General features: G+C 38.9%; 2 long non-coding RNA genes across 2 annotated transcripts; one reads left to right on the top strand and one right to left on the bottom strand.

Moving 5' to 3' along the window:
• Positions 1 to 39994: 39994 nt before the first annotated feature.
• Positions 39995 to 40934, top strand: LOC139148026 (uncharacterized). Its single transcript, XR_011555857.1, has 2 exons — positions 39995 to 40180; positions 40755 to 40934. It is a non-coding gene; the product is annotated as an uncharacterized lncRNA (long non-coding RNA).
• An 18377-nt stretch (positions 40935 to 59311) lies between these two features.
• LOC139148020 (uncharacterized) lies at positions 59312 to 67878 on the bottom strand. Its single transcript, XR_011555855.1, has 2 exons — positions 67216 to 67878; positions 59312 to 59530 (listed from the first exon to the last, which is right to left on the bottom strand). It is a non-coding gene; the product is annotated as an uncharacterized lncRNA (long non-coding RNA).
• Positions 67879 to 72089: the final 4211 nt, after the last annotated feature.

Below are 72089 nucleotides of genomic sequence, written 5' to 3'. Positions count from 1 at the left end.
GAAATATGGCAAAAGAAAAATGCGATGTGGTTGTGTCCCCCAAGCCTCGCCAGTCGACTTTTTCGGCTTTCCGAAGTTGGCCCGACGCCGTATCTCATAACGGGAAGTAACTATTTCACACCTCCGTAAGCTCCCCACGGGGGTAACTTCTAGGTTTCCTCTTATATGATCAGTACAGTGTCCTCCGCTATGGGAAGACGTTGTCGGTTGCATGCACAAGAATAAATTACAAACACATCAAACCTGTATGCACCTTTCTTTATTTTAACACTGAAAATTACATGATTCTGGATCGCTATGCAAATTGACAGCAACATGGAACGTAAATGGGACCGCAATTAACATGCACTACAACACGGAAGGTTGGGACCGCGATGCAAATCAAGTGTATGAACAGCTGCAACACAGAACGTTGGGACTGCCATTAAAATGCACTGGTCTACAACATGGATTAAAATGAAGAACAACGGGGAATACTCGACCATGAGGCCTGCGATGAAAATCGACCGCAACATGGAATGTTTAAGACAGCGTAAGACGGAACATTTAGACCGCAATGCAAATCAACTGCAACACCGAACGTTGTGGCCGCGATTAAAATGCGTATGTCTGCCATGTATAGCAAAAGTTTCAATTCTCGCTAGCGAGCGTTCCTATGCCTGCTGAACACTAGACAAAATGACGTCAAATTTATCGCGAGGGCTCGATTGCGTGTGTTTCAATTCTAGCGAGAGTTATTTATACATGATGTACACTAGACTAAATGACGTCAAATCTCTCGCGAGACTTGGCTCGATTGCAAATGCGCACGACGGAAAGAACGCAATTATGCGGAAGTAGACAGGGTTTTTTTTGCGAATCGCCGAGGGAGAAGCGCAGATCAACAAAAGAAAAAAAAACCAGGTTTTTTTTCCTTTATTTTTCCATATTTTTTTGACAAAAATCAGTTTCGCCACTGTGGCGAATTAGCATCGATTATTTTTCGCCACTTCGGATTTCCATTGGCATCAGCGAACGTGGCGAATGGGTAGCTCTGCATGGCAGGGCTGTATCATGATGTTACCGGCGTTATACGGTTGGAGGCCGTATACCGCCGGTAACACACAACCCTCTGCCATGCAGAGATAGGCGAATGGGCAGCTTGAACACAGGTGGGTTGCACTGATCGCACAAGAGACTTAAACTGACTTTGTTTTGTTAGCGGATACCGGGCAGAGATAAGGCGGCGTGGGACTGCGATTCGATGTAAATGAACACCACTGTGACGTCACAGTTGGCCAATAATGACTCCCGCTGAGGGCGTGACCCTGGGTGTCGCAAAATGACCCGTTAAAAAAACAGGCATAGAAATATCAAAAAAATTAACACTCGCAAGTACTTTTAGGTTGCAATTCTGTTGCGAGTGTAATAATATTGCCCTCCTGGAAGACATTCAGTCACAAGAACTGGATCATTTCACCAGACCTTTAATTACAGATGTAGCGCCAATCTCAATGTTTTCAAAAGTCAAGTGAAAACTTTTATAGTGGCAAATGTAGAAAAGTAGCTTTTTTGTATTTCTTGTTATAGCACCTGTATTGTTTATATCCCTTACATGTATTTTACACTTTATAATTAACTTTTATATTTTGCTGTTATTGGAAACAATTAGAGAATACAACATTATTTGGCAATTTCTCCGGATTTTGTGCTTGTACATGGGAAACCTTTAATTCGTTGTGAATAAAAAATAAATAAATAAATAAATAAGTAAATAAATACATAAATAAATAAATAAATAAATAAATAAATAAATAAATAAATAAATAAATAAATAAATAAATAAATAAATAAATAAATAAATTAATAAATAGATATATAGAGAAATAAAAAAATAAAAAAATAACCGGATGCATTATGTAATAAGACGATTTTCGTAAAATACAATTGGATCGATATCTTACACTCGCCATCATGTTATACAGTCACTTAAATGTCCCATTTTCCTTACAGGCGTTCCAAATTTGATGTCGGAAAACCTCATCAAGCGACGATTGTCATCCATTTTCTTGACTGTTCACTGTAAATTGGAATGTTCATTCGTTGATTTGATTATGTCATTCTAGTTCTTTAAAATCGTTTTACCTTTCAGTGCAAATTTCAGGAAACATTACGAAGGCCACACAACATGATTGACGTATGCAACAGATGAGGCGCCTGGCTGGACGCTATGATTCGTAACTATGGTTACGTTTGAAGTACAGGGACGTCTAGCATAAATATATAGATACTGTAAATTCATATCTAAGCGTACATATTCTTTTTGAAGCGTGTTCCTGTTGACATTACTCATGGCGTACTGCTGGGCGGGGTGGGATTATGTGCGTTTAGTTATAGCAGTGACGACATTAAGCATTATAAGTAAGTTCCATTACTTATGGCCATGGTATGTAGCGTAAAATGAAAGTTCTGAAATCGATTTATGTCACAGTTCTTCTAAGTTTTAGGCATTGATAAATCGGTTATCACCAATATGACGTGTTCCTTGTTTCGTATCAACAATCACTTCATGTGTATTGAGTAAGACCTAAAACTTTTCTTTAGCACGTGCCTGACACAGTAAATAAACCATTAACAATATGACGCAGGAACAGGTGATATACATGCGTACTACCATCTCGTAAGGCATGAAAATAGGATGTGCGAAAGATTATGATGTTTGCAATCCAAGTGACGCCTAGAAGTAGCTGGAGACAACAGGTCCAATGACAATTTCCTTTTACCACGGTGACAATAATTCATGTTTTTCTGAAGAAACTAGTCATATTTCGCTTTTGTGACACTTTGTCTCGGCTACTAAGATATCAAACCATATACTCTTTGTCGGTATATTCTGCTTACGTAAAGATTAATCCCTGTCGAAATTTTATAATGTCAACTTGACATTGTTATGACTGTCCCACTAGGCCATCATAAAGTACAATGATAAAGATATTGCTTTTATGACACTTAAACAAATTAGAAGAATGTCTGCGAAGTGAAAAATGACAATATAAATATTGCTTTGTGGCTGATTTTGATCCTAGGGAATAAGTCTTTGGTGAGTACATCATTGCATTATTCGTTTAAGAAATTATCTTGCAATGACTTTGTTAAACTATGAATTTGAAATTATATCGCAGAACTGTAAAACTAATGTGACAATTGAAAAGCAGAAGCATTAGACTTTAAAAGGAAATACATTATTTTGAAATATTAGGGTTCGCCGGAATTTTGACGTAGTCCCGAGATATGGTTCAAACATTGGCCTGCTCTTTGCCCAAGCTGGTACGACATGTGGCTGTCGGCCTACATAAAGTGTTATAGTGACTCTGCCTGACAAACTGAGGCTCTTTCCTTTTTTAAGATAACTATTTTTCTTGATTACCATAATATGAGACCTGCAGTCAGTAAAATTATCTATAACATAAAAAACATTGAATTTATTTTTACTATTTGAAGTGATTCGTTTTTTTCTGTATTTACATTCTACTTGAAATTCATACTTTACCCTGCATTTTATCGCATTATGGCAATACACGTGATACAACAACGCAGTTATCAGTTGCCATGGGCTAGAGTGTGTTCTAAACATAGAATCATGTCAGCCACCGTAACCCGTACATACAACCCATGAAGGATCAAGAATTGTTCAGTCGACGGCTTTTCATTTTCCTTTTGTTAAATCACCACCGTCGTACTAATTTTTACATTGCAAATGTGGCAGATTTAAGAAGTTATAATGAAGAAAATATTGAATCTAATATTTGGGTTCATACATTGCAGACTTTCCGTTTGAAACATCGGTCTATCAACAGCGCCGACTTTGTTAAAGACCTGGCATGTGCATGCAGTGATAAAAAGTTTGGAAGATTAAATTGATTTCATGAGTTTGTTAAGAGGATAGACTTACAGAAATATGTCACAAAGTCAAATAAAAAGGTCAAAAAGACACTGAAACACGCAGAGAGAAAATGTACGATAAAACTAAGCCGAGAACGATATTAATCTAACCAGTATAGTGAAACTTGTAAATAGAGAGATGTACATTTTCAAAAATATAAGAGTCTGTAAGGGTTGGTTCATTTAACCAATATTGATTTACGTTCCTCTTTCATGTACATTAACCTTGAGGGCTGATTTACAAGGTCAAGCTTGCTGTTTTGATGCTTGATATGACATTTTTCACTTGACCAATGCGCCAGTGTCAGTTAAATGAACTCTGCTCTACATTCAACAAGTCAGTGTCAATGCCATTGTCCCCGCATGGTTAATGAATTTGGAAACCATTGACGTATATGATGATGAAGTTATATGGTCAGCGGCTAACCAGAAAATGGCGGATAATGTATTTGTGCTGCTGATGTCTTTTTCATGGTTGTAATTACTTTACTAAATTTGGGAGATAGTCTCGCGTGTGATCAATAGTTGCAATGTATTATTTTAAAGTCTGAGTATATATTAAAGTATATTTAATTGGTCCGGGGCCTATATATATATATATATATATATATATATATATATATATATATATATATATATATATATATATATATATATATATATATATATATATATATATATAATATATATATATATATATATATATGATATCTAATCATGCTACTTCCGGGTTGCAATTATGATTACTTTTGGAGTACAGGGACGTCAATTAAACATTCATATCTAGACGTATATATATATATATATATATATATATTGTTATGTAGGTCATTTCCCCCACACTCATCATGACCTGAGTTCAATTAGTCTAGAACATTCTCAAGGTCACTGCCCTTGATGACCTCACAACCTTGAATTCAATTAGTCATGTTTGGAATGTTCTGGAAAGTTGATTAGTTGTGTAAGAGAGATAATTTTAGAACAGTAATTAGCATGTCAATAAAAGTTCTAGATTGTTCTTACATGCCTTTATAAAAGGGACGTGCACAGCTTCAGTCAGACTTTTGGGATCGTGTCTCTTGTGTGTTACTAAACTCCAGCAGTAGTCATTCTCAAGACTTTTCAAGACCTTCACTGTCAACGCTGGATTTATACTGTGGACTTTGTGCAGCTTCAAGCCTGCAAGCCAAAGGACTGTTCATTCATCCGACTGACTGTTACAACTCTGAGACTGGAGCTTTGCCGTCCCAGCTGAGATAAGTAGTCTGTACACTTTTAAAGCTTGTACTCTATCCCTGACTTAGCAATTAGTTTTATTTTCGTAATAAATTTTGTTTAAACGTTAACTGCTGAGTTCACCCCTTTTGTTCGTTTTCTCTGCACGTAACAAATTGGGGGCTTGTCCGGGATACGAATATTTTGAGCCGTTTGACAACATTTTGCCAGCCTTTTTAAAACTACTGTATACTGTGAACTCAGCGAAATTTAATCATGGCGGAATTTAAACCAGAGGAAATGGATGACCTTGATCAGGACACATTTGATTCCCTCAGAAAAGACGACCTCATAACACTGGCCAATTTCCTTAAAGTAGAAGTCAAAAGATCTATGCGCAAGAGGGAAATACAGTACCGTATTGCCAAACATCTAGTTGATTTAGGCCAATTTGAGGAATCCACCCGAGTCTACCTCTGAACTCAGAAAATTAGAATTAGAAATGCAGACAAATTTGGAGATCAAGAAACTAGAATTACAAATGGAAAAAGAAGAGAAGGCATTAGAAAAAAAAAAATACAAATGCAATTAGAAATGGAAGAAAGACAGAGAGAGAAAGATAGGCAGGAAAGATTAGAAATGAAACGTTTAGAGCTTGGACAGTCAGGAAAATCCTTCCCTTCACACGGTTTTGACATCACTAAGCATTTCAGGTTAGTCCCCCCTTTCCAAGAAAAGGATGTTGATAAATATTTCCTTCATTTTGAGAAAATTGCTCAGAGTCTGGATTGCCTAAGGAGTCCTGGTCTATGCTTTTGCAGAGTGCTTTGGTGGGTAAAGCCAGAGAAATTTACATTCAGTTGTCAGTAGAGCAGGCTTCAGATTATGATTCTGTGAAGGAATAATTCTCAAGGGCTATGAGTTGGTGCCTGAAGCTTACCGTCAGAAATTTAGGGATTGTGAGAAGGTGAAGGATCAAACTTATGTTGAATTTGCTCGAACAAAAGAACAACTGTTTGATCGTTGGTGTTCTTCTGAAAAGGTCAGTCAGAATTATGACAAATTACGACAACTTGTTTTGATTGAGGAATTTAAAGGTGCATTCGGAGTGACATCAAGACGTTTATCAATGAACAAAAGGCAGATACATTGGAGGTTGCTGCACGTTTGGCCGATGATTACTCATTGACTCACAAATCTTCATTTCTCAGCAAACCATCCCAGTCCTTTTCCTACAGAAACAATGCAGGCAAATTTAACTCCTCCTTTTCAACCAAGAATTTCTCAAAGGAGAGTAGAAAATCAAATGACAACAGTTCACAAAATTCAAGTAACACTCCCACATCATCAGATCCCAAGTCTCAATCTCCTTCTGACAAACAGTTCGGTACACTTTCTTGTAATTATTGTAAGAAAGACGCCATTTAATGTCAGAGTGTTTCAAATTGAAAAGAAAACGTGAAGGTCAAAGTGGTCAAAGTGGATCTAAGCCCACCGGCTTTATTTCTTCATCAACTCAATTAGAGTCTAATAATGTGTGCAACACATTTTCTGAGGTTAAACCCCTCTTATCCCCAATTAATGAGGTCAAGGTCAATTCTTCTCAAGATAGCATTATGGGTATTTTCGAACCATTATTCATGATGGTTTTATATCACTTTCTAGTGATTTCTCTTCCTCTACCCCTGTCAAAATTTTAAGAGATACCGGGGCTTCCCAGTCTCTTTTGTTGGCAGATACCCTGCCGTTTTCTGAAAAGTCATTTTCAGGTTCTAAAGTTCTTATTAAGGGGTAGATTGCAATGACTTATTCCTGTTCCTCTCCATAATGTCTATTTGTCTTCGGACTTTATTTCTGGACCTGTGACTTTAGGTATTAGGCCTTTTTTGCCTTTTGAAGGGATTCACCTTCTTCTTGGAAACGACCTTGCTGGGGACAAGGTCATTACTAATCCACTTGTGACTGATAATCCTACTTTAGATCAGGATCCAGAGCCAATTGAACAAGAGATACCCGATTTATTTCCTTCGTGTGCTATTACTCGAGCCATGTCAAAGAAAACTTCCGAGAATCAAAATACTCTCAAAAATAATGTCACAGATGTTGACTTAAATGACACCTTTCTCAGTCAGGTGTTTGACACGGATCATTTCGTTATCCCTCGTGGATTTGAAACTTCCAGTAAAACTTCTGCTGACCAAAGTCAGACATTTTCTAGATCAAATCTCATTGCAGAACAACACAAAGACCCAGATATTTTGTGTTTGTTTGACAGGGTAGATGATGAAGATAAAACTTCAGATAGCTCTGTTTCCTATTATACGAAATCTGGTATTCTCATGCGTAAATGGAGACCTCCAGATGTTTTGGTTGATGACGATTGGGCTATAAAACATCAAATTGTGGTTCCAAAGCCCTATCGTGCTGAAATATTGCGCCTGGCCCATGAAACGCCCTGGGCTGGTCATTTGGGAGTAAGGAAACTTATCATAAAATTCTCAGTCACTTTTATTGGCCTAATCTCAGGCAGGATGTAGCACATTTCTGTAAAACTTGTCACACATGTCAAATGGTAGGAAAGCCAAATCAGACCATTCCAAAGGCCCCTTTACAGCCAATTCCTGCATTTCAAGAACCATTTAGTAGGATACTAATAGACTGTGTTGGGCCCCTACCAAAAACAAGATCAGGAAATGAGTACATGTTGACAATTATGTGTACATCAACTCGGTTCCCAGAAGCCATACCACTGAGAAACATAAAGACAAAGACTATAGGAGAGCTTTAGTCAAATTTTTCACTTTATTTGGCCTCCCTAAATGTGTCCAGTCCGATCAAGGCTCCAACTTTATGTCTGGAATTTTTCAACAAGTAATGGATCAGCTAGGCATTAAACAGTATAGGTCATCCGCCTATCATCCAGAAAGTCAGGGTGCTCTTGAGCGATTTCATCAAACTTTGAAAAACATGATTAGGACCTACTGTTTTGACACAGAGAAGCAGTGGGATGAAGGAATTCATTTTCTGCTCTTTGCTGTTAGAGAGTCAATTCAAGAGTCTCTTGGTTTTAGCCCATTGAGCTTGTATTTGGACATACAGTCCGTGGCCCACTTAAGCTCATTAAAGAGAAATTCCTATCAGACGATGAGGATTGTCTGAATATTTTGCAATATGTGTCAGATTTTCGTACAAAACTCTCTAAAGCATGTGAATTAGCCAGAGAAAATCTTGAGTCATCTCAGCAGTCAATGAAAACCAGATATGATAAAAGCACCTCAAAACGGAAGTTTGAACCAGGTCAAAAAGTTCTTGTTCTACTTCCAATTCCTGGCAAACCACTCCATGCTCGTTACTTTGGGCCATACCTAATTGATAAGAAATTGAGTGATTTAAATTACATCATAATAACACCTGACAGGCGAAAACAAAAACAGCTATGTCACATAAATATGCTTAAGCCATATTTGGATAGGGATAATCCTACTATAACTCAGCCTGTCAGTGCAGTCAGTTCAAACCATTATGAAGATAGTGATACTGAAACTGACTTGAGTGAAAATACTCTAAACTCAAAGCTGGGCTCGGTCAAGCTTCAGAACTCAGAAATCCTGGAGAAGCTGGAGTCTACAAAGTTGGCACACCTCCAGCCAGAACAACAACAACAGGTGAAAGAACTGCTCCACGAATATAAACACCTGTTTCAAGATGTTCCAACGAGGACAAACGTCATCTATCACGACGTTGATGTTGGGGACAGTAAGCCTGTAAAACAACATCCATACAGACTGAATCCAACAAAAGCGAAATATCTCCAGGAAGAAGTCAAATACCTGCTGGACAATGACTTTATTGAACCCAGTAAAAGTAACTGGAGTTCGCCGTGCATACTTGTTCCCAAATCAGATCACAGTTATCGTATGTGCACGGACTTTAGAAAGGTCAACACTTTAACAAAGACAGACACTTTCCCAATCCCGAGGATTGATGACTGCATCGACCGAGTGGGAAAAGCCAAGTATGTGACGAAATTTGACCTACTGAAGGGATTTTGGCAAGTCCCTCTGACGGATCGTGCTCGTGAAATATCCGCCTTTGTTACACCAGACGGATTGTTCCAGTACAAGGTGATGCCATTCGGAATGAAGAACTCTCCGGCAACGTTCCAACGGATGATCAACGACGTCATATCCGGGCTAGACGGGTGTGCAGCCTACGTTGACGACGTCGTCCTGTATAGTGACACCTGGGAGGAACACATCAAGCTCATGCGGAAGTTCTTTGAGAGACTGAGTAAAGCAATGTTGACTGTCAACCTTGCCAAATCTGAGTTTGTATGGGCAAGGGTAACTTACCTCGGACATACTGTAGGACAGGGTGAGGTAAAACCTGTTGATGCCAAAATCAGTGCCATTTCAAGTTTTCCCATACCAAACTGCAAACGACAACTGATGCGCTTTCTCGGTATGGCTGGTTACTACAGAAAATTCTGTCCAAATTTCTCCACAATTACTGAGCCTTTGACTAACTTACTTAAAAAGAAAGTAAAGTTTGTTTGGTCAGAGCAATGCCAACAGGCATTTGATACACTTAAAGCCATACTGCAAAGTGCCCCAGTGTTGTCTGCACCAGATTTCACTTTGCCATTCAAATTAGCTGTAGATGCTAGTGATACGGCTCCTGGTGCTGTTTTATTGCAAGAGGATAGTCATGGTGTAGATCATCCTGTTTGCTATTTTTCACGCAAATTTAACAAATCCAGAGAAACTACTCTACAATTGAAAAAGAGTGTTTATCTTTGATATTAGCTTTACAGCATTTTGAAGTTTATGTTACTTCTTCAAATCAGCCAATAGTGGTTTATATTGATCACAACCCTCTTGTTTTTCTGCAGAAATTTAAAGGCAAAAATCAGAGATTGCTAAGATGGAGTTTAATGTTACAGGAGTTTAATCTTGACATTAGACATATCAAAGGCAGAGACAATTTAATTGCAGACTGTCTCTCTCGTATTTAGAGTTTATTGTTGTTCACTTTCAAGAAATTTTATTGTTGTTCACTTTCAAGAAACTTTACTTTAGAGTAAAACAAAATTTGAGTACTTAAATCCTTTTCAAGATTACATTTGTAAAAGAAAGATTTTTCTTTGAAAAATTTCTTTTTTTGAAGAGGGGGTGTGTTATGTAGGTCATTTCCCCCACACTCATCATGACCTGAGTTCAATTAGTCTAGAACATTCTCAAGGTCACTGCCTTGATGACCTCACAACCTTGAATTCAATTAGTCATGTTTGGAATGTTCTGGAAAGTTGATTAGTTGTGTAAGAGAGATAATTTTAGAACAGTAATTAGCATGTCAATAAAAGTTCTAGATTGTTCTTACATGCCTTTATAAAAGGGACGTGCACAGCTTCCAGTCAGACTTTTGGGATCGTGTCTCTTGTGTGTTACTAAACTCCAGCAGTAGTCATTCTCAAGACTTTTCAAGACCTTCACTGTCAATGCTGGATTTATACTGTGGACTTTGTGCAGCTTCAAGCCTGCAAGCCAAAGGACTGTTCATTCATCCGACTGACTGTTACAACTCTGAGACTGGAGCTTTGCCGTCCCAGCTGAGATAAGTAGTCTGTACACTTTTAAAGCTTGTACTCTATCCCTGACTTAGCAATTAGTTTTATTTTCGTAATAAATTTTGTTTAAACGTTAACTGCTGAGTTCACCCTTTTGTTCGTTTTCTCTGCACGTAACAATATTATATATATATATATATATATATATATATATATATATATATATATATATATATATATATATATATATATATATTGTAATGATATGTGCTAGTTGGAGAGCGCCCCCAACCTTGTTGTATTACTTCCGTTGTAGTTCAAGTAATAAGTTACAAGTTGATTGGTGTGTGCCCTTCGATGTAGAATATCGACGCATATCTTTACATGGTGGCAGCGGTAAAGTATGCTGAGACCACTTGAACTCTGTAAGTCACATTTATGTGAATAATTCGTGTGTTGTACGAATTTACGCTGTGATTTCTGCACCGGAAGGGACACGACGTCGCACGTGGTCAACAAGCCCAAATGCGCCTCTAGAAAGTTCTGTAAGCTATACGTACGTGCACGTGTCACTGTCACACTGGCCTGAACACAAACTTTGTCAACCGCTATTTTCAACAACGGACGGAGTGAGCTGGCTACCAATCATATGTGGTAAATATAGCATATTCAAGAACCATATACTGTTTCTGTGAGCTGTATTGTAGGCATATGCGTACGTCATTTCATTATTACCGGCGATCATGGGTGACGGAATAAAATGTCCTCAAATGAAATGGGAGAGTGGCGACGACCAAACTGCTCTACTAGATTACCGCACAAGGCTGAATCGTTGGTTTGACATAAAGAAAGTATCTAAAGAAGACCAACACGACTACATTATCTTCCAAGCAGGGGAAAAGGGCGAACAACTGTCCAAAACATGGACATTAACTGACGAGCAACGGAAAACGCCTGACAACGTGTGGGATAGATTTAAACAGTCAGTTGGTTTTGCTGATCATTTTAGAGTACACAGACTGAACTTAACTGCGTACAAACAGAAAGATGGAGAAAGTATTGATGAATTCTATACACGTTGCAGAGCACTGGCACTGAAGTGTAAGTTTAAAGATATGGATGATCGTTTGATTGACCAGTTAATTATGGGTACACGGGTGAATGACTCCCGCAAAGAGTTGCTAAGTGAGGGTGAAAACCTGAAGATAGATGACGCATTAAAAAAGTGTAGGGCCCAGGAGGCAACGCATGCACACATGAAAGCATTCGCAAGTGCAGGTACCGGTACATCGATTACCAAGGTAGACGCTATCCACAAGAAACGTGATACGAAAAAGACAATGGTGTAACTAATTGCAAGTTTTGTGCAAAGGACCACCCATATGGACAATGTCCAGCATTTCATAGCAAATGTGGTACTTGTGGTAAAACAGGACACTGGAAAGCCCGATGTAAGTCACTGAATGCTCAACCGAAGCCGACAAGCCGCGTCAAGAAGCAATTTGTGTCTAAACGACAGACAAGAAGCAGTGCTAGAGTCATGAAGGGTGGAAATAGTAATCAAGATGACAGCAACAGGAAAGCTGTACATGCACTAGAGATTGATTCTGATGATGACGATGAACAGTTATCTTTCGACGCTATCAATAGACAAAACGGTGCTGAGAGTGATATTATTGTTGATGTTGACGCACAGATTCCTGGCTACAGCAAGATAGCCAAGATGAAATGTAAAGTGGACACTGGAGCACAGGGAAATGTGTTACCCGTGAGAACATTCAAGAACATGTTTCCATCACTCGCCAGTCCTACAGGACTAATTCATGGTAACATTCTACAAAAACGCCAACATGTTAAGTTGTATGCCTATAATGGAACAGAAATAAATCAACATGGTTCTGTTAATCTGAGATTACGATATGATAGCAGAACAAAGCAGTGGCATCAGGTAGAATTCTTTGTTGCTGATACACCAGGATCGATAATTCTGGGGAAACATGCAAGTCAACTGTTGAATATAATCACAGTTAACACTGTAGCAGCAATGACACTACGTGTTGCAAGCTCAGATGCACCAAAGCCAATTGACAACACGTCAACGCTGGTGGACATGTACCCTGATCGATTTAAAGGTATTGGTAAATTCCCAGGGAAATATCACATCGATGTAAAACCAGAGGCGACACCGATGGTAAACCCTCCTAGAAAATATCCTATACACCTGAAGGATGAAATTCAGGCTGAACTTGACAAAATGACAAAAATGGGTGTCATTGAACCTATACCAGAAAACGAGAGCACTGAATGGTTGAACTCACTTGCTTTCAGTAGAAAGGAGTCAGATGGGTTACGTGTATGTCTTGACCCACGGAACTTGAATACTGCAATTAAGCGGACATACCACAGAGCGCCAACAGTTGAGGAGATTACTCATAAACTCGCTGGTGCCAAAGTCTTCAGCAAATTGGACGCCCGACATGGGTACTGGAGCATTGAACTGGATGATGAGTCTGCAGCCCTGACATCATTCAGTACGCCAAGCAAGCGATATAGATTCCGTCGCTTACCATTTGGTCTCAAGGTCTCACAAGATGTATTCCAAGAGAAAATGGATCTGATATTGGCTGGCTGCAAGGGTACTTTGAATATTACTGATGACATTATCGTCTACGGGGAAAACGACGCTGACCATGACGACAACCTACACCAGCTCATGATACATGCCCGTCAGCATGGGCTAGTATTCAACCATGGAAAGTGTAAAATCAAGACTAATGAGGTTACATTCTATGGTATGGTCTACACCGCTGAGGGAGTACGCCCAGATGAGAAGAAGGTGAAGGATATCGTCGATCTGCGAAGCCCTACTGATGTCAGGGAACTACAGCAGTTTCTTGGCATGGTAAAGTATTTGAAAACATTCATCCCAAACCTATCACTCAGAACCTCAGCGTTACATGAATTGATCAATAAAGATACTACTTGGATCTGGACGACAACTAATGAGAATGTCTTTCAAGAGATCAAGAAACTGACATGTAATGCTTTTATGCTCAACTACTTTGACCCCCTGCGAGAGACAACAATACAGGTAGATGCCAGTAAAAAGGGACTGGGTGCGGTACTTATCCAAGTCAACCCAACTGGACGTGAAGAAGTAATTGCATTCTCAATGAAAGCCCTTACACCTACAGAGGAACGGTATGCAAATATAGAGAGAGAAATGCTCGCAGTAGTGTTTGGAGCTGAACGTTTTCACACATACGTCTATGGGTCCAAGTTTGTTGTGGAATCGGACCATAAACCCCTTGAGGCTATAAAGCTCAAGAATCTGAGCCAAGCTCCACCACGCTTACAAAGGATGTTACTACGGATACAGCAGTACGATATGGAGATTAAATACAGACCTGGCAGAGAACTCCTATTGGCCGATGCATTATCTCGCCTGAATCCAAAACCTGCCACAACGCTGAAGTTTGAGAAAACCATTCACAGTGTAAGATGGTCTGATATGAAAATGGATCAATTACGCTACCACACAGACAATGATCCGGAACTTTGTATGTTGAAGAATATTGTTTCTAATGGATGGCCAGAGAAGGTACAAGATCTGCCTAAAGTCATAAGACAGTACTGGAGTATGAAAGACTTCATATCTGTCGAAGATGGAATTCTGATGAAAGGTGAACGCATCATAATTCCAAGATCCCTCCAGGATGAGATACTATCAAAACTACATGTGAGTCACCAAGGTATTGAGAAGACACGACTCAGAGCCAGAACATGTGTCTACTGGAGAGGAATAGATAGTGACATTGAACGTTTGATCGACAAATGTGATGCTTGTCTACAACTCGCAAGGAGAGAACAGAAACAAAGCATGATACCACACGACATGCCAAGCGCACCATGGCAGAATATAGGATCTGATCTATTTATGTTGGATGGTGTCACATACCTTGTAGTTGCAGACTACTACAGCAAGATGACATTTGTAAGACGTCTAAATGCTGAAACGAGCAAGGCAGTTATCAGCAAGCTAAAGACCTTATTTGGAGAGCATGGAATTCCTGAATGCATGTTAAGTGATGGTGGACCATGCTATTCAAGCAAAGTGTTCAAGGAATTCAGTGGACATCGGGGATTCAGACACGTAATGTCTTCGCCTCACTGCCCAAAGTCTAATGGATTCATTGAGAGAGCCGTAAAGACTGTGAAAGCCACAATGAAGAAAGCCAAGCATGCAGGAACTGATCCAGAACTTGCATTACTGTGTGTTAGAGCTACCCCATCAGATGCAAGAATTGGTAGTCCTACAGAGTTGTTGTATAACAGAAGAGTCAGAACAAACATACCTACTAGAGTAAAGGGAGACGAAGAAGTAATGACTTCCCTCCGTCGACGACAGGAAGTGCAGAAGTACTACTATGATAGATCAGCTCGAGACCGTCCAGATTTACAAGTTGGACAAACAGTTGGTCTACAAAATCCACAATCACTACGTTGGACAACAGCTAAAGTCACAGAGAAATGTCCTGAACCAAGATCATACATAGTCAAAACATCAAATGGAACTACACTTAGAAGAAACCAGAAGTTTCTCAAAGACCTGAGCACAAGAGACATTGACACGCAGAATGAGAATAACCTATTAAGTGACAACTCTAATCAGCCCATCATTGCTCATACAGTAACGGACAATGAGGCTGTAACAGAGAGCAATAATAATTGTGAAACTGATAACATTAAACAGAGTGATGTGAAAAGAACATCCTCAGGTAGATTGATCAAACCACCTGTGTGGAAAAAGGACTATGTGTAAAACATTTTAAAACGCCATTAAGAACACTGAACGACTCTCACTGAACTCTGAAATTTTCTTGAGTATTACGTGTTTGCATGATGTTTCATTATTTGCGACTCAGCAATTTTTCCTGTTCATTTTTCTTTTGTTATTGAGAAGGGGGATGTAATGATATGTGCTAGTTGGAGAGCGCCCCCAACCTTGTTGTATTACTTCCGTTGTAGTTCAAGTAATAAACCTGTGCGTTGAGTTACAAGTTGATTGGTGTGTGCCCTTCGATGTAGAATATCGACGCATATCTTTACATATATATATATGATATCTAATCATGCTACTTCCGGGTTGCAATTATGATTACTTTTGGAGTACAGGGACGTCAATTAAACATTCATATCTAGACGTACATATTGTCTTTTGAAGCATGTTCCTGTTGACACTACTCATGGCGTATTGCTCAGCATGGTGGGTTTGTGCTCGCAGTGGTAGGTAACGACATTTAGAATTTATAAAGTAAGTTCCATTACTTATTTTCGTTATATGTGGAGTCAAAATTAAAGTCCTTGAATTGATTTATGTTACAGTTCTTGTTAATTTTGGGCAATGTTATACAATAAATCTGCTGTCACCAATATGACCTGTTCCTGGTTTCATATCAGCAATCACGTCCCGTGTACTGGATAAGACCTGAAATTTCGTTTAGTAGGTGCCTTACGCTGTAGATAAAATAACATCATATAGGGCCTAGCCCTTTGTGTCGCGCCTTGGGTTAACATTAGAAATTCCATTTGTATTGATTCATGATAAGTAATATAATAGTAAAGGACTAAATAGAATTGATGTTATAGCTATATACGTTCGTACGACCACTATGCCCAGTTTATCCTCTGGTGAAAATAGTTCACTCACGTGTGTCACACCCTCCAGGTATAGATTTTCTGTTTGAAGTTTGAAATTGTTGGACATAAATTGGCGATTTTTACCATGATAACAACGTTTCGTGCTTAACAACGGACGTATTGTGCCATCAATATATATTCGCAATAGTAACTGCACTGTCTCACTTTCAATTACAAGCTGAAAACTAACGTTCCGTCTAATAACTGGCAATTTTTACATAAGATTGTTGAGACAGAGGGCGTTCTCTAAATTCACTCCTAGCATTCTTGTATGTCCTAGTATGTCCTCGTTCATACGCACGACAGTTTTCTCTCTTTTTCTATTTTTAGGCGTCATAGTAACGATAGTTTGTATTAGTGACAAGGTGGATGATAATACTTACTGACTAATAAAAGACAATATGGTTTATTAATGGCATGTAATAAAATAATACTTTGCACGTTTCGTATTGGTTTATTTACGAGCACTAAAAAACATGTCGGCGCCCATGAATTTGGTCGGGTACACTTCCGGTTACTCGCATAGTATATTATAAACCTGCGCATGCGTAGTCAGTAAGCAGCTGGCCCGGCTATGTTCGTTTTAAATGATCCATTTCCAGTAGAAATGCATTACAAACCATAAAGTAATGATGTACGCCACACCTGTATGTTCAGTGTCATGTCGATGTGGGACGTCAAAGCCACTCGCAGTGAAGTGAAATAATACATAGTGAGATCCCTTCACGTACTGGCAATTGATATAGGAATCCAGCACTGAGAACAATTAGGTTCTTGAAGTCGAAATGTGCCGTTAGACCGCTATTATTGTCGTTAGCAGAGGTGATACTGGTAAATAAATAAATATATAAATAAAAAATATATAAATAAATGTGTATCTATGCGCAAATACACTAACACAATGGCATTTCGAATATTTTAATAGTGTAAGTATTGTTTCAGTTGAAAGCCGCGGTGCAATCTCTATACAGCGTTTTATTTTTTATCGCAATATGCCTTTGTTTTCCAGGATGAGAGCCCACCGTGTCCATTTGAACAAATTTTCGTCGTCCTCTCTTAAGGTCATTCCTATAAAATTGTTTCAGAATTTTAGAGCGCCCCACTGTCTGAACAATTTTAACAATTTCGAGGTTTTTCAGATGTGTTTGTCATGCAACTATCTACATACAACAGAATGTCGGAAACATAAAAAATAAACATAAGATGTCCTCAGGCGTCGTGGGTCATATCGCAAAGCACCGTGGGTAACTTTTTCAACAGACAGCGCGCATTTTGAATCAGACATACAAGCTGTTCACTTCCAGTAAACGTTCGTGCCCGATCATAGGGGATTCAATCTCCGATGATGACGATGATGATGATTAAATGTTTAAAAATGAAGATAAATAAACATATATTTGGACTCAGTAAATTTGTTGTTATTGTTGTTGTTATTGTTGTTGTCGTTGTTGATACTATTTGCAGAAAAGAACAAAGTATGCGCTGCAAATTTCAACACAGCCTAACTATACATGTGCGTCGCAAATTCAATACAGCCTAACTATACATGTGCGTTGCAAATTCAATACAGCCTAACTATACATGTGCGTTGCTGCCTAACTATACATGTGCGTTGCTGCCTAACTATACATGTGCGTTGCAAATTCAATACAGCCTAACATTACCCAAGGGGTGTCACTTCATTGCCACACACTTTTTTTCGATCGCCAAAAATGCACCTAGCATGCATCGAAATCGGTAAAATTCGACGTAGGGTCAAAGCACATTAGTCCTTCTCAATAATACTCCAACATTTTTACCTCTTACCGATGAAAAGTCGAGAAATCAGCAAGTTTTTCAGCGTATCTGGACGTCTCTTACATTTCAGATTTAAAAGGCGAGGCAGTGTATTGAGTCACGTGAGCGCTTTTCAAATCGATCCAATAGCAGAGCTGAATGGACCAGCGTGAAAACCCGGAGGCAACGTAAGTTTCTCACTGTTAAAGTTACCAGAATTTCGTATGCAGACGCACGCAGACAGTGTCACCCATAGTCTTCCAAAGACGTGAGAAACTTACGTTACTGCCGGGTTTCACGCTGGGCCCATTCGTTCAGTACGGGCTCTGACCCTACATCGAATTTTACCACTCTCGATGCTTGCCGGTGCATTTTGCAAGCTCTGCTATTGGTTCGATTTGAAAAGCGCCCACGTGACTCAATACACTGCCTCGCCTTTTAAATCTGAAATGTAAGAGACGTCCAGATACGCTGAAAAACTTGCTGATTTCTCGACTTTTCATCGGTAAGAGGTAAAAATGTTGGAGTATTATTGAGAAGGACTAATGTGCTTTGACCCTACGTCGAATTTTACCGATTTCGATGCATGCTAGGTGCATTTTTGGCGATCGAAAAAAAGTGTGTGGCAATGAAGTGACACCCCTTGGGTAATGTTAGGCTGTATTGAATTTGCAACGCACATGTATAGTTAGGCAGCAACGCACATGTATAGTTAGGCTGTATTGAATTCGCAACGCACATGTATAGTTAGGCAGCAACGCACATGTATAGTTAGGCTGTGTTGAAATTTGCAGCGCATACTTTGTTCTTTTCTGCAAATAGTATCAACAACGACAACAACAATAACAACAAATTTACTGAGTCCAAATATATGTTTATTTATCTTCATTTTTAAATATTTAATCATCATCATCGTCATCATCGGAGATTGAATCCCCCTATGGCCCGATCAGTATTATGTATTCCGCGTTTGTGTTCCTTAGTCTTGCATCTCTGAAGGTAAATTATCCATTCGTAATATCTTTAAGCTTTGCGTCATATTTATCTACAACCCTTTTCAGAATTAGAGCGCGAAGCCACTGCAGTGAACTGCAATAAAACTGCTTACACTAATTAGTTTCAGCTATAGCCGTGGCCACTTTGATGTTGAACAAGGCTACTTGATAAAGACCAAAAAGTCTGCTTGTACAAAGGCAAAACTAGCTCTGTCTGAGGCTCGAGTTGTAAATGAGAGTTTACGATTGGCACCCTGTGTTCAAGATTAAGATACAATGTAACATTACCATGCACTGGTCCATGTACAAATCTTTTTATTTCAACTTCCCCAGACAAACTGTCTGCATGGGACATACAATGTTGTCGACTTTGACAGCTGGCTACAGCTGAAACTAATTAGTGTGAGCAGTTTTATTGCAGTTCACTGCAGAGCTTCGCGCTCTAATTCTGAAAAGGGTAGTATATGAGGCTAGGTCTATTTAAATCGGATTTTGCTGTGCGTTGTTGGCCAACGTGAATGGCATGAACGTGAATGGGAACGCAAACAGCTTACCGGGGCCAATTTTCGTGGACCCGTACGTTTAGATATGCAACCCGTGCTCTGGATCTCATGCGCCACTATCCGGCGTGCAGGTTCATGCCTGCTAGATTTCATGCTGTAAAGAGTATAACAATTTTAACAAACGCCGCCTGGAGGGTTACTTTTGCAAACCTAACACTCGGGCAGTGTAGTTGCCGTTGATGTTTCAATCTGTCAGCGCAAAAAGGGGCATACGGTTGTGCTGCAGACATTTGTTGTGGAAATGCCAAATAAAGGTAAGGCTCTATCCAATATTGACGGTAGAGAGGATAAACGAGGGTGAGCCTTCAAAATGTTTCAGTCATATCGATTTTACAGAAAGGCACACAATTTACTGAAAAACTGCAAAAGCGATAATACAAAAAGAGTGAGTATGTATCATCTGAGAAACAGAACATAAAACAAGAAGACGGCATCCAGAACAAAAGCAATCAATACCACGGACAATACTCTAGTTTTGATAACAAACTAAGGCCATACATCAGAAACAAGAGAATTAAACAAGCCCTTACCGAAAACTGGTATGAACTGAAAAAGGACGAACGCTAAAACCTCTGATGCAAAAGCAACTAATCATAGCATACAAAAGAAACAAACATTAAGTGATACACTCATAAATGCGCTGAAATTCACGTAAGTAACAACAGCTCGATCTCCGAATCATATGAGCATACACAAACAATCCGACAGAACCGTACAGACAGTCGAGCTTCCCTTCGTGAAGAACAAACTTCAGTGGAACAACATACACTGTACACATACAGTCAATCAATTGTCCCTTACTATTAACCAACCAACAATGAATTTTAAGCGACTCATGAAGAAAAGGATCGCATGTCACATTAGTCTCTCCACTCCAGTGCGGGTTCAGAGCAGGACACGTACATTATGGGTACTTATGTCTGGCCATTGCTAGCTAAACATAATATACACTTACAGTATACACAGTCATGCACAAAACGCAAACAACTATGAACGTATATGGAGTTACTTTCCCTTTATTACATTGTAAATGAAAAATTCCTATTTTTTCAAAATAAACCATTGTGCATAAAATTACAGAAGCTTCCTATAATTCTTGTAAATTTAAGTAATTTTTCAAGAAAAACACATATATTCTCTGACATTATGTACAAAAACGACAGAAGTTTGACAGTACTTGACAAGTGTTTTTTAATTAGCCATATCATATCTCTATCAATATTCAGATTTTCTAGTGTACATGAAGGTATGTGAACAAAAGGAATAGTAGGTTGCCACGGAAATGCATTTGTAATAATAAATTTGGTTGAAAATTTTGGAGTAAATATGTACCAAATCTTAGGCCTTCTAAATTTAGTAAATTCAAACATGTATCGGCAAGTTGAAATTTTGACAAAAATGACAGGCTCCAGAGCACCCCTATTGTAACTGAGGCACATGGTAGCACATGTTGCGCATGGTAGTTCATTGTGAAGAACCAAATTCACTACTGCAGTACAATGCCACATAGTCGACGAGCGCAGCATCCTCCTGCGATGTCAAAGGTCGTTGTTTAGAATGACCTGCATTTCGAGGGGGCCTAGGAAATACAATGGCATAAAAAGCAATAAATTCATCAATAAATCGATCCAAAGTCAATCAAGAAAAGCAGCTAGCTTTCAAAAAAACATACACTGTACTCTCTACTTTGACGGGATCCATATCTACTTAACTATTTACAGACCACTGTATGGTGTCATGCTACTATATTATACTCCAAAAATCTTGATTTTGAAAGAGAGATCTACAACTGGTTGATTGACGATCATGTTCAGTGTTTTTTCGGGGGGAGGGGGGTATAGTCTCGTGGATGAATGTTGCTATACATTTAAACAAAAGTTAAGCTTTTTAGTAAAAGGCCAATCAGATCCATTCTACCGAAAATAAATAGGAACACATATATTTTAGAAGTGCGAAATTAGAATGTTCTTGTTACTCATTAGCCATTAGCAGCAATAACGAATTCAGCCCACACAGGTATGAATTCACTCAATGTTTTGCACTTCTGTGCAAGCTCAGTGAAACAACCTAGCAATTACTCACGACTGAGAAACAAAACCAACACATGACACAAGGAGACAATATATTAGCACAGTATCCACACACGGCGATGCTCCGTGCAGAGCATCTGAACCACATGCATCCGAGTGTGTCTACTACACGAGAGCGAGACAGTCATCCATATACAGGCACGGCGTACCACTCCGGTAAGTCCATACTCCAGTGCGTCCATGATAAACGTGAACAAATTTAAGCTCACTGACACGTCCAACTTAAACTCCAACTTTAAAGATCATTGAATGTGGCGCTTAGGGGTGCTTTATAAATTTTAAGTTGTTAAAGACATTAAAAGCACTGCGCTATTTTTCCAAAAGATACCACCTTCACCATTTTAGTGCCAGCGGTGTCTGAACATAGCTAGTTCACTTCCTCGATCGACAAGTTTTCTGACATCATTTCAGTCGGTAGTGCAATGTCGACTCGGTGTATAGCTTTAACTCAGTCGTCAAAAGGGATCGATAACGTGTCTCAACTAACTATATTACCTGGCGTTTTGAATATAAATTGAATTTTTACAAAATTAGGGAAAAACTGACATTGCTCTTACGTTTCTCGCTGCCAAATTTCCATGTTGGTGTTTTTCACCATGACTTTTTACCTCGCTATGATTGGTTAATCAACCGACCGCGCGAGGGCGTGTCATGACCCACACTACCTGAGATGTCGTTGTAAAAATCATATTTTAAAGCTAGATACGGATAGATTGCAGCTCAAAGCGTTCAAAAACAAAAAAAAACTATAGTTGCTTAAACATAGTATGGACACTTCAACTCCTTGTTGTCTCAATGTCAGAGGGAAACAGTCAATGTTGGTTTAATATGTATAACGCAATTCTAATATATTCATTGTGAAGCGAGTGTTTCTTAAACTATAAAATCAATAAACATATCATCAGCGTGGATTGATAAACGAGCAGTTTAGCTATTATTCAGAGCTAAAAAATAATCGTGACTAGAAAGAGTCCACTGTTCAACAAAATAATTTTCATTGAATATTGTACTCAATGTATCTTAATTCCAAGGCTTATACTCTGTATTTCAACTTACTTCGCGGAGAGGAAGAAGTTTCTAGTTTAAATAATGGAGAGTTTAGCAATCATCGCTTTTATTTTCTACATCACCAGGAACAAGTGATGGTAGAACTCGTAGAACTCCAAGGAACTGACTCGGAGGGACACCCGAATCAATGGAAAGCCGTTCGGGACCCCTGGACATCAAAAGTCGAAGCAATGTAAAATTACACTGGAATGTGAAACTATTACAGGCGACGACAACAAGATTTTAGCCGGCAACGACAACTCAAGAGCCGCCAACTGTAAAACTTCATCACCTGATACCTACAACTTAAAAGCCGTCACCTACAACTTATCCTGTGTTTTGATCAGGACTAAACATATCAAAGAGAAGCAGCATGTACCGGTGGTAGTTCAGTGGAGTGGTAATTTAAAATAGAGCGTGGGCAATGTATAAGGACGATGGAACCCCCATCCCCTATTCCACGACACAGCTACCCCTTTAAACGACGCTGTCCGATATGTTTTTTACTCTGAAGAACGATGTCATTACCTTGGCTACAAAACTTCAAACAAAATGATAAAGCGACGCAAAAGAAAATTTGTCGACCTAAACAATTTTTTTACCCGAGTACGGTACAAACACTGTAAGGTTGGCGCTCAGCGACAAGGGTATTTATGTTACTTTTCCTGCAATATATGAGTGACACTTATAACATATAATTTTTATCTTAATCTTTGTCGTAAACCATTCTACTGTTCAGCGTCACGATTCCTTTATGCTTCTATTTAAGGCATGGTCGATCGCGTCATAGCCAGAGTCCAATCTCCAGGGATTGGCTAAATTTTGATCCCTCGACATCTGCATGAAAAGATTCAAAGGAAGCTGGTACTTAGTAGAGCGGATACTGTTGCTCGGCATTACATCCACGCTAGTCTTTAATTATATACCCACATGATACTACAGTAGATATGTAAATTAAAAACTTTCTGCCATTCAATAAGTTTTAATAGTTCCACTGAACTATTAAAGGTATCTGAATTAAATACCCAGAATATATTTTAGGCTGAAAACATTTGAAATGTTGCAGAAGTAGTTACATGCGTGACAGCAAGGTCACTTTCCTGAAAAAAAAATTAAACATATATTTCCTTTTGCGCACCTCAAACGTATGTCACGTGTAACTAGTGGTCATAAACTGGCCATCTCGAATAGTTATTACGCTAGGCGAATGGAACCGTCATAACTGTTGAAAATGCAAATGAAAGAGTAACACACGTAACTCTACAGCAGAAAGTAAATGAGATGGATAAAAATCTTCTATGTCTGCATAAATCGTGAATTTAAGAAAAAATATTTTAAAAATATAAAGGCTTGTTCACACTAGATTGTATCAACGTTGATGTCATAACCCCAAGTCGTGATTTCTCAGGAGTATTGGGTATGTAACCTTTGAACTCAGTGGGTCCGATGTATCCTATATAAGACGGCATAAAAATGTTCACCTTTCCATAGTAGCAGCACCTCAGAAGCCGAGACCTACGGCAAGTCGAAAGGTGAGTAGTGTCTCAAAATTTTTGCCAACCGAGTTGAAATTTTCATAATATCCATAAGTGATATTCTTTTCATCTTATGTTTACCTCTTGTTACATATTAGACTAAACTTTTCTACTTTGAATTTGATCCCTTTACTTTGAGGCGCTGCTTCTCTTGTATAGGTTCTTGATCATTTAAAAAAAAAGCAAAGCGGAATCAAAATGAAGAAAAAGGCTAACAATATTGGTATCAAGAATAGCTTCTAAAAATTATGATTATTGATAAAATACAGGGACAAAGTTACATTTTGCTGTAGCAGAACCCAGATTCTAACTGTTTTGTGTCGTATACTGCTAGACTTGAACATTAGAATAACACAGAGAAACTTATTTGTGCTTGAAAGGTCGAAACCTGTGAGAAGCAAAGCAAATACTGCAATACAGACTTGCATGTATGATGTGCCAAATCATTCACGTTTTGATTGAGGACGAAGGGAATATTCTCTCTACTTTGCTCGAGAGATTTATATAAGGAACTTGTAATTTTTGTATGCTGATGATGGATAATTTACGATAAAAAAGCAACAGAGCCTGCCACCGCCATTCATGCATATCATATACAAGACTGATATATGCCGTTTTGCGCAAGTGTTCAGGTGATCCAACGCTTTTATATACGAAAGGACAAGCAACCCAATGATATTAGTACATGTACTCCAAAGTCCCAAATACCATAATTTATGTTACACCAGTAACTATCGAAACCATACGTAAGACTTGACGATGACCATGTGAAAATTTTAAACTTTTAACTATAACCCAAAACTATGTGCCGAGTGAAACCGAGGAGAGTACGTTGAGTCGCTCAGTTTTGTCACAGTTTCAACCACAGTTTCTTCTTCGTAGTGTCTGAGTGATTTCAAAGTGATGATATTACTCGTGATCAAAAGCAAAATAGTTTTTACATCGCTTGCTTGGCCGGGATTATATCATCCCAAGGTTTTCGCTCACTTCCGAAGCTATCAACACCACTGTGAAGTTGTCGTGGGGACAAAACGATGCCGGATGCATTTTTTGCAGGGGCAGGATTGCGTCTGACTGGGGTGTGACAATGCCAAAGGTTATTTATTGGCTATTGGACCGTGACTTGTTAGACCGTCGTAGTAAATAGGCCTCGTATAGGATCTATACCCTATCATTTCCGAATGGGGCGGTGATACTTCTCCTAAAGTAGTATACGCCTCGAAAGTGACAAAAAACTGAAACTTTTACTCAAACTTTCCTGAGAAATCTTTCGACCGTTCTCTACCAGAATCAAGAATAGGAATTGGGGTATTTTAGTACTAGAGATACAAATAACACATTACCCTAGACTTAGAGATATGGGAAATTCAAAATGGCTGCCATCCCTGTGTTAACTCTTTGGGGAAAAATACAATTTTCGATTTCCGAAAAAAATCTAAAATGGTAAAAGTTTTTCTTTCTCCAAGGTCTTCAAAATGAGCCTCAACAATGGTTAATCAGAAAAGAATGGGAAAAGTTTGAAAGTCCAAATATTTGTCCCCGAGACGCATTCTAGCTTAATTCAACAACACAAAGTGTATTCGTTATTTTTTTTACACGTTGCCCTTCCGGTATATATATATATATATATATATATATTATATATATATATATATATATATATATATATATATATATATATATATATATATATATATATATATATATATATATATATATATATATATATATATATATATACAATCTGATGACTTATAGAACTGGGTAGTTCAAAGTCCGTCTTGCTTCCAATCCCGAGTAGCAATAGAGAGAGAGAGAGAGAGAGAGAGAGAGAGAGAGAGAGAGAGAGAGAGAGAGAGAGAGAGAGAGAGAGAGACAGAGAGAGACAGAGAGAGAGACAGAGAGAGAGAGAGAGAGAGAGAGAGAGAGAGGAGAGAGAGAGAGGGTTAACTATCAGTGAACAGTAAAAAACTGACAGGCCCTGTACAGACCCTGACACAACCCTATGGTACAGGTTTGTTTCACCAAAGACGTCCCAACTCTGTGACATGGTGACATGCCCTGATGTACAGGCCTGTGGCCAGTGCTGTGATGACATGGCTATATACAGTGCTGTAGACACACTGATGTGACAGGGCCTGAAATTTCTGCCTGTCCCACCACCATATTTACATGACTGTATACAGCAATGTGAATACATACCTGTAACAGGGTCAATTATGTTTGTACGCGCACACAATTACGCCTTTTTAATTTTTGCCATCAAAATTGGCACTTTTTCCTGAAAATGAACATGCTGAAATCCGAAATATTTTCAGAGCCTGTAACAGGCCTTGTAATTCAACACTGACAAAACACTGTTTGTACACCAGTATTTCAGCCATGTGCTAACAGCACTGGATACACTCAGAAATTACATCACTGTAAACTTTCCTTTAATACCAGGCCAGATACAGACCTGTTCATATACCCCTGATATCCAACCAATTTTACACGTCCTGTAACAGAGGTTATTTCTTCAGGGCTGTTACAGGTACTGATTAGACCATGTTACAGGCATGTACTGAAATCTACCTGTAGTTTTCTTGTTGTGTAGGCAGCCATTGTTTTCTTTGTTTGAAACATAAAAAATTAATTTCCTTTAGAATGCCAAAGTAACATATCCACAGAGAGACAGACAGACAGACACAATGAACAGAGAGACAGAGAGGGATTTCATCTCGATTTACTCTGTTTTCTTATTTAGATTATACCATCACATATACTGTAGATCATCCTGCAAGATCGAAATGTCTCGAATAGTTTTAGTCATATTCGTTTTCGGTAAGTAGTGTACTTGTACTTGTACCACCAATTATCACTGAAAGAACACTCATCTTACAGTACTTGAATAGGTCTGATACAGAAATACAGAGCATGTAGAAGAATTTATATGTTGATGATTTCCGAGAAGAATGAGAAGCTGTGTTTTTAAAACACCATGTTTCACTTTAAACTATTTATTCAAACACATAAAACCTTGGAATGTTTTTTTTTGATTACAGGATTGTCTAGCAACTTGACTGTAGCTTTGAAATGCTATTCTTGTTATGGGAGTGACTGTCAAACGAACTTTCGTGGCACCGGCATCGAATGTCCTTCTGCTATCAGCTCTCCACGTTGCAGTGTAAGTATGATCTTTGTCTTTTCCAACGCCACGTTCTATGTCGCTGTATTATATTTTACTAAATGTATCTCCATAGCGTTTTGGTCCATATGATATGATGTGATATGATATGAAATTATATGATATGCATATGGCTCGATATGATATGACCTATGGTATGATTTCATCTTATCTTACATTATCTTGTCTTCGTATGTATGTATGTATGTATGTATGTATGTATGTATGTATGTATGTATGTATGTATGTATGTATGTATGTATGTATGTATGTATGTATGTATGTATGTATGTATGTATGTATGTATGTATGTATGTATGTATGTATGTATGTATGTATGTATGTATGTATGTATGTATGTATGTATGTATGTATGTATGTATGTATGTATGTATGTATGTGTATGTATGCATGTATGTATATATGTATGTATGTATGTATGTATAGGTGTGTGTGTGTGTGCATTTACACACAATGTTCCATACCCTTATTTATGTTTTTATTACCTAGGTTGGTCGAACTGAAGAAAATGGGGTTTTGACACTTTTTGTCAGGAGTTGCTTAGATGCAACACTGTATTTCAGCGAATGTCAGGAGGGTCCAGTTCGAGGTACTAAAGAAGTTTTGCTCTTTTTTTATTTAAGAATACTGTCTTTGTCACTGTAATTTATGCTAGTCATGAAGATATTTTATCACAGTCAGCCCATTTATTTATATATAACCCTTGAAAACAATAGGATCACAGCAAGTAGACCCATTTATAAATGAGGATCGCAATAACTGCGTTAATTTAAAACATACCTGGTCATCAGATATCGCTAACTAATTAAGATACTCGGTTCATAGTAATGTTCCTACTCAGATATGTTTACTCAAGACTAATTATCCACTGAGTCAGACTGCATGGGGAGTTTTCAGGAAGACAAATAATAAACGGGTGCTGCACCAAAATATCGCCGCTTCCATACAACTGCATGATAAACAGGGTAAATAGTACATGTACACATTTGGATCTTTACAAATACAACATGATGGAACCCACTGAAAGGACGGAAAGGTATTCACTCGACTTTGACAAAAAACTCTTTTTTCATATAATATGGCCAGAGTTTGAAAATGTAAAATTTCTTGCCTATTCTGCTACTAGCAAATGTTGCTGAGGCATAGTTAATGACTAACATTTTTCAATATATTGCAATGAATATCTGAGGAAATCGAAAGTACCTTGAAGTTGGAAAAAATTTGCAGAGGCGCAGCTCATTACGTTGTACATTTTGAATTCGTTGACCCGTTTCTTCCCGGCTCTTTACTTGGCTTTATAACCATTTTATGACAATATTTTGTCTCTGATGTTTTTTTTTCTTGGAAATATTTAGGAGTGATAAGGAAAGCTTGTCTGGAATGTTGCGACACAGACCTCTGTAATACAGGAAATTCGGATGCAGGAGTGTTGTTCGCACCAATTATGTATCTGCTGATCGGTGGTACAATTATGGTACGTGATGTTTCCGCAATAACATCCACATGACATAAAATGCTATCTTGGCTACACTAAATAGTGTCACTTATACTTCTCGAAAGGTTTGTTTTCAAAACAAGGTGACGTAAATAGAATTATCTGTCAGTTGCTTACCAAAATGATTAAGAAGCAATAGATGATGTAGTCACGATTCAACATGAATTCCGTAACAAATAGAACTAGATGATGAAACAATTTTGAACTATGTCGTTACATGAAGGCAATATAATATTTGTTGCAGTACAAAGGATAATTCTAAGTCTTGTTGTCATATACACTCATGCGCACAAAATTTTATAAATTGAAAATGTAATTTAGAAATCTGTGTTGGTCAGCCAGACATGGGATAGCTCTAGTTGTAACATAGGCCGTTTTTCTGACAGTCAATGGTTATATTTTTTCTGTAATTACAGCATCCGTTGAATAAAATGTTATCAGTTTTCAATTTAAGCAATCTTTAATTTATTTCATATAATCAATGACGATTAAAGAATAATAGCAGACTTTAACGTACTTTGACAGTTATGGTCCTGCTGATCGAGTGTTTTATTGAGAAAATTCTGATGAAGAGCTAACAATGTGTTGAAAGGCCATGTCTGCATTGAACAAGACAACAAAATCTCACGTTGTCGTTATGTTTACAAGAGATCACCTTGTATCATATAACAGTAGAGCAGCTTCAAAAAGAGATACAATTGCACAAAAGTTACAATTTACGTTTTTAAAAATTGGGTCACTGTCTTTAAAAATCATAAATACACATCGCTGCCGAGTGACGTGTTCACAAAGTGTAACGTAATCGAATTAACATGATAAATCATAGATCAATAAGAAAGGAAGACATGTGCTCCCGTAATTGAGTAGTAAAGGAAGTGCTTTGAATAAAAAATCTCGCTATATTTGTATGCTATCGTGAAAGAGTTGTATTGATGCTGTAAAGTGTAAAAGAATCCGAGCAAGAGAAATAGAAGAATTGGTTCCTTATCGGTCGTTTAAGTGATATATAAGATATATAAATGGCAATACATTTTCCTGAGTAATTAATGTGTGAAAAAATGAGAGTGTTTAAATGGTGAAAGATTCATTTGAGGGACGCAGTGATGTGTCACTAAGACTTAAGGAAGAGTGAATGTGCAAGTGCTGCTTGGTGAAGCCTCAAATATAGAATTAACAGGCGATGCGCTGACCATTAACGTTTATTTATGGGCAAGGGCGAGAGGAAAGCCAAAAATTAACAGGCGAGGCTTTCCGAGCCCGTTAATTTGGCATTCCGCGAGCCCGCGCCCATAAATAAACGTTAATGGTCAGAGTGGAGTCTGTTATTTCCATTATTTTGCGAAAAGTTTTGGAGCGAACAACAACTGGGCCCCAGAACTGAGCAATACGCGACACACTGTCACGCGCGCTGGAAAATATTGGCAAATCTGGAGATATTTTCAGAAAAAAACTATCTCAACTTGGCCCACAAATGCTCCATTTTATTTTGTGATTGATATATGATTTACGTTTGAGCTGTAAAGCTACGATACTGTGAGTTGTTAATCTCATTGTTCATATTCACGGCCATGTAAACAGACCATTACTGTGTATTTGTGGTCAATCACGTGGTTCAGCTCGACTAATCAAAATGCGACAGGCAGGGCATGGTAATATAATGCCTTATAAATATTAATTCAAACCGATGACGACATTTATACGTGATTGACGGCGGGTGCCATAAGTGGGGCAGAAAGTGCTTACCAGTTTCGAAACACCTGACATTACTTCTTTGTACTTCAAAATATCTTGGAATTACAACGTGTTAGGGTGATTAGAAAAACGTTTCTAACGATAGAGAATAACGCCAACTACATCCATTGCAAACGTTCCCCTTTCGTAGACTTCGCAACAATTGAAACAAATACGACGTCCATTGTTCTCACTTACGGAACATGTTCAGTGTAGAAAATACCAATCGTTGTACGACCCGTACACACTCTACCGTGAAAAAAAAACTAACGTTAGCATTCTGTGCAGTTTCATCGACTGGAAAAGTGTAAAGGCAAAAGAAGGATGACCAAGCATTCAGTGTAAGGGTGAGTTTTTCATTTGGAGTTCGGCAACTTCTAACGACGTTGCACGTGGCACAGTGAACGTCGTATTGGGTTAAATTGTTGCAAAATTAATCGACGGAGAACTTTCGTAATGAATGTAGGTGGCGTCGTTTTCTATCGTTAGAAGCATTTTTCTTCTTACCCAGCACGTTGTAATTCCAAGCTATTTTGAAATTCACTGTTTTTTTTCTGTTACTGATCCACTTTGTGTATGTATTTGCTTGTTGTCTGTCTGTGTCGTGCTCTTTCTGTCTCCGTTTCTGAAATTAGAGTCGATATTTGCGACAGACTATTTAAGATGACCCTTTTCCTTATGATAGTCAGTCTCTATAGTGACAGGCATTTCGTCTGTTCCCTTAACATACAAAGTCTCGTGCAACTACTCAAATATGAGAGACAGACAGAGAGGCAGACAGACAGACAGATGATACAGAGAGAAATTGCTTTCTTCTCTGTAACACAGATTCATAAGCTTGGTTTGTTAGTATAAAATTGTACTAGCAAAACGTGAATTTGGAAAATATCGATTCTTCAAGAAACTGGACTCCAGAGAACAGATTCTAACAAGAAAGATATCAAAATTTCGAACAGAGTAATTTACTGAATTGTATTGTGCAGGGTGGTGACGAAGCTGACAAAACACTGATTTCCTTTTACCTGGTACTCGGGAAGACCATTGTTCATTTTTCAGCATCGTTTCTCAGCAACATGCCAAACGACATAGGCAGGAGAGTGGCGTGAATGATTTTTAAATAAACCTTTTTCAGCATCTTCTCTCAGCAACATGCCAAATGACATAGGCAGGAGATTGGCGTGAATGATTGTTAAATAAACCTTTGTCGAATGCATCTCGATCATGTGAATGCATATATCACTGAAACGTGTAAGGTTTGCAATAAAAACATCAAGTCGCAAGAGGCAGCAAGTGCCTGTCTAATACTGACACACCTGCTGGTCAACCAGAAGTGATCGCAAAGTAGGTAGCCCAATGCGTGATCCACACGGATCTATTGTTTTACATTACCTTCAAGTTGAAAAATTATCCACTTGTGAGTGAAATGACCTCGACAACTTTTCTTTGATTTATTTCTCCATAGAAGAACCTTGAGAATGTTTATACCATATCTGATAGTATGTCTATCTATAATGCGATCGGGTGCAATGGCATCATAATTCAACTTTCTTTGAATTTGCTTTAAGCAATCAAAAAGTATTTACTATTGATTCAATTTCTTCACATCTACAATATTCATTCTTCAGACGTTTTCAAGATTACCGGGAGAGTTATGGTTCTGTGAGATATTGATGCATGAAATATAATAAACTTACTGACAATCAAGTTATAATATTTCGGTATGTTTACATTAAATGTGCCCTCCGCCGCCTGCTTCTATACCCTTTATCCTTGAAAAGGGTGAAATGAAAGAAATCGAAAAAGCACCTGTGATATATTCGATTTAAAACCTTTTAAAAATTCTTTCAACATTAGCATCAACATTGATACAATAGGAACTTGTAACTTTCTGAGATTCGATAAGCATACTATTACTACCATGGGTTCATAACGAGTCAACATTCTAAATTTAAACACATCACATGCAGTTTTCAAATATATTATATAACAACTAAACAGCACTGTTAATAAGAAAGTAATTAAAAGTCTTTGGTGTATTGATTCACCATTATGACATGGATAATCATCAACAGCAGTACTTAAAGAGGCACTCCCACTTGGTAACATTTTTAAAACACGTTTTTTAATGCCAACGGTCGATATTTGACGTGGCGACTGCGCGCGGATCGCGAGATATCGATAAAAACATGTCCTCAAAAAAGTTAAAGTTTGAATTCCGGTGGCGCACCTGAATTCAGCTTTCTAAAATAGAATGTTCGGCACTGGGGCCATTGTCAACTAAGCTATGGAGTACGAGTCTAAGCTGACGCTGCTGTACGCCACAGCAGTACCACTCGCGTCGGTGAGCGGTCATGTCCCATGGGAGAAAGCCGAGTCCTACTGACTCGGCAAAAAAACGAAAAACAAAGTTTGCTGATTCCACCAGAATTCGCATAGGTGACTAGCACAGATAGGTGTGGTTGATACATAGTATGCATAGTGGCCGCCGCGTGGTATGCGCGCATACCACACGCGGCGGCCGCTATGTATCGAACCACGCGTAACTGTGTGGCAGACGACAAAATGTAGTCATCAGAGGCAACTAATATTTTACACTTAAAAACTGATATCTATGTGGTATTGTTTAAAAATTTAATACAACTGATTGAGAATAATGAAATCGACAAAAACTAAGGAGAAGTTTAAAAAGAATTACCAGAGGTAAAAGCATGATAATGATGTATATAAAGTCATCGCAGTAGGAGGTCAGAAAAATTACAACAGAACGAAAAAGAGTTCCCACTTTACGAAAAAGTCAGGTTTTTCTCAATTTTCATGTGAAAAATGGAAAAGTAGCTGCATTTGATTGCTTGTTTTGGATAATTTATCTCAAAAATTGCGAATTCTAAAACTTGTGTTAAATAACTTTAATTTTTCTTTGCATTTGACAAGATTGCCATATTTTGACACAAAGATACAATTTCCATTTTCACAGAGAAAAAAATAATTTTGGTGATGTACATAATTTTACCTCTTGTGAATGGCATGAAAATGAAGGAAAAAACTGACCAATGAATTTGCACATTTTAGATACCAACACACCTCATTAATTTTCTCTGAAATAATTTTTTTTAAATAATGAAACGCACCTGTACTTACATTTTTGCAAAGAAAACTTGCATGCATCAAATTGCTCAAGGTAGTTTGCAGATTTTTAAAGAAAAAATCCTCTTATACAATTGACTACAATTATTTTCTCTCATTTTTCATTATAATTTGCTAAAACTGGATGTTAAATGAAGCAACTCCTCTATTTTGTGCATTTTTTACAAAACTTCTGTCCAATAAGCTTGTCAGCTGACAAAAGTGTACATTTAGAAAGCCCATGGTACAATTACCTTCGCCATCTCAACTTTTGTTCACTTTGAAGTTCAAGTTCAACTTTTGTTGATATTTGGAATCCAACCGCGCCTAAGGTAATTCAACTTTTTTCACTTTGAAGTTCAAGTTCAACTTTGTTGACATTTGGAATCCAACCATGCCTACGGTAACTCAACTTTTGTTCACTTTGAAGTTCAAGTTCAAGTTCAACTTTAGTTGACATTTTGAAGCTCACCATGCCTATGCTATTGTTCGCTCTGAGTTGAACCACACCACCCTGGAAGATATCCCAGAATTCACCACTTCATCTTCCCTTCACAAATGACGGCCATCTAGCGATATAGCGGTAAATACGCTAAATTTTCAAACTAATTTTCAGAGCCACTATGTATTTTCTAGTAAACTCATTTTCACACCAACGATGTTTTATTGCCTGATGCACAAGGTAGTGGTATTTTTTACGAATTTTCATTAGTTCTACGCATGAATTTTTTGATCGAAAAATTGATGCTTTGTAACGTTTGGGCAAACATCCCACGCATTCACTTTTCCAAGGACGTTTTTTGATAAACTTTGTATGGTCAACCCAATGTAGTATCTTTCGACTCTTAATGGTACGAAATGTGTCAAACTGTCAGCCGACCCCTATCGACCCCTAGCATTTTGACGTAAGGGGGCTTTATTTCTGCCTACTTTTAGTGATTTTCTAAAATGTGGACGCCTTATGTAAACATAGCCAGGCCTGCAGCTTGGGGCCAGGGCAGCAGGTAACCTCGACCCCTGTCCGTTTCGACCCAAGTATTCACACCCTCTTGTCGTTGTTTGTGGTCAGATCAATCCCGGTGCCTTAGTCACTTCGACCTTCAGTCACTTTTCATGTTACATGTACCTGACAACGTTTTACTGAGTACATTATTAAACTTGTTTCTGTGAGAAAAGCTGCTTGCTTCGAATTCGCTACAACAACCTGATACTTGTGTACGCCGCGTGATACTTGTGGGAGGCCTGGTGTACCCCAGCGGCCCCATTGTCATTTACTGACTAGGAATGTGTGTCACTGAAGTGGGATGGATTACAGCGTGTCATTTACTGATTTTCGGAATAAGGCATTCGTCATTATCGCAATTGCTTGTCATATGCGGCAAGACTGGATGAGAGAAGCCGATCCGCTCGCCTTGGTGTCTTGACGCCAAATGGGCCGATTTCCGGTTTAAGCGTTGGACTTACAGCAATGCATTATGGGATATCTTCCAGGGCGGCATGGAGTTGAACTTAAGCTAATGTCATCTGTTCACTTTCAAGTGACACAAAATTTACTGGTGAGTGTTGTGGTTTTACCATGTGTAGCAGTGCATAAATAACTTTAAAATAAAAATAGTGCTTACACTATTGAATACATATAACAGGAGAGATAATGCATTTCTAGTTAAAATAAATGTATTTTTTAATTAAAATTGACAGAAATAAGATCATACAAACTACAAACACATAGGACCATTAAGATTTATGCAAGTTTACAGGGCTGCATACATTTATAGAAAATCATTGGAAATACATAGAAAATATTAACAATATACATTTGTATCTTTGTAAAGACTGGACTGAAATTACTATGGATGGCAAATCTTTTCAAAGTGATGCTACACAAAGGCGTGACCCTTCAAGTGTTTTTGCATGACAAAGTTCCACCCTCCCAATTATCATGTGCTAAAGCAGTAATCTATCCTCTGTGTGTCAAAGTCTAATAATAATAATGTCTGATTTGACACAGACTTTCTCATTTGACCTTTGAACACATATATTTGTCCACACCTGAATGGAAAGTGATATCAAAGAATATAAAGGAAAAAGTTTGAAAAACTGTCACAAAAGTGGTTTCAAAGAATGTTACAAAATATGTAATTACATTCTCTTAAATTCTTTACAAACATGGATAAATCTACATATATACAGCGCCGTCCAATAATAGATCAGTATTTGAAATTTCTATCTTTTGATCACCAGGTGTTTTCATATTCAATCAGAAGATAAATTTCAAGTACAGAAACTGTAAATTGTGATTGTTTGTTACTATTCTTCTTTTTTATTGCAATGTTCTATTCCTAAGGTATTAAAGATACACAGTATTCAGATTATCATTTCAGCCTGAACACGCATGTTTAACTGAAAATGTACATGTGAAAAGTGTATTATTGAAGAGTGAATTCTGGTGCAGACTAGAATTCAAATGTAAACATTAAAGGCCCAGAAATGCTAAATGTTGATGACTTTTACCAAATTTCAGCCAGATTGTCTTGTCTTACTCCCATAAGTACGTTTGCGTGCAGGGTTTTAAGCCTGTCAATTCAGCTTGTATGTGTAAACTGCATTGCCATTGTTGACAAATGAATTCTGGTCCGGACTAGAATTCAAGTTAAACAGTTTCCCCAGTTTTGGTAATGTACAGTCTATATGCATGTGTTTGTATATCAGCTTGTGTGTCCTCTGTTAATTACACAGAAAATCTGCAAGATTTCTTAGAGCTACTTGTAAATGTATGCCTGTACAAACTCCCTCCCATCATTGTCATCAGTTTGTCTTTCTGTACTGCATGAAAGTGAAGGTGTTTTGTAATATGGCAGTTTCCCCAGTGTTGTGTAGTGAGGAAATTTCATGTAGAAATTAATGACAAAAGTCACACAACTACATCTGAGTGTCTCTACACTGTAATTTTTTTTTTTTTTGGGGGGGGGGGGCTTGAAAAAATTACCCATGTAGGACTTGAACCCACATTCCCCAAATTCGGTTAAAGTTGGTTTGACACGTGCTGTCCTGTTTGCCTTTTTTCTTCCGAGAAAAAGACCTCAGATTTTACACTGGCTATCCTCCTAAAGGAGATGTTTTAAGGAATTACACACCTACACACACACACACACACACACACACACACACACACACACACATATATATATATATATATATATATATATATATATATATATATATATATATATATATATATATATATATCTTTGTGTGTGTATGTGTGTAGGTGCGCGTATATAGTATGTCTATGTATGCAAGTGTGCTGCACAGAAAAACTTGCACAATTTTTCAGAGCTATATACACTGTATGCCTGTACACAGTCACTCTATCATTGTCTTCTCATTGTCTGTCTGTACTACATATCTATTAACACATTTGCATGGTATATATATGTGAATATACATATATGTACATATGTACATACAGGGACTATGATGTGCATATGTATGCACGTTCATGCCTGTTGCAATGTAAAGACATAAATAATGCACGTCCATCTCAACCCATGTTGTTTCCCTGTACACCTGTAAAAACGTTTTCCAGTGTGTTAACTTATTATTTTTCATTTGAGGCCTCGTGTTTCAATTAACACCAATGCAGTTACAAATATTTTAGTATGCTTGCTATGACAATGGGTCAAAATTTCCACTAAATTCATGACAAGCATTGTAACATATCAATTGTAATGACAACCACCTCCTTACCAAATCTGTTGACCGGAAAGTGCCCGGTATGTGCCCGGTTTGTGCCTGGTATGTGCCCGGTTTGTGCCTGGTGCCCCTTTTCACTGCCTGGAAAGTGCCCGTTTTAGTGTTTACTTTGATTTTTTAGCAAACACAAGTGACCGTAAACTGAACGTTTTTGACCGGAATGCGACCGGCATTAGGACTTAGTTTTTTTTACCAACTTTTATGACTGGAAAGCGACCGGCATTATGACTTAGTTATTTTTAACCGACATTTATGCCCGGTTTATGCCCGGATTGCAAATGAAACAGAATTTCTTTATTTTTATGACCGGTTTGCGCCTGGTTTGTAAATGAAATTGAATTTGACCATTTGGGAATGCCCGATTTATGCCCGGATTGCAAATGAAACAGAATTTTACTCTTTAAGTGACCGGTTTGTGCCTGGTTTGTGAATGAAATTGACTTTGACCATTTGGGAATGCCCGATTTATGCCCGGATTGCAAATGAAACAGAATTTTACTCTTTAAGTGACCGGTTTGTGCCTGGTTTGTGAATGAAATTGAATTTGACCATTTGGGAATGCCCGATTTATGCCCGGATTGCAAATGAAACAGAATTTTACTCTTTAGGTGACCGGTTTGTGCCTGGTTTGTGAATGAAATTGATTTTGACCGTTTGGGAATGTCCAGTTTATGCCTGGATTGCAAATGAAACAGAATTTGAGTATTTCTTATGACCAGTTTGCACCTGGTTTGTGAATGAAATAGAATTTGATCATTTCAGAATGCCTGGGAATGGCTGGTGCAAATGAAATGGAATTTGACTCTTAATAGGTGACTGCTTTGCACCTGGTTTTCAAATAAAATAAATTTGAATATTTTCCCTTACTGAAGATTATTTCTACAGCAAGTTTGCAGCAAATACGCAGCAAGCATAGCTTGCAGGAAGGAGTTGCAGAAGTTTACAGCTAGCTATGACCCTCCCGCAAACCCTTAGATCAATTTGCAGCCAATTTGCAGTAAACGGCTAAGTTGCTGCAAATTGCTGCAAACAAGATTATTGCTGCAAATATGCAGCAACACATGCTGGACATATTGCCAACTATTGCATTCCAAGGGAGTACAGTGAACCATTGCAGTTTGTGACAGTTCATACTCAAGAAACAAAACTATCGTTTCATTTATATTTTATATTTATGTATTTTTATAACAGACAATGCACATATAATTATAATAACTGGTAGATAATGTACAGCTTTTAAAGCACAGTTCAGCTGGTGAAAGCAACAATCTGGTCGGGTAAATTATGGTTGGATCGACAACTGAACTTTTAGGAAAACAAATTTTTAAATCAGGGACTTGTCTGTCTTGCAAGTTAAACCTTGTATTTTTCTGTGAATGATACCAAAATGCAAGCAGTTTCGAACGAAATGTGCGTCTGATCATGCTGATGATCTGTGTAAGGACGCGTAGACTTTTGTTACTGCAAATCTGTACCATAAAAGTAACGAGAGATGAGAACTTTTCAATGTAGAAACATGCAAGTAAATGTCAATGTTGGTATTAGCATACCTCCATGGTATAAGCAATTACCCGATACTACCTTTAGCCCTGCGTACAGGTCTGTGTGTTCCCGGCGTTACACGGCCTGTAACGCCGGGAACACACAGACCTGTACGCAGGGCTACTACTACCTCAGAGCAGGACCGTGCTTCAAGCAGAATACGGTACGTGCGTCCCGACGTGCGTACAGTGCCCTATGTACAGTCTGTGTCCCGTCATCGTGAACAAAATCTCGCCTTCTGATGACATTGATGTGAAGGCTTTTGTCCATGTTTTCAGCGATAGAGTTAGATTGCCGAGCACAAATTTGAGGTTTAGGATTACACTCCATGCCGAGCCGCTGTACGCTACCTCGCTAACTTTCAACGCGTCCTAAGCCAGCTATCCAGCCGACATGTTTACACACGAGGTCACGCACGCGTGGAGGTCACGGTTCATCAAGATCAGTTCGCGCATTGATATTGATTCTTTGTGCTGAAAGAAATTTTACTCTCTTTTGAGTCTTTCTATGGTAAAAGTATCCATTTTCATTAAACTTATAAATTAAATTCTATATCAAGTATGAAACATAACGGATTGGTGCAGATGTAGAGTCAACTCCAGCGTTTCAAAACGGGACTACATTATCAATCGCGTAATAATTTATAGATCGCACTTCCGTGAACGTCATGAGGCTTGATCGGCGCGAAGTTAGATTTTAGTACCGTCGGCTGTGTACTTGTGATCAGGAGTTATCTAGTGGACAATTTCGTGATCTTTGTATGGAATCGCCAGTCAAATGATGTCATATTGTTGCAAAAACGTGTATACAGTACCAGGGACAGACAAAGTTCTAAATTTGTGAACGCGAACAGCAGTAAAGATGCCGACTATATTTTCTATGTACACACGGCCCGGAGAGACCTGCAATTACCGGGAATCGTCTGCGAGCCGTTCACAAATGTAAGTCAATGTACCGTCCGTCTGTACGTCGCTATTATCCTGTATTGCTATGTTTACCTACAGATAAATTTTCATTGAGTATTGATTCATGCTGAATTCACTTTCGTTTCACAACTGATACTTACAGTGATAGCTGTGGAAATGCAGCTATCTGTTGGTGGTAGCATGTGTCGCTATGCGGGTAATCAAAACGTCAACCCGGTGGGGGGGATGGGGGGATGGGGGTGGTCGTGTTGACCTTTGATGACCCGCATAGCAATGCACGCTACCCCATCCCACCAACAGTAAGCTTCGTTTCCACAGCTATTACAGTATAGTGCTGAGATTTTTGCAGATTGTCACCATCGTGTATGCAATTAAACAACATACGCGAGCTGTCAGCTGTTGGACATTTTGATCATTATTAATTTAATAACAATCATAAATATTTATGCATTTTTCTACTTCAATTTTTCAACATTTTTTGTCTCATTTTCAAATAACAATTGATTTATTTCATCCAATTGCGATGTTTACAATGTTTGGTCAAACGGTAAAGACTTACACTCTTCCCTGAACGATTTGTATTTTTCAGAATGCATTGCCGGTGCTGGGACAAGAAATTCAGAGAACAGAAAGCCAAATTGCAGCCTTTGACAGTAATGTAAATGTTACATGAAACTTCTTGGGTCAAAAGAAAATCTCTTGAAGACACTTATGTGGCATGAAATGAACGTGGCATATAAAATAAATCATACCACAATTTAAATTTAAACTTTTTTTCTCTGTTGTCTTTTTTATATGAAACAATAACTTTATTTGCGCTGACCATTGTTTCTTGTGAAGCTGGTATTTCAGAGCTTAGTTGGATAAAACACATCTTGTGCTGTCCACAATCGGCCTTAAGATTTGTCAGGTTTTCATTCTTAACTGTGTCACTGACATTAGCCATGTCTACACACGTGATTTTACAACATCTGTGTACATATCTGTCACTGATCTGAACTTATTATATTGTTGCAGAAGATAAAAATGATGAAACTTGTACAATACAAGAAATTTTGCTGTCGCTTAATTTTGTTGCTTCTTTGTTTTCAGTATCTCTCATCTATTTAATAATGTATTTAGTTTTCTTTCTGTTGCTAAAAATTAGTGAAAGTTTATTCCGGAGCTGACTACTATGGAATCATACCAACTTAATCTTATGAAGGAAATTTTGTGTAATTTTTTGCGTAAGTTTTCGTAGTTTCAGCAAAGGTGCAGTAACATGCAAAATAATTTGCCGGGTGCTTTTCCAGTCATAGGAAAAAAACGGGCATAAAACGGGCAGCAGTTTTCTTTTCCATTACCAGGCACTTTCCGGTCACCAACAAAAAAACGGGCATAAGCCGTGCGCCCGTTTTATGACCGTTTTTGGCCATAATCAGGCACTTTCCGGTCATAAAAACGGGCATAAAACGGGCGCCATTTTTGTTTTCCAATACCAGGCACTTTCCGGTCACCAAAGCAAAACCGGGCATAAGCCGTGCGCCCGTTTTCTGACCGTTTTTGGCCATAACCAGGCACTTTCCGGTCATAAAAACGGGCATAAAACAGGCGCCATTTTTGTTTTTCAATACCAGGCACTTTCCGGTCACCAACGCAAAACCGGACATAAGCCGTGCGCCCGTTTTCTGACCGTTTTTGGCCATAACCCCAAACGGGCACTTCCGGTCATATAAAAAAAAAGGGCATAAAACGGGCGCCATTTTTGTTTTCCAATACCAGGCACTTTCCGGTCACCAAAGCAAAACCGGGCATAAGCCGTGCGCCCGTTTTCTGACCGTTTTTGGCCATAACCGGGCACTTTCCGGTCACAGAAACAAATGGATGACCGTTTTATGACCGTTTTTTTTTGCCACAACCGGTCATCTTCCAGTCACCATTATAAACTTTATTTTTTTACACGGGCACTGAACGGGCGCCCGGTTTAGACCGTTTTTGGCCATAACGGCCCGCAAACCGGGCAATAATACCAGGCACAAACCGGACATTTCCGGGCAGACACCGGCCACATACCGGGCACTTTCCGGTCAGCAGATTTGGTAAGGGCATTGTTCATATCACTGGAGTAAAATTACCAAGCTGTTGTTAGTTTGAAATAGAATAAATTATATGCAGCACATAAACATACATTGGCCTGACAAACTATCAAAGTGTTCATCTTAATTTGTTCAAAGCCTTGACAAGGAGTAAATTATTTTACCTACAATTTTATGGCATTAGAATATTCATGCAACAATGTCCCTTAATGTTTTTGGATGTCACTGACACTTGGTTCATAAAAGTAAAATGCAAAATTGCTAAAGTGAGCATATGTTGCTTATATATTATTAGTGAAGTATCTTAAAGGTACCCCCCCCCCTTTTTACTCAACATTTTGGAAACTTCAAGCTCAACTTAGATGGGTACACCTCAAACCGCACCTCCCCCCCCCCCCCCGTGTAAATGATGAGTTTCTCCTTGCACCATAGGTGTGCATGTTTAAATGTTTGACCCCTTGTTAACTTCAAAATAGATGACCTAGGCCTATACCTTCAACTGTTTCATCCGATGTTTTGTTTACAGCTTGTCGGGTATTCCTTCTCGTCTCAATTGCAGATTGTTGCATTGCATTCCTTTGTAAAGCTGCTGCTGTTATCAGCCGCGAGAAGTACAACGTTCATATGATTTGAGGCAGACCGTCCAACGCGCTGGGATTACCTCCGGGGATTACCTCCACTGAAGGGAAAAAGTACCTGCCGTGTGCCGGTGCAGTAACGATCGGTGACCCGAGTCAAACGATGGAGGTAGCAAACTAAGTCAAACATCGCATTTCGGCATGGTTGAGACATCTCGCTTCTACTCTCACGGTCAAAATAGTCTTCGCAGCCGCTTTTTCTTTGTCCTTGAGTGCAGCTGTGCATGCTTTGGTATGTAAGCTGGGTGTGTTGTGACGTAACTGTATATACTATTAAAATAGGTAGGGGTCAGTTCCTTGTGCCATGCCGCCAGAAAAAATATTGCAATCTTAAAGCTGAAACTATATCACAGGACGAAAACACAGTAGTGATTGTAAGTGATATACAATAGAATTATACTCAAGAGAGAAATGCACACCTAACGCTTAACAGGCAGTACAAGATCTGATCCCTACTGCCCTTCCCTTTTTACAATGGACTACCCGACCCTTGACCTTCACTAAGGTGAAAGGTAAATATGAACCGCATCTCGACACACAGACAGAAACCGGCGGAACGCATAGGTCATGTCACGGTTTTGTGGAGGGACCGTGGTCATGTACAGTGGCTGCGTGCACGATTTTGTGGAGGGACCATGCTGCGTATCATACCATCGTCAAAGATTCGCACAATTCAACATTTATTCGACCAGTCTTCAAGGCGACATGTTATGCAGTGAACTGTGCGTGATGTAACAATGCAGTGAGTGGTGTCGTCCTCAGACCTGCTTATCCAGGTCATGGATAATGGCGTGCAGTTGCAGAAAAAACAGCCGGCTTTAGACTCAAGCACCTTACACAACATGTATTTTTGACCACAGTGGAATCGTGACTTTAAACAGCGTATATGTATAACCGACATACTTGTTCATCTCAGGAATTTGACCACTTCGGTTCACTGTTGCGGCCGGCCAGGAATGTAGTGTAGTGGAGGTATCTCATTCACACACTCTTCCATGCCTATATAAAGGTACGTCAAGTTTGTAATCTTTATCCAAACACCCTTTTTATAGTCCGTGGTTCAAACAAACATTGACCAGTAAAGCTCAATCTTCAAATAGCAAGGGAGGAGTCCTTGGGCGAGGGGGGGGGAGTGGGTGTTACTTTGAAATGTATTATGCCAAGGGACACTTTGTAAATTTTAGGCATGTCCATTTGATCAACAGACATTCAACTGTAAACATTTCCATTTCCATTACATTCAGCATCGCCCTTCAGGTCTTTTTAACTCCATTGTGTAATTATACAGACATACATGGTATAATATTGCAAATTACCAAGGTACATTTTCTTTTAACATTGCACCTCTGCTTCTACAGTACATGCATGTGCGTTTCTCAGGCCCACTTCTCCCATTGCCAATATCTTGTATATGAAATATATTAGGATTTCACTGAAATTTTCCAGCTCACAGAGTCAGAGTCATTCATTATGGCACCAGAATTTTGCCAGCACTGAAGGTCGTCTAGCCTTGTGTTAAGAAAACCTTTAAGTACATTTTTACAGTGGTTTTCAGAGACATGCACAAAAAATTGTATCTTTTAAACCTCAAATTTAATTAGGCCATGTTGATGCAAACTGTCAATGTAAAAGTAGTGTACAGTTTGCAATTTCCTGAGAAAACTGACAAGAACTTTGCCATTTAAACAAATCCATCATGGTGCAATGAAGCATTTGATAACTAAAACTACTCTTACATGTTCCCTACCACAAGTTTGTTGAACTGATTGCACTCTGAATAATTGCCTATATTTTCACCAAAAGTACCACGTTATCTTTCACAATATACAAATTTTATGTTTGTAAATTCATTTAACACTAACAAAAGAGCTCTCCATTAATTATATTCAAATGATTAGAGAGAAATGAATTAAATGTGAACTGAGAAATATAAATAGACTTAAATAGTACATGTACAGTTGTGTACTAGTCAAACATACATTTGATGCTGAACACTTGCAATAAGTAGGTCTTTCATACTCTGGTATTTTAATTGCAAAGGTAATTCTGGAGTTTTAAATGAAAGAGTAAGTGAAAAACTACACTGTTCAGAGTGAGTAGTAAAGAAACCGTGGACAACTGGGATGAAGTAAGAATTTTACACCCCATTTTATTCATTTATCTACATGGAGCGAAGGAAAAATTAACCATCCATGTAACTAAAGTATAACCCTGACCTATATACGAACTCACGCATGCGCAGCAGTGCATTGTCCTGAACTAAGCAGGGAAATTCCCTGCTGAGCATGTTTATACACGTTCCGAAGGTGGAAGGTGGAAATTCCGTGTGAGTCATCACCATCAAACTAGCCTATATAAAGGACTTTACACCGTTGTCAGTCCGGCCGGCCGGTCGCGGAGTCTAGCTGATGTTGAACACGAAGTTCCTATCGGTGCGAACTTGTTCACCCGATAGATAAAATTTTAGTAATTTCCTCTGAACTTAAAATGTGACGGAAGACCATTACTTCAAATAATATGAGACGTTTCAGATGAATGGTACTGATATCTAAAGTGTTCACTCTTTATCTCTACGTACAAATGTAGTTCCTAAGTCGTTCTCTATTCTATTCCCACCAACAAACATTCAATACTCATTCCCCTCCCGATCTTTATCAATACTTATGATAATATCACAAGTTGTTCTGTTATCTGTTTTCATAGCATAATATCCAACCAAATCGTCAAATTCATCTCCAGTAGCTAACTTTACACATCTAATGAGAACTGTACCATGTTGAAGTATTTTCATATTATCAGTCATCTGTTGATTTACAGTCTGTAAAGTGAGAACAGCTGCCTCATCACCGTCACTTTTCAGACCCAGTTTCTTTAAAGTTGTGTCCCAAAATAATCTAACTGGAACTCCGCTAGCTGTATACGAGCAATAATTCTCCCCCTCGTTATCCACCTTCTTAGTGTATTATCTGCCTTCATTATTGTATTAAGAGGACTAATTTTAAGATGAATTGGTATACCAAGAAGTGCAATGTATGGATTCGTAGGAGTAAGCCAACTACGAAAATCTAACAATTTATATTTGTTTACATTGCTATCAAAATAAATCACATTCGGAGTTCCTGGTGGTTCAGCAACACCTCCTGCAATTTCACTATCCAATATATCTAAGATGTTACGCGGCACATTATAAGGCATGAATTTCTGACTAGCCGAATCCCATGTCAGAGCAAAAGGAGTAGGATCGTTTGAAGCCTTTGTGGCGTCAATTACAGTTTCATCAATGTCTTTAAGTTCGGAAAATTCTACAGCATGCTCGTGGGATTGCACCGCGGCATTGGCTAAAACGAAATATTTTTCGCGGTCTTATAACGAAGGACGTAATCCTTATTATGATTAGCAGCCATCTTAGTATTATTGTTAACTTTAACATCACTCAGATCTTCAAGCTCAAGATTTTGCATACGAATTGTACCTAGACCGAAGCCACTTGGATCAGACATACTCCGTAGGGACCTATATACAGTGAAAATTAAATAATACCTTGTAATATACAATACACAGTCATGGCTTCAGCTATAGGAATGACAGTTCTCGGTGCTGTATTAAATGCAACGGCATTCACAGGAGGAAATATTATCGGACAAAAGCTTTCTGGGAATGGTGAGGCTCTTATTGAAGAGAAAGTTCGACATGATAAAGCATTAGAAAAATTTGAACATGATCGCAACGTCTGGTCAGAAAAAAGATTACTACAGGCTGACTGGGAAAGAGAAAATCAAGCAAAGGATGCACATGCTGCGGCAGAATTAAGAGATACAGATGCAGAAATCCTGGAAGAAGCAGAAGCGGTGCAAAGCCGTTCCGAAGGGGCAGTTCAATTCTCAGATTATTATCAGCCCAGTCCTGAGCAAAAGAAATATGAGATGATCTATATTGCTGGAGGATTGGTCGTGGGATGGTTTATCTTCCGATAGGGTTCCTTCGGAACGCACCGGTAGGGGGCCCCGCTTCGGGACTACAATAATTCAATACAAAAGCTAATTGGCCAGTTATTGAAATCGATCATGTTCCCATCCTGATCTGTTATCCAGATATGCATTGAATTCATGTAATCTCCCCCTTTTCTCAATGGCATAGAAATTGCTCCGTTTTTAAAATCGTAAGTAACCTTTTCACTTATTTCTCTCGTATCCCGGATGGGAAGTATTTGTAAACAGTTCGATACTTTCCCCTGTATGTATCCTCCGGAGGCACCCGAACCAAATGAAACATAATTTCCAGTAACATCGACTACATCTGAATGAACTATATATTTAGTGACTGTTAAGAAATCCACTTTCTTCGGACTCATAGTACTTTTTATAACTGGGTTGTCCTCTGGCTTATCTGAAAAGCCAACGACGTTGGCGAAGCTACCTGTAGCATTGAAATAAACTTTAACATCTTTAGCCAAAGTTAGAAGAACGTGGTTTGTCGGCAGATGTTTTTCAAAATTAATTTTTTGCTTCAACCCGATTGCTTTGTTTAACGTATCGATATTGTAGTTACCTGGACGTATTGATTTAGTCTTCTTCGGTTGGTCACCTTCTTGATATTTTATTACATTATTCGTCGATGTTATGTTATGCCATGAATTATATAGTCCGCACTCTAGCAGTCTTATCTTCGTAAACTGTGTCGTGTCAATGCAAGGGTAAAAATTAACAGTGACTGGTTCACCTGTTTGGCTTTCAATCCAAATGATCATTGTTGTGCGCTGTATATATTACTAAGTATAAATGTTCGATGAATATTATTATTACGAAGTATAAGGTTCTGCAGGAATAATATTTTTCTGTTCAAGGAGATCTTTGGTTGCAACCGCAGCAGCAGTAGCACCACCTAATTTTGCCAATCGAGTCAAATTTGGACGACTTGGATCGCCAACCTCTATTTTCAGAAATTTGCTGGAGATCATAAGATATCCCATCGCAAGTCCTGCGATTACAATACCATCGTACATTGTGTTTACAACTGTTTTAATATCCATGATTGCTGACTAGTATATAAAATAGAAAAATAAAAAATAAAAAATATGGGGAGTTAATCCATCTCATACAATGTAGAGGAGCTGGAAACCTCTCCCTCCCCCTCCCCCTCCCCCTCCCCCTCCCCCTCCCTCCGTCGGAACTGTTCCGGAGGGAGCCGCTACGTGCTCTGTTTTTTTCGCTTTCTGTGGAGGCCGAACGGGACAGGGGGTATGTCGAGCACGCCCCCAATATAGCCCTAATGCAGTCAATGAAACTCCCACAATTCCTAAAACAAGATAACATTTATTATACCAGCGTGAATTATTATCACACTGTTCTTTCATTGTAGGCGGTAGGCTATACAGTTTGTCGCTACCGCATCACTCCCCTCCCCCCCTCCCTCTCCATTGCTTTTAGTTTCTTCTCCCTGTTTTGCCTGTTCCATTCCGCTAATTTCTTGCCCGCAGCAACTCTCCCTGGATGCTTCGGCGGTAACGTCACTTTCTCTATGTTGCGCTGTGGCGTAGGGAAGGTCGTCCTGACGGAGTCGTTTGCGGTGTGGGCTCCGTCGGCGGGGTTCTGACGGAGTCCCTGGCGGAGCCGTTTGCTGAGTCGGCGAAGTTGAATCCATTTATTTCAGGTACTATATTAAACCCGATTTTTTTAAAATTTAAATGTTTACCCGTAATTAAACCGGTGGAAATTAGAGCAATCAGGGGCCCCCATGTGTACCCTATCCGTCCTGATAATCGTTTATTTCACTGTTTAGAATAAAATCCTTTTTAAGATCAGTGGCATAGTTATCTCGATCATCGATTGGAACTACCTGACTGATTGCACGGGCTCCTAGATCTATGAAACTTTGAGTGATGGTATCACTTATAAGAGAACTGTATTTCGCTTCGTACATTTTGAAGGCTTTAACCACCGTTTCATCTTTCCATTTTTCTACGTCAGCAACTGTAATCTCCTTACCAAAAAATAACTTGCTTTGACCACTTGCGATGACACAGAGTATTTTTTCACGTTTTGTCTCTATTATGGATTGATTATTGTCCGAAGGCGCCGAAGCCCCTTCCGTTCCGATAGGGAACCGTTCCGGTAGGGCGCTGCCATATTTGCCGCTGCCGATGACTTTATTAAATTCTCCATTGTTTGCAGTATGTTATCTATTCTTAGTAAAAATAAAAAATTCGTTTAAACCTGAATCCGAAATAAAGTATTAACATAGTCTGGAATGTTAGTACCCCTAACAGAACCGTACCGACAGGGATTCCGGGAAAATTCTCCTCCATTTAAATCTATATGTATATAGAAACACGAATAATGAGTACAGACGCATTCCCAGTTGCTTTCAATTGAATAAGACGAGCGTACCGACAGTACAGCATGCTGATACCCCCCCTTCCAAACGAATGGAGGAATAAAACCTATTCTCATGGACTTAGAAATATATGTAACGCCGACAGAAAAATTTACTTTTCATCCACGGGATGTATTTAAAGATAAGTAATCACTCATCGATCAGCTAAGAAAGTAATGTCTGGCTGGGCGGCCAAACATGAAATACTGGGACCAGCAACTGAATTTCGCTGTATGGTGCAGCACTACTGGTTGTGGTATATCATTCGCCCATCTCTTCGGTTCGAGGGAAATTTCCGCCCCAAATACGATCATTCTGCCGTTTCCATGTATACTTTACAATACGTCGTATCCTTCACGAAATGGCAGGTTGCACTTCCAGACGATACCCCCACCTTCAAAGCGGGCGACAATCCGTACAATCTCGTCCAATATGAACTTCTATGTACGAATTTGGAAATATAAGTCCAACGAAGTCCGACTTTCGTTATCGAAAAGGTCAAAATAAAGGTCTTGGTTATGGTTATGAATATTACACTAATCGTGGGTCCCGTTCGACAGCCAAAAGCGATATACAACGGTCATGACTTTTTCCTCTCCGCCGACGGAGGCGGTTTTCTATACACATACAATTTTTGGAAAGAAAAAACATGTACTGCCCGACAAAGACAGACCACACTATTATTTCTTCCGAAATGATGGATCGGAGGGACAATACAATAGTTTCATTCCTCTGAAGGGAGACTCGGGACTAACAAAGGCCGGTCTCGCCCGCCTCAATGAAAGCCTTGAAGCCTACGTATATTGCATACTCGGCGCACAAGCAAATATTCGTAGTACCATAGTGGGTGATACTGGCAGTGCACAGCAAGTCCGAAAAGAATTCGGTGTTCTCCTCGAAGATGAAATTCGTAATACCGACAAAGTAATCAGTTATAGGCGATATCAAGACACAATAATGAATACTGGTGTCAAACTTGATATGGCAGTCTCACCCAATTTACTTCTCTTACCGTCTGAGATGGTCATCCTTTCGGGCCCGGCAATCTCGGGTTATAATAATGAATTGCAATACGCTACAGAATCTATGTCCTTCGGGGTGAACGGTGATATAAACACGGAAGTTCGAGAAAGTGCTGTACACGAGATGGAGGGGAGGGATCCTGTGAAGTGGCAGGACGAGCCCGGAGAGTCACCTCACAATGACACGACTCGGATTCGGTCCCCTCCCCTCCCCTCCCCGGAACGGGCAGCATCTACGACCAGCGTAGACCCTATTCACGAATATGGTAAAATTGGTTTGTTATCTTTAGCAATATTCATTACTATTGTAGGTACTGGAATAAAGTCACTAACTATATAGTTCATTCAGATGCTGTTGATGTGACTGGGTTTCATCTAACTCGAACCAGTAACTTAAAAGAACTAGAAGAGATTCATTAATTTACAGTATATAGATCCAGAGGAAATGTCAATATACGTAACCCCACCATTCAACATGATTATAACTGGACCGACATATTCTGGCAAAACAGAATTATGTTGGACCTCCTCACCGGTCCGTACTTAAGGAAATTCGAATATGTGATATTCATTTGCCCAACATTCATGAATAATAAAGCGTATAATAGAAGATTCATTTTCACCGATGATAATGTGTTTATATTTCCAGTCGGACTCGATGCAGTGGATGATACATTAACCTACGTGCATAAAGAATGGGCCGGCACGAACACTTTAATAATCCTCGATGACTGCGCCTCGTCCAAAGATATGAAGAAGCGCAATAACGTTTTAGTTCAACTTGGTTTCAGCGCAAGACATGACGGATTATCTGTCTGGGTTCTGACTCAACAATATACTAGTATTAGTAAACCATTCAGGGAAAACATACAAATGTTAGTACTATTTTACACACCGAACAAGATAGACAACAAAACTATTATAAAAGAATATGGAATGGAGGTGTCAGAACGGGAAGCCGTGGGCCTAATCAAGCAATTGAAAAGTAGGCCATTCAGTAAACTAGTATTTCGTTTACGGAATCCGTACGACATAAAATTTTTCGTATAATATAGCAATTATGGCTGCACCGAAGGTTCTACCGAAGGTACTCTTAGAGAATTATATTACAACCCGAAAACTGGTTTTGGAGGTGCACAAAAATTATATGACGCAGCACGGGCCAGCGGACTCCACGTCACTAAGAAAGAGGTGCAGGAGTGGTTAAAAACTCAGCTAACTTATAATCTACATAAACCGGTACCTCGTACTCGTGGCGCGTTCCGGAGGGCGGCGCGCGTTTTTGTAACATCGATAGACTCTCAATGGCAAGCGGATCTCGTGGAATTCCCTCCCCCGTTCGCAAAAGAGAATCGTAACATTCGATACATGCTAACAGTAATCGATGTTCTCAGTAAATACGCATGGGCTAGGCCGATACAGTCAAAAACGGCTGATGATACGTTAGAGGCGCTACAAGACGTGATTAAGAAATCCGGGAGAAGGCCCGACAAACTTCAGACAGATGAGGGGCGGGAATTTACAAACCGAAAAATGCAGGGGTGGTTGGAGGAGGTGGGAATTCACTGGTTTCACACCTACAGTGACAAAAAAGCTAGCGTCGTTGAACGTTTTAATCGGACTCTTAAGACGATGATGTGGAAATACTTCACATATAAACAGACACGTGAATGGCTTTCTATTCTACCAGAACTTCTTGAGAATTACAATAACACCGTTCACGGAAGTATCAAAATGAAACCCAGGGACGTAACAGAGGAGAACGATTGGCAGGCATTTTATACACTATTCGGTCCTGAGTTGGCAGCCGGGGGAGCCAACCCTGAATTCAAGCCGGGAGAACGTGTCCGAATTACAAAATACAAGACCACTTTCAAGAAAGGATATTTACCAAATTGGACAGAGGAGATTTTCGTAGTTTCAAAAGTTGTGTACGCAGCTGGCTTGGGAACACCACCAGTTTACAAAATAAAAGATCTGAATGGAGAGGAAATACTCGGCACTTTCTACTCCGATGAACTTCAGAGCGCACCTTCAGAACGCGACGAGCTGTACAGAGTAGAACGAATTTTGAAGACGAAAAAAATTAGAGGAAAGAAATATTATCTGATAAAATGGAAAGGTTATCCAGAAAGTTTCAATAGTTGGGAGCCGGAGGAAAATGTTATTAGAACTACGTAAGTACTTCGTAAGTTCCTGTGCTGGTACTACGTAAGTACTTCGTAAGTTCCTGTCCATGGTACTTGTCAAGTACTACGTAAGTACTAACGTAAGTATTTACGAAAGTTATTCAATAAGTACCATGGAAAAAGTCTTAATTTCTTGAAAGCCGAAAGTGTCAGTTTACCACCCCACTTCCACCCCCCACCTGGCCAAGTATTTATCATGTACTGTCGTAAGTAATGTTCACTTACTGCATCTTTTTCGGCCGTATGTGGATGAGGTGGTACCCCCTCAGTTCCTGAACATATTAAGTTTGCAAGATCTTCAAAACGACTTCTCATGTTACCACAGTCCGTTCTTTCGAGTCCCCCTTTTTCAGCTTTATCGATAAGTTCTGGTTGAAGTATAATGTACACAACTGACATAAGCCATAGACAAGTAACTTCAAAGTCCGGTGTTACAGAACCGTAGGGTTTCATAATGTCAAGTGCTCGTAGGTCAAACGAAGCATTATAAGCACACACAGATTCACAAGCGTTAAGAAGTTTGTGTAGGTTCTTTAGTGAGACTCGAGGTTGTTCTAGTTGTTCTTGACCAGGTGGGAAGTACGCTTTTTCAAGTTCCTCCTCCTTGAAACCGTCTATTAAAAATCCCTGGCTGCCGCTATCGCGTACGAAGGGCTGCCCCATGCAATTCCAAAGTCAAAAGCTCGTGGATATTCTACTGGTCCGACTGTCTCGGTATCAATTGTTGGATTAAGTATATCTTGAGAACGAGGGGGGTAAGAGCGTTCCGAATTACCAAACATGGAAGTCTGTAGTCGTGGCAAATTTCTAAGAAAGTCTGTTTGAACTTATTGTGAATCTCTTCTAGTTCTTCTAAGGCGGTACCGGTGATTTCGTACGACCTGGCTCGAGTCAACACATTCCGCCTGCAATAATCCCAAGGCATATCTTTGAATATGATAATGAAACTGGGTAAATGGTCAAATGCTCTAGAAACAATCTTTTTTTCTTCCGTTGCCACGGAAACGCCCCGGATTCGAGAAAAAGTCAGATGTTGAATTATGGAAGAGTCACAAATAATGTATTGTTCTGAAGGGAGGGGGGAGGAGGAAACCTCCTCCCTCCTCCTCCCAGCCTGACATTGTAAACTAAGCGTATGTTCTATAAACTGGTTCTGAAAATCGGCAATCGAAACGTGGCGCCCATTATAAAAGTCGGCAATGTTGCTGGAAAAACTAGTGTCAAATTCTGGTACGTGATACGGATCCAAATTTACTGCATCGTAACTCTTACCACTTCCAGTTGGTCCATTTATGAATATGTATGACATTTTTGGGATACTATATCATAGAAATTTTTTTAAAATTTTTTTTATTAAGATATATACGATAAGACAATGACAATCCTTTCTATTTCAGATGCAATAAAAATACTTGAAACCGGAGAAAACATCAAAATTGATGATGGAGGCAAATTAGTATTTGGTGAATATGTAGATCCTTTCATATACGTAGACAGTGAGCTAGAAGTAGTTTTCAACATCGGACCTAAATATGGTTCGGGAGGAGATCCAGCTACATGTGATGGGGTGTGTGTCAGTTGGCAACTGAGTCTTCAAAAGTTTACTGATTTAATAATATTCCGTACCCTAGGTGAAAGTTTCGATGCATCTACTGCTAAAAGTTATGCTCTAAGCCTGGCCGCTCACTCCAAGAATCCTATCGGAACGACCTGTGGATTTTACAATCCATCTAAAGTGTATCAGAAGCGAGGGAGCGAGGCACAGCCGGGCATGAGGTATTTTAAATTTCAGTTTAAAAGAGGGAGAGGGAGAGGGAGAAATCACGATTTCGCTACATGTATTGATATGGTTCAAGAAATTGACTGTGGTTTTAAAACAGTGAGTCCGTTACTACCAGTCCGAGAAAATCCTGCTATTGTACCTCGTAATATCCGAAAAGGTAGTAAGATAGAATTCTTAGCATTTAAACCGCGCTTAAGTAAGCGTGCTCTTTCTTTCACTGTTGAGAGATTAATATTTTGTGCTGCGCCTAATAAACCAGAAATTCAAGATGTGGAAGAACTAGTCGACTTAGAAAGATTAGGTGAGATATATAAACAAATAAATGCTGACAAAAATATTATAGTGGATTTTGATGACCTATCATAGAATAATTATTTTTTCATTTTAAAAATTTTTAGGATAGTATATATCATAAAGATGGCCCGTCGATTACATACAGCATTCAAGGGAGCAGTTTTACAAAAAAAATTTCCTGAAGTCAAGCGAGTCAAGGATATCGGGGAGCTGGTTGATATTGAAGGTATGGTCCATTCGGAACGAAAGATGTACTCTGTTTTTACCGAAATGGAAGTCAAATTATCGGATCCGAAAACTGGTAATACACAAATTCGTATATTGCCTGTTAAATTAAAAGATACATACACAAAAGATGTAAGAGGATCGGGATTGGATGTGGGGCAACAATTAATAGATCGCTACGATCGTATGCTTGATACAAGTTCGTATGCTTGATACAGGGTTCTGGTCTCGTTCTCGAGGAGATACTTAATTTTGAAGTAATTCTAGTAGAAGTTTTACTCGGGGCTGGAACGCGTTCCGAAGGGGGGGCTGGCGCAGTCCAACTTCCCGGATGGTTAAAAAATAAGCATTGTGTGAGCGATCTGGTGCTACCTTCGGGCAGCGAGAACTGTTTCAATACGCCATCGTAGCAAGTTTAAAAGTTGAGCGATCCCGGTTTCGTGAAAAGAAATGTGGTCAGGTAAGGAGAAAATGGAATACGTACGCCCCATTTATGGCTGACTACTGTTGGGAAGGTATTCCCACGCCCACGCCCGCCGATATGACTGTATTCAGGCGCTTCGAGCAGCAAAATCCAGGCATCAAACTTCAAGTATTTCAGATCTACGAAAATGATCCCGCTCCCCCGTCTGACATAACTGTGTTATATAGTGCCCCTGGCGGAGCCCCTGACGGAACCGTTCCGATAGGGGAAGGTGAAGCCCGTTCCGAAGGCGGAGCCGATAGGAATCAAATAGCAAATATCTTACTGATAGTTGGCGAAGACGGCGGCCGTTCTCACTTCGTACCAATTACTGCGGAAAATCGCCTTCGTAATTCTCGTACTAATCGAAAGAATGAGCGCAGACGGAAGTGTATTTGCCCGGTTTGTAAAAGAGGTTTTAAGTCAACAGAAGAATTAGAAAAACATCAGGTATACTGTGGAACAGACACTGCCCAGCCAGATTTTCCTAAGGAAGTGTGTCAATTTGAAGGACATCGGAAGAAGGTTCCTTCTCCCTACGTCGTCTATGCAGATACTGAGGCAATTATTGAGAAGGGGACCGGCCGGCACATTCCAATTTGTCTTTCGTATGTTATGGTGGAACGGGGGTGGGGGGACCTTCGGAACGAGGCCCGGGCCGCCCACTGTTATGGTAAAAGAACATTCACAGGTCTCTCCTGTGTTACAGACTTTCTAAAGGATATGAAAGAACGGGCCGAGTATTATTCGAAATCGTATTATTGGAAAATAATACCGATGAGGGATCCTTCTAATTACCGGCGCGACGGATGTGATCCAGTCTGTATTGCATGTGGAGAGCCGGCAGGATACCGAGTAGTGAAGGAGGAGGCGACCTTCTATTGCGAAGGATGCCGGCCGTCGAGAACCATTCCTATCTACTTTCACAACCTCAAGGGATACGATGGTTCTTTTATTTTGAAAGAATTACATGAAATCGACGCCGGAGGGGGCCAGAGCCTAAAATTATAGCTAAGACGAGCAATGGAGGAATTATGGGTCTCTCGAAAACATTTATTTTTCACGCCTCAATTGTTGTTGCCGGAGGGAAGAGGGAGATAAAGAGACGTTTCTTTCTATAAAGTTTATGGACAGTGCTCAGCTGATGATGGGGTCATTGGCGAAGTTGGCAAAAACTGTGCCGGACCACGGATGGACGGCAGTACCACTTACGTACCCGGACATTCAAAGGGCGAAAGGTTTCTTCCCCTACGAATATTTAGACTCGGTTGACAGACTGGGAGAGGGGGAGCTCCCGGAGAGGGGGGAATTTTATAGCGAATTGACGGAAGAGGGGATTTCAGAGTCTGATTACGAACATGCATTAAGAGTATGGGACGAAGTTGGATGTAAAACGATTCGTGATTATATGGAATTCTATTGTGAGACGGACGTTCTACTTCTTGCAAATATATTCGAAAATTTCCGCGACACATGTTTAGAAGCATATAAGTTAGATCCGGCCCATTACATGTCAGCGCCTGGCTTGACATGGGATGCTATGTTACTTTACACGGGTAATAAGTTTGGGCTCATTCAAGATGCTGAGCAGATGACTTTCGTACAACGGGGAATACGAGGAGGTATCAGCCAGTGTAATATTCATTATTTACAGACAAATCATCCTGCTTACGCTGGCCCGCCGGCGGGAATTACGATCCAGAGAAGCCGGTGACCGAAATAAAATATCTCGATGCAAACAATCTCTACGGCTGGGCAATGAGTCAGGCAATGCCTACGGGCGGACTTCATTGGATGACGATGGAAGAGTGGGAGGAATGGGAAGGCGGAGCCGGCGGAGCGGGGGCCCGAGCTGGCGGAGCGTGGGGACCTGGTTCCACCTTTCCACCAAGTTTTCTAGAAGTAGACTTAGAATACCCAGCCGAATTACATGAAGAACACAGCGATTTGCCATTAGCACGCATCACTATGAATTTCGAGGCAGGGCGGTCGACTGATTACAAGTGTGATGGATAGAGAGTCCTATGTCTTACACTACAAGTTGCTGGAATTCTATCTTCGGATGGGAATGAGATTGAAAAAGATTTATCGGGTGCTTGCTTTCGATGAAGCTCCATGTCTCGCGAAATATATCGACTTTAACACTAAAATGAGGGCAAAGGGGAGGACAGATTTCGAAAAGAATTTCTATAAGCTGATGAATAATGCAATGTTCGGTAAGACAATAGAAGATGTTCGAAAGTACAGAGACTTTAAATTTGTTTCGGACTGGAACGGCACGGATAGTGGACGTAAAAAGATTCAGAAGTATAATCCAAAGATGAAACATATAACTTTCATAACTTCCGAAGAGGATGGTGATTCCTGCGACAGTGCCCTACTGGAACTGAAAACGGATGAGCATAGATATGTAAAACCAGTTTCATCGGCGCCGCAGTACTGGAACTTTCTAAGCTGCTTATGTATGAGACGCATTACAATTACTTTCGGGTCAAGTTCCCTGGAATACGATTAGCCTACATGGATACTGACAGTTTTGTTTACAGTGTGCCAATACCCTCCCCGGACCCGGACGTAACTTTCAATGATATAGTTCGGGAAGATGTTGAAAAGAATGGTGAGAAGTCTATATATGATACTAGTGGGATGAGCTCCGGACCCAACTTTCCGAAGATTAATAAAAAAGTGATAGGTAAATTTAAAGATGAGTTGAATGGTGAACCTATTCTTGATTTTGTTGGCATACGCTCGAAAGTGTATGCTTTTCGAACTCCAACTTCGGAGACGCGAAAAAAATAAAGGGTGAAAGATGTTTGTGTTAGAAAACATTTGAACTTTGAAGATTATAAAGATCTATTTGAAACTGGGAAGAAGCCGGAGCCGGCACAGTTTGTACAGTTTGTACGGAAAAAGGCTGGAGAAATCCGTAGTGAAAAGCGTAGTAAAATCATGATGGCGCCAAATGATATCAAACGTGTGCAGCTATATAATCCAGACACGGGCGAATGGTTGGCAGAAACATGGCCGATAGGACGGACGACGGGTCATGGTTACGGTTTAAAATTGTAAAGACTTTAATCTACTATTTTCAATAGAGACCAGGGCATCACTGATAACATAAATGTGGGCAAATATATTATCATTGTGAGCGTCATCGCCAACCCACGCGGTATCTTTCTTCAGGATCTCAAGTTGAATTCCGTCCTTTGTGTTCATTACTTTTAAACCATTTCCATGAAACTCAATATCTTTAAAGCTACGCAGATCGATAAACAGACAGAATTTATTCTTCAAATAATCGGCCTCATCTATATCAATTTCACACCAATCTTTATCTTCAGCAAAATACCGTCGCACCTCTCGCCAAAATTGTCTTGGTATCATCTTCTGAGCGTACACTTTATTTGCAATGCCTTCAATCATTACAGACACAGATTCAATGGATGGGTTAAAGAAAAGTTCACTGTTCAGTTCTGACTGATTCTGATTTTTAGTGAAGAGTATAGCGATACCTCTAATGCTACGTCGTGGTACATTTATATTTTCATTGATAACCGTGTCCGATTCTTTGAATGGGATTTTTCTAAAATAATGTATATGCTCGTAAAGGTAACTTTTTCCACCGTTGTAATAACCAGCAGTTGACCTCGCGAGATCGAGGTCAGAAATTGTCTCGTATTCCATTTGAATGTTTTTTAATTTATAATTGGTTGTAATCAGTTTATTACTGACAAGTAATTGGGGGGCGGGTGCCAACGTAATTTCCCATTCAATATGACTCCCTAACGCTTTTGGATATGCAACTCCATGGCCTGTTATGAGGGGGTGAGTGAGACAAATAGCATATTTTGTTTATATGTGTCGAAAAGTAAATTATCGCCCACGACGGCGGCATCTGCATCGGCCCGCCACTTCTCAATTTTCTTAGATTTTCGTTCTGAATTCCATACAGTGTCATGTTCGATCTCTCCTTTTTATGTTTGAAGAGATCACGATAGCATTCAATGAGGTTATATTTACTCAAATCGGAAAGTGCCTGGCCCTCAAATGTGAGTTTCATACTCTCCACCAAATTTTTTGCAACATTTTGTACTACACGGGTAGTTCCACCTCCCATTACTTCGAGATCAAAAACCAGGTCGAAAGTATCTGGAACTAAGAGTACTCCGCTTTCTAACTTTGGACATCGTATGATAAGTGTCTGGCCTGGATCTGCCTCACTTGGATTATGAGCAATCACATGATGAGTTCTTTCTGACTTCGTTCCATTCGGTATTCGGTTGGTGAAAGTCGGTGATAATGTTCTATCGTACCCCATTTTTCGTGTAATGTATATAGTAGAAGAAAAAAAGAAAATAAATCACATCTTACATTTCACTTCATGTATATAATAACTTAGAAGAAAAATTCAAATCACATCTTTACATAAATATTTCCGTCTGCTTGAAAGATAAATCGATTACCTGTGTCGCGAATCAATCGAAGAACCCAATATTCTTGGAGATGATGAGCCTCTTGGTCATCCTCAGTATCCTGGAATACAGCTATGAATTCTAGTCGCTTAAAGAAGTTAGTCTTTTGACATTCCTTCACGAAAGCTAATATGTTATGATATAGATTATCATCTTTGAGTCGGACACCTGGATTTGCTCGAAGTATATGTCGATTTACTCGTCGGAGTTTGCACCATTCCAATTCGACAGAGAAACCAAACAGGTCTTTATTTTTAGAAAGAAACTTTGCAATATTCTTTTCACCAAACATGTCGATGCTGTAGGGGGTGATATATTAATACATAATTTTATTTATAATGACTAATGTTAATCCAGTTAAAAATATCCATAGCTGTTCTCCAACAAATCCGACCACCGATCCTGCTGTTTTTAATAGAAAACTAACAAGGGAGCCGATTAAACCTGGTATTGCAGCAGCACTTTTTGCGGCCAATGTTTTTAACCATTCGCCAAATTGCTTTACAATTTCTTTCGCTTTTGTATATTGTTACGTGCAGAGAAAACGAACAAAAGGGTGAACTCAGCAGTTAACGTTTAAACAAAATTTATTACGAAAATAAAACTAATTGCTAAGTCAGGGATAGAGTACAAGCTTTAAAAGTGTACAGACTACTTATCTCAGCTGGGACGGCAAAGCTCCAGTCTCAGAGTTGTAACAGTCAGTTGGATGAATGAACAGTCCTTTGGCTTGCAGGCTTGAAGCTACACAAAGTCCACAGTATAAATCCAGCGTTGGCAGTGAAGGTCTTGAAAAGTCTGAGAATGACTACTGCTGGAGTTTAGTAACACACAAGAGACACGATCCCAAAAGTCTGACTGGAAGCTGAGCACGTCCCTTTTATAAAGGCATATAAGAACAATCTAGAACTTTTATTGACATGCTAATTACTGTTCTAAAATTATCTCCCTTACACAACTAATCAACTTTCCAGAACATTCCAAACATGACTAATTGAATTCAAGGTTGTGAGGTCATCAAGGGCAGTGACCTTGAGAATGTTCTAGACTAATTGAACTCAGGTCATGATGAGTGTGGGGGAAATGACCTACATAACACACCCCCTCTTCAAAAAAAGAAAATTTTTCAAAGAAAAATCTTTCTTTTACAAATGTAATCTTGAAAAAGATTTCAGTACTCAATTTTTTTTTTTTTTTCTCTAAAGTAAAATTTCTTGAAAGTGAACAACAATAAACTCTAAATACGAGAGAGACAGTCTGCAATTAAATTTCTCTGCCTTTGATATGTCTAATGTCAAGATTAAACTCCTGTAACATTAAACTCCATCTTAGCAATCTCTGATTTTTGCCTTTAAATTTCTGCAGAAAAACAAGAGGGTTGTGATCAATATAAACCACTATTGGCTGATTTGAAGAAGTAACATAAACTTCAAAATGCTGTAAAGCTAATATCAAAGATAAACACTCTTTTTCAATTGTAGAGTAGTTTCTCTGGGATTTGTTAAATTTGCGTGAAAAATAGCAAACAGGATGATCTATCCCATGACTATCCTCTTGCAATAAAACAGCACCAGCAGCCGTATCACTAGCATCTACAGCTAATTTGAATGGCAAAGTGAAATCTGGTGCAGACAACACTGGAGCACTTTGCAGTATGGCTTTAAGTGTATCAAATGCCTGTTGGCATTGCTCTGACCAAACAAACTTTACTTTCTTTTTAAGTAAGTTAGTCAAAGGCTCAGTAATTGTGGAGAAATTTGGACAGAATTTTCTGTAGTAACCAGCCATACCGAGAAAGCGCATCAGTTGTCGTTTGCAGTTTGGTATGGGAAAACTTGAAATGGCACTGATTTTGGCATCAACAGGTTTTACCTCACCCTGTCCTACAGTATGTCCGAGGTAAGTTACCCTCGCCCAACCAAACTCAGATTTGGCAAGGTTGACAGTCAACATTGCTTTGCTCAGTCTCTCAAAGAACTTCCGCATGAGCTTTATGTGTTCCTCCCAGGTGTCACTATACAGGACGACGTCGTCAACGTAAGCTGCACATCCGTCTAGCCCGGATATGACGTCGTTGATCATCCGTTGGAACGTTGCCGGAGAGTTCTTCATTCCGAATGGCATCACCTTGTACTGGAACAATCCGTCTGGTGTAACAAAGGCGGATATTTCACGAGCACGATCCGTCAGAGGGACTTGCCAAAATCCCTTCAGTAGGTCAAATTTCGTCACATACTTGGCTTTTCCCACTCGGTCGATGCAGTCATCAATCCTCGGGATTGGGAAAGTGTCTGTCTTTGTTAAAGTGTTGACCTTCCTAAAGTCCGTGCACATACGATAATTGTGATCTGATTTGGGAACAAGTATGCACGGCGAACTCCAGTTACTTTTACTGGGTTCAATAAAGTCATTGTCCAGCAGGTATTTGACTTCTTCCTGGAGATATTTCGCTTTTGTTGGATTCAGTCTGTATGGATGTTGTTTTACAGGCTTACTGTCCCCAACATCAACGTCGTGATAGATGACGTTTGTCCTCGTTGGAACATCTTTAAACAGGTGTTTATATTCGTGGAGCAGTTCTTTCACCTGTTGTTGTTGTGATGGCTGGAGGTGTGCCAACTTTGTAGACTCAAGATTCTCCAGGATTTCTGAGTTCTGAAGCTTGACCGAGCCCAGCTTTGAGTTTAGAGTATTTTCACTCAAGTCAGTTTCAGTATCACTATCTTCATAATGGTTTGAACTGACTGCACTGACAGGCTGAGTTATAATAGGGTTATCCCTATCCAAATATGGCTTAAGCATGTTTATGTGACATAGCTGTTTTAATTCGCTTCTCAGGTGTTTTTATGATGTTATTTAAATCGCTCAATTTCTTATCAATTAGATATGGCCCAAAGTAATGAGCATGGAGTGGTTTGCCAGGAACCGGAAGTAGAACAAGAACTTTTTGACCTGGTTCAAACTTCCGTTTTGAGGTGTTTTTATCATATTTGTTTTTCATTGACTGCTGAGATGACTCAAGATTTTCTCTGGCTAATTCACATGCTTTAGAGAGTTTTGTACGAAAATCTGACACATATTGCAAAATATTCAGACAATCATCATCGTCTGATAGGAATTTCTCTTTAACGAGCTTAAGTGGGCCACGGACTGTATGTCCAAATACAAGCTCAAATGGGCTAAAACAAGAGACTCCTGAATTGACTCTCTAACAGCAAAGAGCAAAAAATGAATTCCTTCATCCCACTGTTTCTCTGTGTCAAAACAGTAGGTCCTAATCATGTTTTTCAAAGTTTGATGAAATCGCTCAAGAGCACCCTGACTTTCTGGATGATAGGCGGATGACCTATACTGTTTAATGCCTAGCTGATCCATTACTTGTTGAAAAATTCCAGACATAAAGTTGGAGCCTTGATCGGACTGGACACATTTAGGGAGGCCAAATAAAGTGAAAAATTTGACTAAAGCTTTCACTATAGTCTTTGTCTTTATATTTCTCAGTGGTATGGCTTCTGGGAACCGAGTTGATGTACACATTATTGTCAGCATGTACTCATTTCCTGATCTTGTTTTTGGTAGGGGCCCAACACAGTCTATTAGTATCCTACTAAATGGTTCTTGAAATGCAGGAATTGGCTGTAAAGGGGCCTTTGGAATGGTCTGATTTGGCTTTCCTACCATTTGACATGTGTGACAAGTTTTACAGAAATGTGCTACATCCTGCCTGAGATTAGGCCAATAAAAGTGACTGAGAATTTTATGATAAGTTTTCCTGACTCCTAAGTGACCAGCCCAGGGGGTTTCATGGGCCAGGCGCAATATTTCAGCACGGTAGGGCTTTGGAACCACAATTTGATGTTTTATAGCCCAATCGTCATCAACCAAAACATCTGGAGGTCTCCATTTACGCATGAGAATACCAGACTTTGTATAATAGGAAACAGAGCTATCTGAAGTTTTACCTTCATCATCTACCCTGTCAAACAAAGACAAAATATCTGGGTCTTTGTGTTGTTCTGCAATGAGATTTGATCTAGAAAATGTCTGACTTTGGTCAGCAGAAGTTTTACTGGAAGTTTCAAATCCACGAGGGATAACGGAATGATCCGTGTCAAACACCTGACTGAGAAAGGTGTCATTAAGTCAACATCTGTGACATTATTTTTGAGAGTATTTTGATTCTCAGAAGTTTTCTTTGACATGGCTCGAGTAATGGCACATGAAGGAAATAAATCGGGGATCTCTTGTTCAATTGGCTCTGGATCCTGATCTAAACTAGGATTATCAGTCACAAGTGGATTAGTAATGACCTTGTCCCCAGCAAGGTCGTTTCCAAGAAGAAGGTGAATCCCTTCAAAAGGCAAAAAAGGCCTAATACCTAAAATCACAGGTCCAGAAACAAAGTCCGAAGACAAATAGACATTATGGAGAGGAACAGGAATGTAGTCATTACAATCTACCCCCTTAATAAGAACTTTAGAACCTGAAAATGACTTTTCAGAAAACGGCAGGGTATCTGCCAACAAAAGAGACTGGGAAGCCCAGGTATCTCTTAAAATTTTGACAGGGGTAGCGGAAGACAAATCACTAGAAAGTGATATAAAACCATTATGAATAAATGGCTCGAAAATACCCATAATGCTATCTTGAGAAGAATTGACCTTGACCTCATTAATTGGGGATAAGAGGGGTTTAACCTCAGAAAATGTGTTGCACACATTATTAGACTCTAATTGAGTTGATGAAGAAATAAAGCCGGTTGGCTTAGATCCACTTGACCACTTTGACCTTCACGTTTTCTTTTCAATTTGAAACACTCTGACATTAAATGGCCGTCTTTCTTACAATAATTACAAGAAAGTGTACCAAACTGTTTGTCAGAAGGAGATTGAGACTTGGGATCTGATGATGTGGGAGTGTTACTTGAACTCTGTGAACTGTTGTCATTTGATTTTCTACTCTCCTTTGAAAAATTCTTGGATGACAAGGACGAGTTAAATTTACCTGCATTGTTTCTGTATGAAAAGGACTGGGGTGGTTTGCTGAGAAATGAAGATTTGTGAGTCAATGAGTAATCATCGGCCAAACGTGCAGCAACCTCCAATGTATCTGCCTTTTGTTCATTGATAAACGTCTTGATGTCACTCCGATGCACCTTTTAAATTCCTCAATCAAAACAAGTTGTCGTAATTTGTCATAATTCTGACTGACCTTTTCAGAAGAACACCAACGATCAAACAGTTGTTCTTTTGTTCGAGCAAATTCAACATAAGTTTGATCCTTCACCTTCTCACAATCCCTAAATTTCTGACGGTACGCTTCAGGCACCAACTCATAACCCTTGAGAATTAATTCCTTCACAGAATCATAATTTGAAGCCTGCTCTACTGACAACTGAATGTAAATTTCTCTGGCTTTACCCACCAAAGCACTCTGCAAAAGCATAGACCAGGACTCCTTAGGCCAATTCAGACTCTGAGCAATTTTCTCAAAATGAAGGAAATATTATCAACATCCTTTCTTGGAAAGGGGGAACTAACCTGAAATGCTTAGTGATGTCAAACTTGTCTGAAGGGAAGAATTTTCCTGACTGTCCAAGCTCTAAACGTTTTATTTCTACCTGTAATCGCTGTTCTTCTAATCGCAATTCTTTTTCTCTCTGTCTTTCTTCCATTTCTAACTGCATTTGTATTTTTTCTTTTCTAATGCCTGTCTCTCTTTTTCCATTTGTAATTCTAGTTTCTTGATCTCCAAATTTGTCTGCATTTCTAATTCTAATTTTCTGAGTTCAGAGGTAGACTCGGGCTCATAATCTTTCAGGGTGGATTCCTCAAATTGGCCTAAATCAACTAGATGTTTGGCAATACGGTACTGTATTTCCCTCTTGCGCATAGATCTTTTGACTTCTACTTTGAGGAAATTGGCCAGTGCTATGAGGTCATCTTTTCTGAGAGAATCAAATGTGTCCTGATCAAGGTCATCCATTTCCTCTGGTTTAAATTCCGCCATGATTAAATTTCGCTGAGTTCACAGTATACTGTAGTTTTTGAAAAAGGCAGGCAAAATGTTGTCAAACGGCTCAAAATATTCGTCTCCCGGACGAGCCCCCAATTTGTTACGTGCAGAGAAAACGAACAAAAGGGTGAACTCAGCAGTTAACGTTTAAACAAAATTTATTACGAAAATAAAACTAATTGCTAAGTTAGGGATAGAATACAAGCTTTAAAGTGTACAGACTACTTATCTCAGCTGGGACGGCAAAGCTCCAGTCTCAGAGTTGTAACAGTCAGTCGGATGAATGAACAGTCCTTGGCTTGCAGGCTTGAAGCTACACAAAGTCCACAGTATAAATCCAGCGTTGACAGTGAAGGTCTTGAAAAGTCTTGAGAATGACTACTGCTGGAGTTTAGTAACACACAAGAGACACGATCCCAAAAGTCTGACTGGAAGCTGAGCACGTCCCTTTTATAAAGGCATATAAGAACAATCTAGAACTTTTATTGACATGCTAATTACTGTTCTAAAATTATCTCCCTTACACAACTAATCAACTTTCCAGAACATTCCAAACATGACTAATTGAATTCAAGGTTGTTAGGTCATCAAGGGCAGTGACCTTGAGAATGTTCTAGACTAATTGAACTCAGGTCATGATGAGTGTGGGGGGAAATGACCTACATAACAATATACTTTGGGCGGACCTGAACCTCCTGTGTTTGCTCCAGTTCCTCCTCCTCCTTTAGTCACAGCCAGGGCAATTGTTGATATTGTCATTCCAAGGGCAGTCAGTATTGCAGCAATTGTAATACCATTCCGTTTAAATAACTCTGTCAGCTTCAGCCTGAGTGACAATTCTGGATCGGAAATTACATCACGAAGAGACCTAGTCGACGCCAGTCTTTCACGTGCCCCACTGATCATATCATGTTGTACTTCAATTCGATCATTAATTTTAGCTAGTCTTGTTCTGAGTTCGGGTGTAAGTTCTGTCTGCTTTGACGTAATTTTATCTCTTTCATTGTAAAGCTCATTAAGACGCATATTCGCCATCTTTAATTCATCAACAAAAGCTCTGTAGTCAGGGTTTAGATTATTCCATTCATCGATTTTATTTTCTATAGTATGTATTTCATCGGCATTATCGCTAAAATTTACTCGTAAATCTGTTATTCTATCTCTGAGTCGTCCAATGTCGTAGGGTTTCAGTCTATCGGCCTGCCTGTTCATTAATGTTTTCGCTTCATTATCAGTCAATTGTGTTACCATTTCTGGTGGATATTCTAATATATCTCTTTTTAAATTCTGCAGCTCCCTTACCTTTTATTGAGGAGACATTAAAGACTTCTTGCCTTTATTATATGTCAGCCTAGCGTCTCGATAATACAGCTCTCCATCCCTAATACTAGCATTCGTATGCATTAATTCTCGTTTATACACATCAGTAATCCTATTACTATCTAAGTATTGGTTAGCCATTATATCTGTAATTCGTCCTCTCTGTCCAATCAACAACTCACCTGCGGGTCTGTCGCTTGAGATGGCCTGGGAAGGGCTGGCTTCCGCAAGGGTATTATCATCGCCTATAAAGGATGTTTCAGTAATATCATCATCATCATTCAAATTTGCATCATCGAAATCCTGGAGTGGTATATCTTCTCCTCCTTCTGCCATATTGTCTTTCTATATTACTACAATTATTTTTTATCCCCCTTACATATACAGTAAAAATGCACATCTCAGTTGTTGAAAGCGTTGAACAATTGGCTGATTACATAGAAAGAACAAGTGCTGCATATCGACGAAGTTATAAATTAATGGGTCGAATTGATATGGCTCTCAATATTACTAAGGGAATTCTTGTAAGCTCTGCTGTCATAGCAGCAATTCCAACAGTTCCGGTACTGTTAGCCTTAACTCCTATACCAGGTGTTGTTATTGATGTAATACAAGGGAAAACGGGTGTAGCAAAGAGACGAGAGAAATATAAACATTATTATGTTCAATATAAACAGCTGCTTACACAAATACAAGAAAAAGGCGCAACCCTTCGGAACGAGGAGGCTCCGGGGTCAGAACTTATTCAGGACATATTTCATCAGGCGCTAGAAATTCAAAAACAAGAAGGATTTAGTCCACCTCTGGAGCGATATCTACGATATTATGGATTGAATGGATATGAAAGTTAGTTCGCACCGATAGGAACTTCATGTTCAACATCAGCTAGACTCGCGACGGCGGCCGCGGACTGACAACGGGGCTCCTTTATATAGGCTAGTTTGATGGTGATGACTCACACGGAATTTCCCGTACATGTATAAACATGCTCAGCAGGGAATTTCCCCGCTTAGTTCAGGACAATGCACTGCTGCGCCAAACCCCTGTTGCGCATGCGTGAGTTCGTATATAGGTCAGGGTTATACTTTAGTTACATGGATGGTTAATTTTTCCTTCGCTCCATGTAGATAAATGAATAAAATGGGGTGTAAAATTCTTACTTCATCCCAGTTGTCCACGTTTTCTTTACTACTCAGGTACATGTGACAGCCAGCTATAATACTGTACTGAAATGCCAGTGTCAGTTGCTTTGAGACAAACAACTTATTACACCTTCACTAAACTGCTGGATCTACTTTCCCTTGGACCCCTCACCAAAAACAAAAAAATAGAAGCATAGTCACATAGGGGTCATGATATAAATCTATGAAATGGTCATGAATGTGAAGACAGCCAGAATTGAGCTGACGATGTTCTGGTGTACAGTACTGAAAATGAGAGTAATTATTCACATGGTACATAGTGAATTTAAATATTTTTGTTTTTTCTTTCAATTACATGTCAATACATATTTTGTATGCTGTTTGGTTTGTATGGCTCAACTAATATGTGTGTTTTATTATCTTTGATTGTAGATCATTGCCATGAGAAGGACACCAACAACACAATAGAGGCTAAAGAATTACATGGGCACATGAACAGTACTTCATATGTGTGTAGAGTTGATAGAGGAGATTGATGACGGAAACAAAACGGATGGGACCCAGAATACTTGCCAAGACTTCAAGACCATATTGAGGAGTAAGTAGTCAAACCTTGATGGAAAAGCTACATCATATGTCAAAGAAAATCAAGGGACTATAGTTTAGGTAGATTCTACAAATACTCAAAAATGTTTGAAGCTTTCAACTTCATTGATTTAAGAACATTGTCACAGAGTTTTTTCTCCAATTTGGTTTAGAATGGATACATGTAGCGAACAAATTCAAATTGACATCTTTTGATACATGTACAGTAAGATTGAAGTCATGGTCAAAGATACGAGAAATTCCCCTGACAAAATACTAGTTCAGTTGCTTTGAATATTGAAACAAGGACCCTAAGGGGTGTCTTTAACTCATACTTGTATACATGTAGTTAAATACATGTAGCTTTTTTATATGTAGCAGTTATACAGGAATTTGTTTGGCAATACTAATTACGTACAGTTTCAGACTTTTCAATTCAGTCTAGTTTTTGTGGGTTTTTAGCTTGTCAAGATCTGTTGTTACACATTTAGAAACTAATTTCATTCAATTCTATACACTGTTCTGTGGCAGAGTACTAATGTGCAATATTTTTTTTCACAATCTGATTAATTGCTGGTGGCTGAGATAGGACCCATACATGTACATGTATATCTACATGTACAACTCACATATGATTGAATTATTTTTTATTTCAACTCTGTAAACCAAAACAAAAGATGAAATCATGTTTACTTTGATACATGTATGCTTACTGTCAAAAGAGAGCATTGATATACTTTTATAAAAAAAATAAAATTTAAATAGAAAAAGGCCATTTCGTTGAATCTTCAACATTTTGCAAATGGGCCATGATAAACATGCAGAAATTATTCAATTCTGAAAATTGATATTACATTAACCCTTTTCCTGCCAAGTCCATATTTCACCACCAGGTCAAGATGGTTAAAATAATGAAACACAACATATTCCATATGGTGTATTTTAACATAATACTGTACATTTGAAGGCTGTTGAAAACATAAATTCTATAAACTTGATTTTTTTTACCAAAGATGCTTTAACATACCAAGCCAAGTGGGTGAAAATACGTCATGTTTTGGCTCAATACCGCTTTTTACTGACTTGGCTGATGGGGAAGTGATACTGTCTGGCAGGAAAAGGGTTAACATAACACTTTTTTACATCAATCCTTAAGCAGTCACAATATTTCAACTGATCATTTGCAGTATTTGCTTCGTTAGATGGCTACTGTTTTTCTCAGGCTAGAACTGAAGGAGCCAAGTGTAGTTGGATGCTTTTAATTGTTGTAACATGGCAAGGATATTGTGACAGTAGATTGGAGACAATGTGTTCTCTCTTGTAGACAATGTGTTCTTTCTTGTAGACAGCAATATACATGTAAGTATTAAATGCTTGAAGAATAATTTAATCTAACACTTTCTCAATACAGTTAGGGGTCAAAAATAGCTATCTGTGCTGACCTTAATTCAACATTAGTAGTACGAAGCAACAATTTGGACAACAATGAAACTCTAACAATCACATTCTTTTTCACCTCAGTGACTTCATAGGTTTCTGTGGCAGCTACAAAGTCACATAAAATTTTTTAGCACACAACATGTATTTCCATACATGTAGGGACTAATAAACAGAATTGAAAATTTAATTGTTTATGGAAACTCCACACAGGGCACTCTGCAGTCCATTTTGTTGTCATTCACAACTGTTCATTTTCCTCATCTTCTAAAACCCTTTGAAGTGTATACCAGTTTAACAAGAGGGGTATGTGTTCAAAGACTTGTTCATCAAAGTTCCTTCCAAAATTATTATAACTTTTTACAATCCACATTCATAAGTTACCGTAGTATTTTTTATTTAAGTGTGATGCTACATATACATGTATCTGTATGTAATTAAGCCCCTCATATCAATCAACATGATTACATTTTATTCTGTATCAGATGTGTTCTTACATGATTAGGTTTTCATTTTCTCTGACACTTCTGTGTAGGGCTATATACACTGTACGCTGGCTGCAAGGTCACTTGTAGTATGATGTAAAACTCTGTCTTTCAATTTGAAAATAGTATAGTAGGTCTCCAGTGCTACACTTAACTTTGTGGCCACCCAGTGTATGGTTCATCATTATGTATCAGGACCATCAACTTACAATGATAATTCAAAGACACTAAAAATTTGCATTCATTTGCTAAGAACTATGTATATGGTATATCAATTGCTTTGTACCAGTCAATTACATTGCAGTAGCATGTATATACAATCTGTTGAGAATTTGTTGAAAGCATTACTACTAGATATTGCTAAATTGTTGTAATGTTGCAAAATAATGATTTGTTAATTGTAAGGTGGAAGGGTTGAAATTTAAACTTAAGGCTGCATTCACAAACACCTCTGGAGGGGAAGGGCAGGAGATTTCAGGGGAGACTTGAAAAAAATTAAAACGTGCCCGGGGCATCATAAAAAATTGACATTGCAAAGGATGGGAGACTTGAAAATTTATTGAATATCAAATTCCTTTCAAAATACCTTCTGGCACTTTCATTTCCAGCCATTTCCATTTGCGGCGTGACATAGTTATATGTGCTTATGAGTACATGAAATTTCATGTACTCATAAGCACATATACATTGTAACTACCATCTTCTAATAATTTTGTCAATTATTCAGGTCCATAAATGCACCAATATTGCAGTTTTAAATTAGGAAAAAATTATTCACAGTTTTGCCATAGACTCCAATGTATAGGGATCAACATTTCTTAATTTAAAATTTGTTAGGGGGTATTTGAAAAAATCTGAGAACTTATTTGGGAATCCCCCTTCCAGAGCTTGTTTGTCAATGCGGCCTAATGGTCCAGTGTAGAAAAGCATTCAATCTAAGTATGGCAAATTATAACTGTAATTTTGAGATATATTTTGTTTGAATATATTTGTACCTGATGTAACACAAACATTGACTTTTCTTTCAAATCAGATGCTCTCTTAACATAATGTACAATGTATTTGTGAATATATTTTGTAATGTATATTACTACTACATGTACTCATTGAAATGTTAAATTCCTTATATATATGTCAATAAATGGTTATGAATTGTAATTGAATGTAATTTATGCCTGTCACTTTCATTTTTTCCACAAAGAATTTCACTATCACCTTTATCTGTGCACACATTCTATATTTACACATATTGTCCTCTAGTGATGGTGATTCAATTAAGGAAATGTCTAAACAGTCATAACTGAGTATGGCCAATAGCATTAGAACAGACGAGTTCACCATGTGAAGTATCGTCAACAATTGTTCAGATTTGGAACTGAGTATATAAGTAGTGTTTAATCAGATCAG

Source organism: Ptychodera flava, chromosome 2 (genome assembly GCF_041260155.1).
Source record: "Ptychodera flava strain L36383 chromosome 2, AS_Pfla_20210202, whole genome shotgun sequence".
NCBI classification, from domain to species: domain Eukaryota; kingdom Metazoa; phylum Hemichordata; class Enteropneusta; family Ptychoderidae; genus Ptychodera; species Ptychodera flava.
The sequence above is the reverse complement of the archived record's forward strand: the minus strand, read 5'-3'. Positions and strand labels throughout refer to the sequence as shown.